General features: G+C 31.9%; 3 protein-coding genes and 1 non-coding gene across 4 annotated transcripts; 1 reads left to right on the top strand and 3 right to left on the bottom strand.

Annotated features, from left to right (window-relative positions):
• The first annotated feature begins 8,909 nt into the window (after positions 1-8,909).
• On the top strand, positions 8,910-9,443 carry LOC101206713 (protein MKS1). The gene has a single exon (XM_004148777.3). The coding sequence runs from the start codon at positions 8,910-8,912 to the stop codon at positions 9,441-9,443; it is 534 nt and encodes a 177-aa protein (XP_004148825.1).
• Positions 9,444-33,691: 24,248 nt separating this feature from the next.
• Positions 33,692-36,154, bottom strand: LOC116404439 (L-type lectin-domain containing receptor kinase S.6-like). Its single transcript, XM_031886825.1, is given in 3 exon segments — positions 33,692-34,303; positions 34,306-35,301; positions 35,304-36,154. Coding segments are annotated over 3 exon segments (2,079 nt in total). The 5' UTR covers positions 36,082-36,154; the 3' UTR covers positions 33,692-33,998.
• Positions 36,155-41,703: 5,549 nt separating this feature from the next.
• On the bottom strand, positions 41,704-44,678 carry LOC101222981 (protein MITOFERRINLIKE 1, chloroplastic). Its single transcript, XM_004148761.3, is given in 4 exon segments — positions 41,704-42,212; positions 43,328-43,490; positions 43,493-44,314; positions 44,317-44,678. Coding segments are annotated over 3 exon segments (1,170 nt in total). The 5' UTR covers positions 44,519-44,678; the 3' UTR covers positions 41,704-42,212; positions 43,328-43,344.
• A 1,119-nt stretch (positions 44,679-45,797) lies between these two features.
• TRNASTOP-UCA lies at positions 45,798-45,869 on the bottom strand. Its single transcript has one exon. It is a non-coding gene; the product is annotated as a tRNA-Sec (tRNA).
• Between the last annotated feature and the right edge of the window lie 13,401 nt (positions 45,870-59,270).

Genomic DNA, 59,270 nt, shown 5'->3' with positions numbered 1-59,270 from the left:
ATAATAATTACTTTTTATTCCAAATAAAAACTTTTCATTTTATTTTGAATATACTACGTAATTACTATTCTTCCTTTACAACTGTTTCTAATCATTTTTAGGCCAAATTACAAAATTTATAGTTTGTGTGAAAAATACTCTTAAACTTTCAAAAGTTTCAAAGATGTCTTTAAAGTTTCAAAATGGGTTTAAAAAATACCCTTATTGTCAGTTTTGGATGAAAACGGTTAACCCTGAAGTATTGAGAAGTTTCATAAATACCCCTAAACTATTGAAAAGTTTCATCAATATCCCTAAACTATTAAAAAGTTTCATAAATACCCCTAAAACTATTGAAAAGTTTCTTAAATACCATTTAGTTTTTTAAAAAAAAGTTAAAAGAGCATCAATCTTCAACAATTATAGCTTTGTTCTAAGTTTTGCAAACATGAACTTAAATAGATCAATTGGCAATGTAAGTACCTGTGGACATGAAATCTCGGGCTCTAATCTACCCACTTCGAGTTGTAAAAAAAAATTACAATTAAATTTAATTTCAAATTTAAATAATTGTCAACATGAGTTTAACTTAACAAACCCCGGTTTCAAATCTCCCACCCCAAAGTTAATTGTTAAAAAAATGACTAGTTATTGTTCTAGCATGTTTTAAGGAGATTTTTTTTTTTATTTTGTGAAATTTTATGTTTTATAACCAACGTTTTTAAATATCAATGTTTTGATGGATAAATTGAAATCTTTAATTTGATTGAAATTGGATTTCAATAAATATTTATGAAATAATTATAAAAATAAATTTAAATTAATAAATAAATATTTTATTACTTTCAAATAAATAAAGATGTATATTATTTATATCAGTGCATTTAGATGTTTCTTTTATGATTCATGAATTTTTCTATGATATAGTGGAAACATCAATTCATCTCTTTTATGAATATCGAGTCCATCAAAATGTGAAAATATCGATAGAAATATCAACATATCAATGTAAATTTGAACTATGGTTCAAACTTATTATTATTATTTTTATTTTGGATGCTAAGAAATTTGGTAAAAAAAAATATTAATTAGAGTATTTTTAATTTTTTTTTTAAGTTTAAGGATATTTATGAAACTCTTCAATAGTCGTGTTTATGAAATAAAACTTTAACGATTTTCATCCAAAACTAACGATAATGATGTTTTTGAGCTATATTTTCGAAAGTTTAAGAATATTTTATTGAACTTTTGAAAATTTAAGGATATTTTTTTACATAAATCACAAAAGTTGATGATCAATATTTATAATTTAGACTAATTTTTAATTAAAAAGAAAAGCATTTTCAATTTTGATTTTATATTCTTAGCTGTTGAGGGGGAAAGGAGGTGGATTCACAAATCACCTTAAATTGAGATGAGTTCATATAGTGAATGTTCAACTATTCAAATTTGTAGCTAAAATCTTTGATTTGATTAGGTAGGTTAATAAGGAAAGAAACTTTCAAACATATATATAGTGTATATATGTAGTATAATATAGCTTGCTAAGTTATTGGCTTTACTATTACGTATCAGTAAATCACATACTATTAGAAAATGAAATTAAGAAAAAACGTTTCAATATACTAATGCATGAAGGTAAGCAGAAAACATCGCATAAATCAGAACAAACATAGTCAATTAAAACTAGAGAAAAATTAATTATAATCTTCCATACACTATTACTATGTAAACAAAAAAAAAAAAAGACTCAATTGTATAAAAGAATATATACCTTCAAAACTTTATATGATCACTTGCACAAGAATTAAGTACCACACTTAACTTAAATTGTTTCTAAATTTGAATGATTTGAAAATCAAAATGATAGATTGCTCCCTTCTATTATTCTATATTAAAAGTTATCATTGATTACATTATTTTTAACACCATTCTTTTTCCTTTTTCCTTTTATAGTACGCTATAATTACAATATAAAAAGAAAGAAAGCATGGAGCCAAATTATGTGGGGGTGTTACACACATATAACCTTTCAAGAAAATAAATGAATTCAGATCATATATATCATCATTAAAAAAAGAAAAAACAGCTTAATTTAGAAAAGAGAAAAAAAAGCAAAAATGGATGAGGAAAATTGTACTTCTTTATAAATCTTGGGCTATCTGTTCATACACACAAGGGTTCGTGAATCATGATCCATACATTATTCCCCTACCGTTCTTTGTTGAATTTGATTTTTAATATTGTTGTTTTTTTAAAAAATATTAATGTTAAAGATATCATCTTTTTTATAAAAAAAATTCTTTTAGAAATGCCTCTGATTTTTAAATAACAAAACATCAAAATAATGGTTTTATTTTATGCCTATATATTTTTCTGTTTGTTTAAAAGATAATTTTTGTAGAGTAATTGTTATGAATAGCATAAAGCTGAAATTATTTAATCAAATGGGCTATGCACGGTGGTGGTGAGAGCTAGGCACGAATGTGGATGAAGGTTTCCGACGGTGGTGGCGAGCACAACGTGAAAGAGATGAGGGTTTCGATGTTAGTGAAGAGTTGAACGTGAAAGAGACGAGAGTTTCAACTTAGTGGTGACGAGTAGACAGTGAAAGAGACGAGGGTGGTGGCAAGGGTTGGGCACGGCAGACACGAGTTGGATAGGACGAATGGTGTAGTGGTGGCTGTGGTAGCTGTTTGGAGAAGAGAGGAAAGAGCAGTGTGAGATTTTGAGAAATGAAGAAGAAAAATCATGAAGAAAATTGATGGTTTTTAGAAATAGTAAAGTAAGAGAGAGATCTTTTAATTTTTTATAAAATTAAAAAAACAATAAATAACTCATAGATAATAAATTAAAGAGTAAAATGGACATTAACGTCGTTTTTGAAAATGCGGATGATTAATATCGGTTTCAAACCGACATCAAACATCTCTCATTAATGTCAATTTAAATCGACAATAATCATCCGTATTTTTAAAGACGACATTAATATCCAATTTTCTTTTTCTTTTTTATCTAACATTAAAGGCCAAAATTCTTCTAGTACTAACGTGTTAGTGCATGTGCACGTAAATTAATAGTATTATATATTCTAATAAAATAATGGATAGACTTCAACTCGATGTCTAAGTATACTATAAGAGTGTGAGATTTAAATTTTGTAAGGTTTTGAGTGAGGTATATTGTTTTAATATTCCTATAGTATCTATTTTCTATAAATGTTATATACAAAAAAAAAAAACTTCTTTTTGATAAATAATTATTTGATGTGGTATATAATACATTAGGATAATTAGAAAATTTATAAGTCACGTCATAAATATAACAATCATACTAAAGTATTTTAGTGTAGATACCATTATTATTTAATTATTAGTGTTAGTAGCAGTGTTGATGCCTTTTATTTTTGACAGGATGTATAACAATGTGTCAATCCCAAGCCCACAAGAAAATTGGCCCATTTATAATAGGAATGAATTTAGGCCATAACTCAAACTAATAGATTTATAGCATACTCAATCATTTTAATATTACTTTTATCATCTTAACCAACACAACCAAAAGAGCCTAAATACAATATTATGAAATATCAGATTTCAGTAGCCTCAACCATACGTTTTTTCATTATTTATTTTAATTATATGATGAAATGAACCGATATATTTACAAAATATTAAAATTTATGTACTACTCATATGTGATACACCAAACTAGATTACTATTTGTGTCTAAATGATAAACATAGATAATTGTCTATCTTAATCTAGCGATGTACCACACATACATGGTGGTAGTAATACTGAAACCCATAGGTAGACGGAGGAGACGGGACACCATAAATTTTGTGGTTAAAAGGATATATTTAAAAGTAATTGCATATTAGTGGGGCACCCCACTCCCCAGGGTTCCAAAAAATGTCAAACTCTGGTCACGCGCAAAGACTCAATCTCTTCTAACTTTGAATTTTCCATACTTCTTTCTCTCTTTTATTCAACACTCTTTGTATTTATTGCTTTCTATTTTTCAACTTGGTTTTATCATGACTATCAACAACTTTCCATTTGACTCTCTACATCTATCATTATTATTATACTCATCATCTTACTTTCATATCTCCCTATCTCTTAATTAATTAATTAACAAACCAACCATGGTCATAATCCATATACAAAAGTAGAACCAAATAACATTTCTTTATAATATATAATATGCGGGTTGGGTATCAATATCCAACCATTTTTTTCAAAATCTTTTATATTTGTTAGATTTGGTTGTAGCCAAATCTAAACGTGTACCAATGTCATCCTATTCCCAAAAGAATAAAGAAGATAGTTAAGATTAGATCTTAATCCTAAAAGGATGAGAAAGACCCTCAACTTCATTCTAATATATTTGTAGATGATCTACTCCCCAAACTACCATTGATTGGGTTTTGTTGATTATTGATGACATGTAAAGATCACATCTTGACATCAAGATAATTAATAATTAATGTTCAATCTAATGTAAGCGTGGTGTGGGGGAAGAAAAGACAGATTTGTGATTATTTATAATGAGCAAACTTATGTTGGTTTGGTTCTAAAAAAATATATATTAAGATGCTAAAATTTGATTACATATCAATAAAAGAAGAAGAAAAAGTTATATATTAGGATGTGCTTTTTTATTTAAGAAAAGATTTCAGGGAGAAAGGGGACCAAAAGAAAAGGCAAAGTCAATGTAAAGCCCACACACACATATATATGCTGACTGCATAAACTTCCATTTTAGATGCCTTTGACATTCAATCCATTTCATTCCACTTTTACTATTCTACTAAAAAAAACTATGATTGGTTGTATTTCTTTTTTTCTTTTATATAAGTTTAACACATGAAAAACATAACGTGTGAAACGTAATATAATTAGATTTGTGTTAATTAAATATGACCATTACTTTATTTATAATTAATTTAAACAATAATAAAAAAAAAAAAAAAGATAATTGGATGTACCCATTTAAGCACTCTTTTGTCTCTTCATCATACAAAAATTAAATTAAAATCATCTTTTCACATATTAAGCTTTAATCTTGTTTTCGATCTATCGAAAGATAGAGAGCATGAAAATAAGTAGATTCTATTTATAAACTTAATCAATGCCCTTAATTTAATTAATTGAATTGATCTCCTTGCACGTCTTGTTTGGTTGGTTGTTTTTCATTTTTTTTCTTTTTTCTCCTTTTTAATATTGGATATAAAAAGGCAAATGTTTGGAAGCTTGCATTTTGTTTTTGTTGGAGAATTTTTACTGTTTTCTTCTTCCATTAACTTTAGAATTTTTAGTATGGAAAAAAAATTGAATTCTTAAAATCAAAATTAACAAAATTATATAAAATATTTATAAAATATAGCAAATTTTTATACTCTATCAGCAATGAAAACGATATTCAATATTATTTTTCGTATTTATAAGTGATATATAGTAAATTCTAAGAAAATTTGTCAAAAATAGTAAATTTGACAATATTTACAAGTTATAACAAGATTTCATATTCTATCGATAACAAATACTTAATGGCTAGTGATATCATTCTATCACTTAATATCATTATTAGAATTAAAAAAAATTGTTATAGCTTATAAATATTTTAATTTATTTTGCTATTTTTAAAAATATCTCAAATTAAAATATTTTTTTAAATATCGTGATTTATTTTATTATTTTTAAAAATGCCTCAAATTAAAATGTTAATAATTATTGGTTAGTCAAGAAATAATAAGGTTACTCGTATAAGTTTAATTTACGTTGGTCAACTATTTATAATTTAATATTTTATAAATTTTTTTAACATTCAAATATTACATAATCAAACAAGTTATCTAACAAGATTAATCAAACCGAACATAAACTAGGTAGGACACACGAGACATGACACGATATAAATGAAAAAGACCCTTTTTCTTTTCATTTTTTAATTTTGTGACATTTTCCAATCTTTAAGCAAATCAGGGAGACGTGTATATTTTTTTTATGATAACAAGAATTAATGATCCTCTTCCAAAAGTTCTATGTAGAAAAAAGATGAAAACACCAAAAATTAAATTGATAAATTCATATACAAATATTTGTTTGAATTTCTTAATGACCTTTTTGTAAACCATGTCAAAAGTGACTAAAATTGAAATTGATTCGAGAAGTAATCGTTTGACAAATTCTAATTGAACTCTCAACAAATCATGTAATAAAATAAATTAGTCAAAATTAATAAAATGGACAAAAATAATGTATGAACCTACTGTTACTTATTTTATATTAAATTCATCCATTTTGACAATTATTAATTAATTTATAACCCTATTTCTTTTTAGTAAATTTACAATTCCATGTGAAACACACACAAACATTTGACTTTTTTTTTTCTTCTTCTTCTTCCATTTCGTTCGAGAAAATTTACAAATTCATCACATTAAGCTTTTTTGTTTTAATTATTGAGAGATTATTTTTCTTCCATTGTTTTAAACTCAAATGCTTTAAATTAAATACCGTTTGTTTTTGTATTTATTTGAAAAGGAATGTTTCCAATTGAGTTTTCAAATTGGCGATTAGTTTTAAGGTCACCGATTCTATTTTCTAACTTTAATTTAATTTAATTACAAGTTAATTACAAGTCTATCTTATGGGAAAATTTATTTGACAGTTTATATATAATTTATTTTTATTACCATAATTATTAATAATTCGCGTCATTGATCTGCTTATATATATTAGACTCAACTTTAACTTTATATAAAGTTGTTTTTGTATTGATAAATTAATAATTAAACAGTTTTTTTCGTTTTTTGAAAAGGTGTAATAATTAACATTATAAATCTAAGAAAATAAAGATTAATTAGAAAAGTCAAAGCCCAATGAGCTACAAAACTGAACACCTTATTCTAATAATTATGATTAAATACAGGTTTAATTATTATTATTCCTTTGCTACAATAGAGTAATAACCACAAACTTCATGCAGTTGTATGACCTACACCCTCTTTAGCAATTCATTCAGGTTTTATTATAAGTTTTCTAATAAATATTAAATTAAATATCTATGACCAAATTTTAATCTTTAGAAATTGTTTAATAGATTAATCAAATTTTAATTCCGTAACCAATATATCCTCAATACAATATATATATATATATATATGTATGTATGTATGTATATTAGACACAAAACTAATTCAATATCTAACTATGAACTTTTAATTTTATTTACACAAATTATATATAAAAAAAAGTTAAAACAAATTAAACTTAAGAGTTTAATAGTTAAACTTGAAAAAGAAATGGAAATTTGAGAAAACCAAATCACTAATTGACCTACATTATCCACTTAAAGATTCAATTGCTTCAACCCTAATACTATTTGGAAAAAAATGCATGAATTCACCATATTTACTTTATTTTACTATTCTCTAATATTTTAAATAATTATCTTAAACAACAAAAGTATCTAAAATATTTTTAGATATAACAAAAATGTCAATGCACAGATAAATAGTAAAAAATTTGTTACATTTTCAAACAAGTTTGCTTATATTTGCTATATTTAAAAACTAACCCTTAACATTTTCTGTGAGTAATTTGCTTCTTTTTTTCTTTCTTTTTTCCTTTTGTAAATCAGGCATACATCAAATCTAAGGAGTTAAGTGTCAATATCAGTAGAGAATATAAATTTTCTTATTTTATAAAAATTAAAAAAATATTATTCCATAGACAATTAATGTTTTCTTTTTTTCTTTTTAAGAAAGTAGAAGAAAAGTCACAAAATCATATAAATTTGTTTGAATCCAATAACATACAAAAACTTATTCTTTCAAATAATAATAATTAATAATAATACAAAACTTCTTAAGTACGTTTAATATAATTGTATAAATATAGCAAGCAACAATAATTAACCTAAACCCCAGAATTAACCGTAATCAATATACTATACTACATACTTTCCCAAAATATAATAAATAAATAAATAAATAATAGCAGCTTGTCACATATTATAAATTATATATTCATATAGCGACTTAATTACATAACATCAAATTTTGTATTTCATCCATATTTATATTTTAGAGCATACTTTGGGTAAAAGATGCTTAAGACACCTAAACTATAGTTCAATTGATAAATTAAATGATTAAGGAAAAAAAAAAAGAACTTATAGGAAATATATTAAAGGGATTAAGAGAATCGGATGACCTGAAGAATATAAAGCATTTAATTTAATGATTTTTTTGGTTTTTTTATTCTCCAACAACTTTTAGAAATACCAGTTTGAAAAGAGAAATTTCATAATACAATTTAAAATAACATATTAGGTTGTTTTTTCTAAAAAAGGGGTGAAAGGATTAGAAATATTGGAATGAATGTATTGCAAAACAAATGAAAAATATTAAATAGTAAAATTTTAGTTTATTTGATTAGATTTGAAAAAACAGGCATTTGATAAAAATGATTGAAGTGGTGTTTTAAAATTAGAACCCAATCAAAGACCGTAAGCATAACGTGAAAGTTTGTAAAAAATGATGGACTTAAAATAAAGAGATGGGATTAATAATATTAGATAAGTAAAAGGTTTGAAAAAACAAAAACCAGGTCAGCATATAGGAAATAATATCCGACGTGGAAAAGACATAATAATGATAAATACGCTACTCCAGACTTGGGTTGGACGCTTTCAACACTGAAACAATACCCTTTCTTTTCCTTTTTTTTCTTTTTTCTTTTTTTTTTTATAAAGACAAGTTCAAACTTTTAAACCACCAAGAAACCCTTCACACAAACACATATGCATATAGATATATTATATACTAAACTTCTCATAATTTTCTCTCTTCATATAACCTTTCAATTCCCATGTCTCTTTTTTCTTTCTTCAACAACTAATAATTAAAGAAAAAAGTTATGCCTGAAAAAAAAGAGCTTCAACTCCAAGGCCCCCGCCCCTCCGCCCTCAAAATCACCAAAGATTCTCACAAGATCAAAAAGCCGCCGCTCCCCCCACCGCAACCACACCGCCCCGTCATCATCTACACAGTCTCCCCCAAGATCATCCACACTGATCCTACCGAGTTCAAGGACTTGGTCCAACGTCTCACCGGCCATCATCAACCCCCCTCCTCCTCATCAAACCATGCCCTTGTTCATGACCACCATCCACCTCCAGATCATATCTCCATCCCCACTACAGATGACCCTATAGATGATCAAGCTGGTGTGGACAGGATTATTGCTCATGGGATATTATCGCCTACCCCGGGGTTGCTACCGCCCATTTCCTCCACTATTTTCAATCCCCCACCACAGGCCCCCGCCGCCGCCGCCGCCGGGGATCTCACCTCTCTTACACAATTTTTTCATGACCTTAGCCCCATAGCTGCCAATCATTTTTCTTCATCTTTAGATTTCTTCCAACAAAACTTCCCTGATTTTCATTAACTCTCTCTCTCTCTCTTAATTTTGTCAACCATTTCATTGTCATTATAATTATTATTTTTTTGGGAGCTGACATTATTATTAGATTATTTTTTTTTTTACCCATATGTTGGATTCTTCAATCTACAACTTGGAATTGGATCCTTATTTATTGCTTCATATGATCTTGATCTCTACCTCCTTGGGTTGGCCTCTGTAAGTCCTTTTTTTTTTTTTTCTCTTCCTCTTTTCCATATTTTGGTGGCTATTTTGAGATGGGGCATTTATACTTTAGAAGCTTCAGTTGTTTTTTTTTTTTTGGTAACCAATTTTTAATTTTGTCACATTATTAATGAAATTTCTCTTAATGAAAATTTTCAAGTTATTCTATATGGACTCTGACAATAATGGCTTGACAATTTGATGTGTTTTGAGAGAGGGAGAGAGAGAGAGACAATATATTTGACTTTTAGTTATTCTCTTTCTGATGATCTATTTACATATTATGTTTGAGACATTATACAACCTATAATATTCAACATTAATATTTGTAATAAAGGGCATTTTTTTAATGAAAAAATTAAACAATTAGGAGAGAGAATTAAAAAGCTAAAGATAAATATTGATCTATATATGAACCAATTGGTTTTTGTTTTTATGAATTATGAGATGAGTTGTAAGAATTATTATTGATGGTTATCTAGTTTTGGCCTTTGGAAAATTAAATTTATTTTATTTGGAAACCATTTCATCCACTTGTAGTTTTTTAAAGGATAAAAAAAATATATACCAACTCTTGTTTATAATCCAAATCTTAAAAAGGGTTCATATTATTTGTATATATTTCACCTTTATGAAACAAAAACTTTTTTTTTTTTTTTGTTTTTTTGCAAATGGCCCATAAAAGTTATGATTTCTTTTTATTTTGTTTATAGATAATCTATGTTTATTAATTATTATATATTATTGTCATTAATTTGGTTTATTTCTCTCTCTATATATAACTCAACTTTAGCTTTATACGTAATAATTAATATCTAAGGTTCAATAATAACTTTTTAAAATAATGATTAAATTTAAGAGTCAATTTAATGGATGTCTTGAATGATCAAACTATTAAGAGCCGTCGTTTTAAAAATCTTAAAAATAATAAATTAGTTGAACCTCCACACATAACATGTGCCAAATTCAACAAAACTACATTGAAATTGAAATGTACTATTTTTTTTTTTTATTATTTTTTATATTAAAAAGATACCTCACTGTAATATACCACATTTTAAAATTTATATAGAACATTTAACAAAATATTTAGGTTAACAATTTTTTTTCTCTTGTTTTTAAATAATTTGTCAATTTTTTTTTTTATTTTTGAAAAAATCATATGTATGACATATTTAATTATCTATTAACATTTTTATAAATCACTATAACTCAATTCATATAGTATTTATACTATTCATCTTATGAATAGAGTTTTAATTCTCTCACGGTTTTAATCTAATGTTTTTCTTTTAAATTATATATTAACATTTTTGCACTAACTTTGCTTTATTATCAATGTGGTTCTTTTTCCTCTTTTAATCAAGAATAATATCTATATATTCTAACCATAACATGAAATGAGTTACATGTCAATATCAAACTCTTTTATAGTCTTGTTATTATTATTATTATTGAAATTTTAATGAAATATCAAGAATTGATTGTTACTCTCTTTTTTTTTTTAGAAAAAATATTGAGATTTTGTTGGAGAATTTGCAAACAAAATTTTAGAACAACTTCTTGATGAAACTATGAATCATCTCACTATCAATAGTAGTAGTACTAAGTCACTTGTACTATCCACATTTTATTAACAACTAATTATGAATTTTACTTTCTCTAACAACCCATGAGAGAAGAGAGTTCAAGTAAAATTAAATGAACCATTTTAAAAATATAAATTTAATAAAGTATGAAAGTAAATTTTTGTTGAACAATAATTGACATAATCTTTATTTTAAAGGTGGAAATGTTTGATTCCTATTTTCACAATTGTTATATTAAAAACCATTTAACTTATTTAGTTGTTATTCTCTCTATTTTATTGTAGTATAACTAATGTTTTGTATGTTTAACATAATTTTTTACCCTCACTAAGTATAAAAAAGAACAATTAAATATAAATTTTAAAAGACAAATTTTTTGATGAATTTTGTAAATCATTAGTATATACCAAACTTTTAATGTATGTGTGATTCAGTTATGTACAAATAGCAAGCAAGATGAAGTGAAAGTGTTTTTTTATTCGCTTGAAGAATATTTGGCAGTAGAACCACCCACATTATCTCTATCAAATTTAAGTAGTTAGTCAATATTGATCTTTTTGATAAATCTACAGCAACTACATTAGCGAACATCAATTCCATACTTAATTTTTTCACCAATTCTTTCCTACTTCATGCATTTGAGAATAGTATATATTCTTTTTCTTTAGTAATTATTATTATTCCTCGTCTATTCCTGGCTACATTCTTTACTACACAACTTTCTCCAATCATATTGGAAAAAAAACCTCAGCAATTAAGTCTTTTTTATATAAATAATAATAATAAAATATCAACTCATCACTCTCTAAAGTACTTGAAAACAAATATAATAGTTTGATTACGATACACCCTTTAATTTTTATAGTTGTATTAACTTTTTATAGGTCTTCATTTAAAAAAAACAAATTATAAACCATAGCTTCTAACTTTCTTATTTTGTAATCTACCTTTTATGTGTATTTCGAAGAATAACGAAGTCAAATTATGAAAAAAAAAAAATTAATTGAACTAAAAATTAGAGAAATTGACTAATTTTTAAAACAAAAAAATGGTTATTGAATAAACAAGGTCTTGTATGGAGATTATTAGCTACAAAAATAGATCTTAATAATTGGGGATGGTATTAAGATGAGTGGTTACATATAATCCCCCTAGCTTAGGTATGTAACCTTAAATTGATTAAAAAAGAAATGAATTCCAAAAATCATTAGTCCTCAAGTAGGATTTTTGTGGAGGTTTTACCAAATGTTATTAAAGGTCCATGTTTTATTGTAGAAGATGGGTGTTCGCACGAGATTTCCGGAGAAATTTAATTCGTGGACTTGAACTTGGGTTGATGTTGTATTTTTGTTGATTTGATGCGATGCGGTTCAATCTCTAGAATTTGATCCTCTGATTCTCTCTCAACTGTATGTCTACGCTTGATTTGGAGGAAGCGGAGCACGTGATGTTCTTGAAGTTTGTTGAACGTCTACGCTTGATTTGGAGAAGCGGAGCACGTGATGTTCTTGAAGTTTGTTGAACGTCTACGCTTGATTTGGAGAAGCGGAGCACGTGATTTTCTTCAAGTTGGTTGAATGCTTACGCTTGATTTGAGGAAGCGGAGCACGTGATGTTCTTGAAGTTGGAGTCTTGGAAGAAAGTTTGTATCTTCAAAACAGCTTCAATCTTCGAGGATGGTCAACTTCAGAAGTTAGGGAGTCTTCTAGCTTTTGGAAGAATTCTCTCTGGATCTTCTAGAGTCAAAATTTTCCAACCGCTACAAATGAGGAGAATTCCTCTATTTATAGAGTTCACTGGTGGGCTTTATGGGTTTGAACTGGTTGGTCCATGGACCAGACCCATGGGCTCAACCATATGGACTTAGGTTATATTTAGTCTTTGGGCTCAATTAAGCTTATTTTTTTGGCTTAATTGAACTTAGTCCAAGTAAATAATATTTAATTGAACTAAAATATTAACTTAATCCAACGATTAATATGAAAACATGTGGCATTCTTAGAATGACCAATTTATTTATTTTAACTCTTTAATTTGGAGCATGTGTCAATTTTAATTAGTCCCAAATTTAATTATTTGTACTTTTCATCATTAACTTAATAAATGATGTGGCAACTTGTGATTGGTCTCAAAATTTCTTATTCAACAAATGCCCCCTTTTCGAGATTTATGCACGTATATGGGTGAATGAATCTCGGAAAAGATAAATTTGAAGTCAAAGTACGAGCCTTTTTTTTTTTACTCAATTCAACATATCAAATTAATCAAACTATGAATTTAGTACGTGAGTTTGATTTAAATTTAAAATAAGGGTTGGAATATGGCCAAACCTTAAAAAAAATTCAAAGTTTTATTTCCCACTTAATTTTATTTGAGGGAAAAAAAAAATTAATATGATGATTTTTTTTTTTAAGTAAAATTTGGAATATAACCAAAATTTTAATTTTGAAATAAGGATAAGGTTTCTACCGTACCTTAATTTATCTTGGGGATGCATAAGAATTTGGAATGACCAATTTTAATTTGAGATAAAAAAAAATCAGATCCTCAATCTTAGGTAAAGTTGGATTTATGGCTACGATTTAAATTCATGATAAAAAGGAGGTCATATATGCAAGTTAATTTAACTTGAATTTTGAAATTGAGAATATTTATATATATATATATATATATTATATATTTTTTAAAAATGTTGAAATTTTTAAATATTTTAAATATCTCAATAAAAGTTAAACTTGAGATTTATCCAAAAAAAAAAATAATAATTTAAAATAAAATAAATAATTGGATTATCTTTTCTTTATATATATATATTTTTAAAAATCATTCCTATTCCTTTTAGGAATTGGATTTGTTTTTTTAAAAAAATAATTAAATATCATTCCTAATCCTTTTAGGAATTGGATTTGTTGGGCTTATAAATAGACTCATACCCTACTCACTTATACCTCATCCAACGCTTATTCCTCATCAAAATTAGCAGAAAGGTATAGAAAACTTTTCTTCTCCCTTTCTCTTTTTTTTTTCTTTTTTTTTGTGTGTGTGTTTTTTTTTTTCTGTTTGTTTTGTTTTTTTTGTTTGTTTGTTTTTTTTTGTGTTGTTTTGTTTTTTTTTTTTTTTTTTGTTTTTTTTTTTGCAGGAATGACTTTGTCGAGCTTCTTCTAGGGACGATCGGGCTTCTGCCGTCAGATCTATCGCCCTAGTAGGAGAGATCGACTCTGTCATCGTCGGGCTTCGATCTTCGTTTGCAGAAATGACTTTGTTGAGCTTCTTCTAGGGACGATCGGGCTTTTGCCGTCAGATCTATCGCCCTAGTGGAGAGATCGACTCTGTCATCGTCGGGCTTCAATCTTCGTTTGCAGAAATGACTTTGTTGAGCTTCTTCTAGGGACGATCGGGCTTTTGCCGTCAGATCTATCGCCCTAGTAGGAGAGATCGACTCTGTCATCGTCGGGCTTCGATCTTCGTTTGCAGAAATGACTTTGTTGAGCTTCTTCTAGGGACGATCGGGCTTTTGCCGTCAGATCTATCGCCCTAGTAGGAGAGATCGACTCTGTCATCGTCGGGCTTCAATCTTCGTTTGCAGAAATGACTTTGTTGAGCTTCTTCTAGGGACGATCGGGCTTTTGCCGTCAGATCTATCGCCCTAGTAGGAGAGATCGACTCTGTCATCGTCGGGCTTCAATCTTCGTTTGCAAAATGACTTTGTTGAGCTTCTTCTAGGGACGATCGGGCTTTTGCCGTCAGATCTATCGCCCTAGTAGGAGAGATCGACTCTGTCATCGTCGGGCTTCAATCTTCGTTTGCAGAAATGACTTTGTTGAGCTTCTTCTAGGGACGATCGGCTTTTGCCGTCAGATCTATCGCCCTAGTAGGAGAGATCGACTCTGTCATCGTCGGGCTTCAATCTTCGTTTGCAGAAATGACTTTGTTGAGCTTCTTCTAGGGACGATCGGGCTTTTGCCGTCAGATCTATCGCCCTAGTAGGAGAGATCGACTCTGTCATCGTCGGGCTTCAATCTTCGTTTGCTTTTTCTTCTTCTTGTTCTTCTTTCTTTTTGTTTTTCTTCTTTTGCTTCTTTCTTTTTTGTTTTTTCTTCTTCTTCTTTCTTTTTGTTTTCTTCTTTTGCTTCTTTCTTTTTTTGTTTTTCTTCTTTCTTCTTCTTGCTTTCTCCTTTTTTTTTCTTTCTTGGTTGTGGTACAAGGGAGAAGATGAAATGAATCATCTAGCTTGCGACACCTTAGAGCTGATGAAAATGAATTCCATCGGCCGGGTTGCGACACCTGTTAGATGATAAAGATGAATACTCTCAGCTACGACATATAGGAGAAGATGAAGATGAATCCTCTCGGCTATGACATATGGGAGGAGATGAAGATGAATTCTCTTCAGTTGCAGCACTTGGAAGAAGATGAAGATGAATCCTCTCGGCTATGACATATGGAAGGAGATGAATCCTCTCGACTATGACATATGGGAGGAGATGAAGATGAATCCTATTCAATTGCAGCACCTGGGAGAAGATGAAGATAAATCCTCTCGGCTATGACATATGGGAGAAGATGAAGATGAATCCTCTCGGCTATGACATATGAGAGAAGATGAATCATTTTCGATTGCAGCACCTGGGAGAAGATGAAGATGAATCTTCTCAGCTATGACATATAAGAGAAGATGAAGATGAATCCTCTTTGATTGTAGCACCTAGAAGAAGATGAAGGTGAATCCTTCCGGCTACGACATATGAAAGAAGATGAAGATGAATCCTCTTTGGTTGCAACTCCTAAAAGAAGATGAAGATGAATCTTCTTTGGTTACGACACCTGAAAGAAGATGAAGGTGAATCTTCTCGGTTACGACTCTTAGGAGAAGATGAAGATGAATCTTCTCAGTTGCAATTCTTAGGAGAAGATGAAGATGAATCCTCTCGGTTGTAGCACCTAGAAGAAGATGAAGGTGAATCCTTCCGGCTACGTCATATGAAAGAAGATGAAGATGAATCCTCTTTGGTTGCAACTCCTAAAAGAAGATGAAGATGAATCTTCTTTGGTTGCGACACCTGAAAGAAGATGAAGGTGAATCTTCTCGGTTGCGACTCTTATGAGAAGATGAAGATGAATCTTCTCAGTTGCAATTCCTAGGAGAAGATGAAGATGAATCCTCTCGGTTGTAGCACCTAGAAGAAGATGAAGGTGAATCCTTCCGGCTACGTCATATGAAAGAAGATGAAGATGAATCCTCTTTGGTTGCAGCACCTGGAAGAAGATAAAGATGAATCTTCTTTGGTTGCGACACCTGAAAGAAGATGAAGGTGAATCTTCTCGGTTGCGACTCTTAGGAGAAGATGACGATGAATCTTCTCAGTTGCAATTCTTAGGAGAAGATGAAGATGAATCCTCTCGGTTGCAACACATAGGAGAAGACAAAGATGAATCCTCTCACTTGCGACACCTTAGAGCAGATGAAGATGAATCATCTTCGGTTGTTACACCTGAGAGAAGATGAAAATGAATCTTCTCGATTGCGACTCCTAGGTAAAGATGAAGATGAATCATCTCGGTTGTAACACATGGAGGAAGACAAAGATGAATCCTCTCACTTGCGACACCTTAGAGCAGATGAAGATGAATCATCTTCGATTGCAACACTTAGAAGAAGATGAAGATGAATCCTCTTCGGTTGCAACACCTAAGAGAAGATGAAGATGAATCTTCTCGGTTGCGATTCCTAGGAGAAGATGAAGATGAATCCTCTCGATTGCAACACATGGGAGAAGAAAAAGATGAATCCTCTCACTTGCCACACTTTAGAGCAAATGAAGATGAATCCTCTTCGGTTGTAGCACTTGGGAGAAGATAAAGATGAATCCTCTTCAGTTGCTACACCTGAGAGAAGATAAAAATGAATCTTCTCGGTTGCGGTTCCTAGGAGAAGATGAAGATGAATCCTCTCGGTTGCAATAAGTTGAAGATGAAGCAGAGGTTAAAGCTTTAGCATTGTATGCATCTTCTTCAAGAGGCAGAAACGATGTTACACTGTCGTTTTCATCTTGGAGAGGCGAAGGCAGAGCTGCCCGATCGTCGTCCTATCGAAGTTGTACCATCATTATCCTCTCAAAGAGTTGGAGCTGCAGCATCGATGAAGCCTTCAAACTTGAATATAAGGAATCATCAATGAAACCTTTATGCTTGAATATGAGGGATCATTAATGACGCCTTTGAGCTTGATTTTGAGATTCTTTTTTTTTTCTTTTTACATGCACTCAACTTGTACATAGTCTTTGCACGGAGTTTGTACATCTTCAATTTATTTCATCTCATTGTTACTAGAGATGAACATCTTGAATTTAGGGATTTGCCCCCAATTTGTTATGATTCCTTAGTAGAAATGAACACCATTTGAAGAAAAGAATTAACTCACAACGTAGTTCAAGGTTTTTTTTTTTTTTTTTTTTATAATGGTGGACTGAACTTAAAGTTTTCTTTAAGTTGCTTACGTACCCTTTATAATGTAGGGATCAAGTCATAACGTAGTTCAACTTTTTTTTTTTTCTGGACTGGGCTTAAGGTTTTCCTTAAGCTGCCTACGTACCCTTTACAATATAGGGATCAAGTCATAACGTAGTTCAACTTTTTTTGCTGGACTGGGCTTAAGGTTTTCCTTAAGCTGCCTACGTACCCTTTATAATATAGGGATCAAGTCATAACGTAGTTCAACTTTTTTTTGCTCGACTGGGCTTCCTTAAGCTGCCTACGTACCCTTTATAATATAGGGATCAAGTCATAACGTAGTTCAACTTTTTTTTTTTTTTTTTTTTTTTTGCTGGACTGGGCTTAAGGTTTTCCTTAAGCTGCCTACTTACCCTTTATAATATAGGGATCAAGTCATAACGTAGTTCAACTTTTTTTTTTTGCTGGACTGGGCTTAAGGTTTTCCTTAAGCTGCCTACATACCCTTTATAATATAGGGATCAAGTCATAACGTAGTTCAACTTTTTTTTTTTTTTTTTTTTTTAACAAAATTAAGCATAAAATTTTTTAAGAAATTTACCATTGATTGGGCCAATTCGTAGTCCGTCTTGATCAACGATCTTGTATGCGCCATTTGTATAAACTTCTTTAACAATGTAGGGTCCATCCCATTTAGGTGTGAACTTATTTCTTGTATGCCTTGTTGTGATGATCGGTCTCCTTACGGCAAGTACTAGATCACCGACTTGAAAGGAGCGAGGTTTAACGTGTTTATCAAAAGCTTTGGACATTCTCGCTTGATAACATTCCAATGCTTGCTGAGCCTCTAATCGCTTTTCGTCAAGTGCTTCTAATTCTTGAAGACGTAACTTCACATTATCTTCGGTAGTCAATCCCTCTTGTACTGTCATTCTTAGTGACGGAATTTCCCTTTCGAGAGGAAGGATAGCCTCCACACCGTAAACAAGCGAATATGGTGTAACCCCTGTAGGGGTGCGATGAGTCGTCCGATAAGCCCATAATGCCTCGCCGATCTTTTCTTGCCAATCCCTCTTTGACTTGGAGACAATTTTCTTTAAAAGATTACACAATGTTTTGTTGAATGCTTCTGCTAGTCCATTCACAGCTGCGTTGTACATGGATGACTTATATTGCTTGAATTTGAATTTTTCACATAACTTGTCCACCATACTATTGGAGAATTGCTTTCCATTATCCGTCACGATTCGATGTGGAATACCGTATCGATAGATGATGTGTGTTCGAATAAAGTCTGCCACGTTCTCCTTCTTGGCTTCTCTCAATGAAATGGCCTCAGCCCACCTTGAAAAATAGTCTGTTGCTGCTAGGATATAAGAATGTCCTGCTGATGATTTTGGTGTAATGGGGCCAACCAGATCGAGTCCCCAAGCCTCAAAAGGCCAAGAAGCCACAGTTGGATGAAGAGGTTCTGGAGGTTGGTGTATGAAGTTTGCATGGTATTGACAAGGCTCACACTTCTTCACATAGTCTATTGAATCTTGGATCATCTTAGGCCAGTAGTAGCCCATTCTTCTTAGCTGGAATTGAAGCTTTGGTCCCGATTGATGTGCTCCACAAACACCTGCATGTACTTCCTTTAGAGCTTTTACCGAATCTTCCTTTCCGAGACATCGAAGGAAGAGCCCTTCAAGAGAACGGCGATATAAAGTTCCCTTGTAATAAATGAAGTGTGCTGCCCTTCTTCGTATCTCAATTTTATGACGAGAATCCTTTGGAAGCTTTCCATGTTCAAGATACTCTATGATGGGTTGACGCCAATCTTCTTCATCAATCAAATAGGATGTTGCCATGTTCACTTCCTGACATTCAGGCCTAACTGGGGTATAATCCATCGTTGACAAAGTGGTATGTTCAGAGTTACATCATCTGGCATGGTCAAGGCCGTGGCTAAATTTGCCAATGCATCCGCTCTCTTATTTTCTACTCTAGGGACATGTTCTAACATCACATTATCAAACTTTTCCATCAATTGTCGAGCATAAGCAAAATATGGCTTCAAGTCTTCATGTTTCACGTCATATTGAAGCGAGAGTTGATTGATTATCAATTTTGAATCACCATAGACCTCTATGAATGACACTCCGATTTCTAATGCTATTTGAAGGCCAATTATCAAAGCCTGATATTCAGCCACATTGTTTGAACACAATTCGGAAAGTGCAAAGCTATAAGGCAACATATGCTTCTCAGGAGAAATGAGGACAATGCCTGCCCCCGCACCACTTCTTCGAGCTGCACCATCGAAGTACATAGTCCAAGGTTCCATAACTTCTGTGAAGAAAACCTCATCGTCTGGTAGGTCATCACATAACTTCCAATCCGAAGGAATTGGGTGGTCTGCTAAAAAGTCTGCTAGCGCTTGTCCTTTTATCGCCTTTTGGGGAATATAGACAATGTCATATTGTTGGAGTAGAACCGCCCATTTGGCTAAGCGTCCAGCGATGATTGGCCTGGATAGAACATACTTTATAGGGTCTGCTTTTGCCACTAGATGAACCGTGAAGGCCTGCATATAATGCCTCAACTTATCAATGGCAAAGAAAAGTGCAAGACACATCTTTTCGATAGGAGAATAGTTAACTTCAGCCCCAATTAATGTTCTGCTTAGATAGTAGAGAGAACGCTCCTTTCCCTTTACCTCTTCTTGTGCCAGTAATGCTCCTAAGGACCTTTCTTGTGCAGCAATGTACAATATTAGTGGTTTGTCAGGTACTGGAGCTCCCAGCACTGGGGGAGTAAGCAAGTATTTCTTTATGCTATCAAAAGCGTTCTGACAAGCTTCATCCCACACAAAATTTTCTCCTTTTCTCATCAACTTTTGAAAAGGTTGACACCGACCGGCCAAGTTAGAGATGAACCTTCGGATGTAAGCCAATCGTCCTTGGAGACTTCTTAGGTCATGCAAACTTTTAGGTCTTGACATCTTCTGAATGGCATCAATCTTGGACTGGTCTATTTCGATCCCTCGATGCCTTACAATGAAGCCAAGAAATTTTCCTGAAGTTACACCAAACGCACACTTGAGAGGGTTCATCCTTAGCTGATATTTTCGCAAGCGATCAAACACGACTTTTAGATCCTTCAAATGGTCTTGTCGTCTCTTTGTTTTGACTACAAGATCATCAACATAACATTCAACATACCTGTGCAACATATCATCAAACACTTTCTGCATGGCACGTTGATAAGTAGCGCCGGCATTTTTCAATCCAAAGGGCATCACCTTGTAACAGTATATTCCCTTTGGAGTTCTGAAAGCTGTCATTTCTTCATCTGAGAGGGCCATCCGTATTTGATTATATCCAGACGACCCATCCATAAACGACAACGCCTCGTGTCCAGTAGTTGCATCAACCATGATTTCGGTGATGGGCAAGGGAAAATCATCTTTAGGGCATGCATTATTCAGATCGCGAAAGTCTACACAAACGCGAAGTTGTCCATTTTTTTTCTAACAGGGACAATGTTTGCTATCCACGTTGGATATTTGACCTCGCGAATGAATCCTGCTTCGATCAACTTGTTGACTTCCACCTCGATTTGAGGGATAAGCTCCGGTCGAAAACGTCGTTGTGCTTGTTTAATCGGTCGATATCCGGGTTTAATTGCAAGATGATGGACTGCTACTTTTGGGTCAAGTCCTGGCATCTCCTTGTACGACCACGCAAAGATGTCCCTGTATTCGGTGAGCAAACTCATATATTTATCCACCTCTTCGTTAGAGAGGGACGCACTAATGAAAGTCGGACGTGGTTCCTCTATTGTACCAAGGTTCACCTCTTTTAGCTCGTCTACAGTAGATTGACCACCATCCTCTAAACTTTGTGGGGCATTTTCTGCGTCTTCTTCATGAGTTCCAGTCTCTGATTCCTCAATAATGGTGATGTGATGACATGAAGTTTCACTTCCCCTTGTTCCGACCCTTCTTTTTCAGGATTCGTTAGTATAACATCATGTCTTTTTACCTTTAACGAACCTTGACTTGTATTGAGAGTAACAAAAGTTTTTCTTTTCATGCGAGAAGGAACGTTGCTATGAATTTCTCCATTTTCCTTTGTCTCGCAAGGAAACTTCTTACTACGATAATTATCGACATCTGTATGCTTAATTCGACGCCAAACTTTCACACGAGACATTGGTTCCTTCTTCTTTGTATCTATGTTGGAATCAATGTTGTCGTGTGATCCTTTATCCCCGAGATGATTAAAAATCGGAGCACGGGGTGCTTGTACATTTTTCTTTTTAGACACACCTAGCCTTTCAAAGGCTGATGGTCTTGTAGTTGTCAAGGCATGGCATGTGCTTTCTTCCTTTATGGGAGTCGTAGTTAGCCTTCGAAAGACCGAATGTCTCTCAAGGTTTGGTACTGACTGGAGCCTTTCTCTTTCTGCCTCTGTCATGCTTAGCCTTTCAAATACTACGGGACGTGCAACAGATGGTCTAATTCGATCAAATACTGAGATTCTCTGATTATCACCTTCTTTTACGTCAGTATTGTCATCCTCCTCTATAGTTATATGATTGATGTCAACCACTTTTTCCTTCCCCTTTTTAGTTATACGGATCGGTTCTGGCGACTTGTATCCGAGTCCTTTTCTCGACACGGGTATAGAATGTCCTTCCCGTAGAAGCTTCTTTTGAGTTGAGGAGAGCTCAGGTCGGTCATGAATTTCCAAGCTTTTAAACTCGGTGTGAGCTGTGAAGTCATAACCTGCTTTCGCCATCAATTTGTAAGCCTTGGGGTCGAATCCGTCTTTCGTTCGCCTTTGGGGCAAGTTTGCTTCCACCAGATCTACCTTTACCTCTGCTTCGCTATCTTAGTTAGTGGTGTAGTGAAGCTTTCTTTTATGATTTCGATGTCCCAACTTTCAAACCTTTTGGAGACTCCATGAATGGTGATTCGCCTTTCTTGCGCCTTGACAGAGGGACATAACGCAAAACTGGTGTGTTTGCAGCATTTTCATCCTTCAAGATCATACCCTTTGTGCTGCGAGTGTATGCTTCACCCTTTCCAGAGTTAAAGGTTCTCGCACTTTCATGTGGTTCTGTGGTTGCGAGTGATTTCATTGTGAATTATCTTCTCCTTTTGTAAGAGGGGTTTCTGCAGGCAAAACTTCTAAAATATTATTATTCTTTGAATAAAACTTTGCATCTGCGAAGTGAGACTCAGCTTCTGAGAATGGATTAGAGTCGGCTTCAACCTTCTTTACACCGTCCTGATAAAATTTGAAGCACTGATGCAGTGTTGAAGTTACTACTCCGTTTCCATGAATCCAAGGACGCCCTAGTAACAACTTGTAAGTAGTCCTTGAGTCTATGACATGAAACAATGCACTGGCCTTTAGGTCGCCAATTATGAGTTCTAACCGTATCATGCCTATTGCTCTTTGGCTACCTTGGTTAAAACCTTGAATTACTAGCTTGCTATTTGAGAGCTCGTCCATCAAGATGCCTAATTGCCACATAGTCGACTTTGGCATTATGTTGACAGCTGAGCCATTATCAATGAGGATTCGATCGACTCTCTGTTCTCGAACGTATCCAGAAACATACAAAGGTCTATTATGAAGTTTAGATCCCAACAACAAATCCTCATCTGAGAAGTCTATAGACATACAATAAGAACCACTCTCATATGTCATAGTCGGAGTACTCGAACTTGATGCTCTTGAATTTAGCAATGCATCAATAAGGATGGTTTTGGTCTCTTGAGGAAGTGATAATAGATCCTCTACATTAAACCTTGAAAGGTCTTTTGATACTCCCTCTCCTTCTAGTGATCTTGGAGGGATTATTTCTTCCTCCGTTGTGTTGATAGCATGACACGCAACGACTTCTGGGTCTTCATCCTGATGATCACAAAGGAAGCTTTTTGGAAGGAAGTCTGCCAAGGTCACTAAGCGTTGAGGTCGAGAGAAATTCATGTCTTCATTATGTACGAGCTTAAGCTTATGAGTCTTCTTCTTTTTCTTATTCTTTTGAGTCTTATTTCCTCTTCTATAGTTTTGGTAAGAGCGAGACTCTCTTTGGGTCGGGATCGACTGTCTTTTCTTTCGGTGGGTCACCACTATCCACCCTTCATCGTCTTCTTCAATTGGTCTTTTCTCTCCTTGAGGATCCTCGTATGAGATTTCCTGAAAGAATTGGACAACTATAGGCTCAAAGGTCCCGAACTGGACCAAGCTTTTCCTTTGCTCAAAAATCAATCTCGACGAAGAAGCCTCAGACATTATCGTCACTTCAGCGTGGTTTGTTTGAGCTACTTCCTCCAAATCTAGCTCAATCCTTTTCTCACGAGCCAACCTTAGAATTAGCTCCTTCAGCACGAAGCATTTCTCTACTGGATGACTGATGACCCGATGATACTTGCAGTAATTGGGATCATCTACCTTTCCTGCTTGCTCAGGTCGTTTACATTCTGGCAGCTGGATCAGCTGCTTCTCTAGTAGTTGCTCTAGCATGTCAGCGATATCTGAATCAGGAAATGGGTAAACTTTTTCCTGCCTTTCTTTTAAAGTCAGACGTCGCCTTTCGCTTCCATCATCCTTCTTTTCAACCCTCGCTTCCTTTCCTTTGGAGAATTTCAGCGGGGTTGTGTTTACGACCATAGATTCTTTCGCGTGCTTTTCACTATCTTTTCAGCACCTTTCATCTCTTTCTTATCTTTCTTTACTTCAGGAACAAGAAAATCTTTAGTTCCTCTACTGGCGATGCTCAACTCCATATCATGAGCTCGAGTTGCCAGTTCTTCAAATGTGCGGGGCTTTATTCCCTGCAAAATGTAGAGGAGTCCCCAGTGCATGCCTTGGGTGCACATTTCTACAGCCGACAGTTCGGTGAGCCGATCTTTACAGTCAAGACTTAGAGCTCTCCATCTATTGATGTAGTCGATGACTGGTTCTCCCTTTCTTTGTTTCGTATTTGTAAGCTCCATCATGCTTACAGTACGCCTGGTGCTGTAGAAGCGATTGAGAAACTCCTTTTCTAGTTGTTCCCAACTCTCAATGCTTTCTGGCTCCAGATCAGTATACCATTCAAAAGCATTTCCTTTCAAGCTTCGAACAAATTGTCTGACTAGTTGATCTCCTCTTGATCCTGCATTCTCACATGTTTCGACGAAGTGAGCAACGTGCTGTTTTGGATTGCCCTTTCCGTCAAACTGCTGGAATTTTGGAGGCTGATATCCAAGCGGCATTCTCAAGTTGTCGATTCTTTTGGTGTATGGTTTAGAGTACATGAAAGAAGTCTGAGATGGGCCTCCATATTGTGCTCTGATGGAGCTTGTGATCATATCTTGTAATTGTTGAACCGAGAGAGAAGCCACAGAAGTTGATTGTTGTTGTGGCTGATTTTCTTGTACCACGTTCTTCCCTTTGTCATCAACTTTAACGACAGGAGTTTGACTCGATTCAGCAGTTTCACGAGTCTGCATCTGCTCCTTTAAAGCTGCAATTTCGTGGTCTCGTTCATCAACAACCTTCATCAGGAGATTAATTTTTCTCTCCATCTCCGCCATGGCAGTCTCGACTGCTACATCAGCCATCATGACGGACATCACATCTGGGTGTGCTTCTTTCAGTGACCTGCTAGAGGCAGAATCATAATCATTATATAGAGGATTTTCCTTGATGACAATTCCAGCTTTAGGAGATTCCATCAATTGCTTCAGGATGCTCTGCGCGATGGCGGAACCTTGGTCTTGCCCTTGGATGATCCCCTTGGAACGACTACGGGTGATAGGTCCCGTGTAGGTGTCGCTTGCAGCTGAAGATTTGGATGCAGCTTTCTTTGATGCCATTGATTTGCTTGTAGATCTAGATGATGAGAGAGAGATGAGAGGTAGAGATGGTCCCACTGGGCGTGCCAATTTGTTCGCACGAGATTTCCGGAGAAATTTAATTCGTGGACTTGAACTTGGGTTGATGTTGTATTTTTGTTGATTTGATGCGATGCGGTTCAATCTCTAGAATTTGATCCTCTGATTCTCTCTCAACTGTATGTCTACGCTTGATTTGGAGGAAGCGGAGCACGTGATGTTCTTGAAGTTTGTTGAACGTCTACGCTTGATTTGGAGAAGCGGAGCACGTGATGTTCTTGAAGTTTGTTGAACGTCTACGCTTGATTTGGAGAAGCGGAGCACGTGATGTTCTTCAAGTTGGTTGAATGCTTACGCTTGATTTGAGGAAGCGGAGCACGTGATGTTCTTGAAGTTGGAGTCTTGGAAGAAAGTTTGTATCTTCAAAACAGCTTCAATCTTCGAGGTGGTCAACTTCAGAAGTTAGGGAGTCTTCTAGCTTTTGGAAGAATTCTCTCTGGATCTTCTAGAGTCAAAATTTTCCAACCTACAAATGAGGAGAATTCCTCTATTTATAGAGTTCATGTGGGGCTTTATGGGTTTGAACCTGGTTGGTCCATGGACCAGACCCATGGGCTCAACCATATGGACTTAGGTTATATTTAGTCTTTGGGCTCAATTAAGCTTATTTTTTGGCTTAATTGAACTTAGTCCAAGTAAATAATATTTAATTGAACTAAAATGATTAACTTAATCCAACGATTAATATGAAAACATGTGGCATTCTTAGAATGACCAATTTATTTATTTTAACTCTTTAATTTGGAGCATGTGTCAATTTTAATTAGTCCCCAAATTTAATTATTTGTACTTTTCATCATTAACTTAATAAATGATGTGGCAACTTGTGATTGGTCTCAAAATTTCTTATTCAACATGGGTTTCTTAACTTTATTTATGAAAATGATGTTGAAGATAATTTGAACTTGAAAATTATAAATTACAGCCATAAGACCATATATATTCCACATTTTTAATATTTTTTATTATGATGGAAGAAGTCTTAAAAATGTTAGTAATACAATGAATGTACTAGAATAGAGTATAGTAATTCAACTTTTTGGTATATGGCTTCAAGTGGGAGTAGTTAATGTCTTCAAAGAATGGTTAAAAAAACCCCAACAATAATACTTCTTCTTTTTAACCTTTTCCTCAACATTTATTTAAACATCCATACCAGATCAGCATGACACAGTAGCTAATGTAATCATATATATATGTGTGTGTGTGTATGTATAGAGAAAGAGGGAAAGTTAAGTTTATAATGATAGTATTAAATTTAAGAAATTATTCTTCATCCTTGAAAATATTTATTAAATATAATAAACCTGAGATTCTATTAAACAAAATCAAAAAATTTAAACAAATATTCATTTTCACGTAAACATCATTTTAAAAATAAATTAGTAATTATTGAAGTATATTCACCACCTTGTCCAACCATTATTTATGTTATTTCAAAATTACTTTAAATTTTAAGAAAAGTATTTTAATTATTTTTTAACATGTGAGGTGAGTATGATGTGTAAAAATCGGTGCACTTGGGGATGTGCCTTAGTCTAAATTTTTATCATTTTTCTACTAGATAACCTATTATAAAAATCATTTTAAATCACACGGATTGATCCCAACAATTCAATTTAATGAGTAATAAATTTCAAAATAGGTTTAAATATTTAAAGTTTAAAAAAAAGTAAAGAATTATCCTAAACTTTGTTTCAATTTAGTTTTCGTATTGGTTGATTTTTCACATCTTTAATATTAACTCATGTTAATTAATATTTAAAAATAATTGAACAATTAAAAAATAGGAGAAAATCAAATTAAAAATAAAAACAGAGTAACAGAAATGGGATCTAAAATGTAGGAACCAACAAATAATAATTAGGAAGAATATAAATAATTGGTTTGAGTTGAAATTAAAGTTAGAGAAAGAAATAATTAATAATGAGTTATCCTGGGAGGGAAGGAAGAAAACAAGTACTTCAAATCTCTAAGGATTCCAAACTATCAAGAAGCCGCCACTGGCACCCGTCATAAGATACAAGTACGAGATGGACCCGAAGATTAATGTAAAAACTTCCGTAGACTTCACCTACATCGTCCAACTCCTCACTGGCGACCCCAATCATCCCCCACCTATATACCCTGTAATTGTCAGTCACAACGCCGCCTTCACCTCTCACCCCCTCCCAATGATTTTACTCGCCCCGGCATTACCCTTATACTCTCTTCTTAATCCTCCGTCGCTCCCCCCACCATCCGCTCCCAACTTCAAAGTTCCGCCGTCGCCATTTCGTACGCTGAATACGGAAATTCCGCCGCGTTTCAAACAGTACTCCCCAGTTTTACGCCACCCAATCATTTTCCTCCCAACAATTAATTCCATTTTTCTCTTCTTTGACTATGTTCTTTTGTTATTAATTTCACCATTTCCATATAATAGATAAACCAAGAAAAAATAATTATCTATATCCATATGCTTTTGAAAGTTATATCTATTAAAATCATAACTTTTTTTTTTTTTTTTTTTTTAAGTTTTGTTTGAGAAAGTAATGATAATAGAAATATATTAGGTAATTAAATTTAGATCTCAATTTTAAGCGCTGTATTTTAGGAGAATATACAACAAATATCAATAAAATCTGTAGTAAATCTCATAATAAATCTAAACCAATTGGACTTCAACGACTCTTCCTAAATCTCACACTTAGTGGCCTAAACGGGTAAAGACACCTTGCAATGAAGAACTTGGAGGAGATGAAGCCCGTCTCTTCTTCTTGGTTGCAGGTATCTCCTTTCTTTTCTCTCCCTTTCTTTTAATTCCTGCACACGCCTTCCTTTCTCTCTTTGCTATCTGCAAACCCTAAAGTTTCTTTATGGTTTTTAATTCTCTCTCCTTTCTTTTAATTCCTGCACACCTTTCTTTCTCTCTTTCTTACCTGCAAACCCTAAATTTTATTCACCCTGGTTTGATTTTAATTGAGTAGATCACACAAGTAATGGTTGGAGACGAAGGAGAAAAAGAAAAGACTACAAGATTAAAGAGTGCCTACCGAAGGATCACTTTCCTTGATGTTTAAGGATGAGTACAATATTTTTTTTTTTGCATATTTTTACTTGTTTCTTTTTTTTTTTTTTTTATCACTATAAAAAGTGTTATTATAATCAGGAGTGAAAAATAGTGACATAGAAGAGATGTGGGAGTTAGAGATAGTGAAAAGAGGAAGTGACATGTGAGAAATAAAGGAACTTGCAAAGATGTGGGAGTAAGGAACAGTGACATATGAGAAATAAAGGAATCTACATGCTCATATTTATGCAATGTGTAGTTGGTAAGACATCCTTAACTATGAAGGGTGTGTTTGGAGTGGGATTTAAGGGATTAGGAAAGGTTTAAGTCAAGGATTTGCAAAATGGGAATTAAAGTTAAATAATCTTACAAATTTCCCTACTTCATCTTCTCATAACCTTACAAATTTTTCCTTACTTCATTTTCTCAAATCCTACAAATTTCTCTACTCCATCTTCTCAAACCCTACAAATTTTCCACTTTCATTCTTTACCATCAATACTACACTTTCATCTTATCATAATACTACACACATAACTCTTTCCAAACCATTATAATAACACTACAATCAATAACTCTTCCCCAAATGCATATCATAATACTACAACAATAATATCTTTCCTCCAAACATATTTATCATAACATACTATCATAATCCGTCCCCCAAACACATACTATAATAACACTACCAACCTCAAACACATATAACTCTTGTCATAATCCTTTTTTCGGTAACTCTTTTCTTCCCAAATGCATTCAGTATTCATGGAATTTTCCTCCCTCCCCCAAATATATTCGAAGTATTTGTGGAATCAAATACATTAGTGTCTTGGTATGATCACACCAACATGAGTTACATATCATTAGCTACTTGGTGTATAAATAATGAAGAATCTTAGGAGTCATTTGTTTCACATTTGTGTATCGGTTTGTTTGAAGTAGCAAGATCCCCTGACATCCAAACATTCATGAACATCTCCTAGTGATGGCATCCAATGAGTTTTGGATACCTAAACAAAGGGCATCCATGAGAGTTTTATACCCTCCAGCAACATGGTTTTCCAAATTCCCAACATCCACAATTTACATTTTTGTTCTTTTTGTTATATACATTTAAAATGGAGGTATATGTTTGTTATAGGGCAATTATTATTACTTTTAACATGATATTTACATTTAAATTTAAATTAATATTTTTTTATAAAAAATTTAAATTATAATATATTATTTTGTTGAGAAAAATGAACCATTCTGAAACAATTTACAAAATATAGCTATATACCCGGTGGCCCCAAGTTGTAGTTTAGGTCAACCAGCAAGTAAAATGACCCAATCTTCTAAAATCCCAAAAAAGATTGAATCTTCTAAGATTTGGGAAGGAGGGGATTTTTTTATAAATTAAATTCTAACCCTTATAAAGTTTTGTATAATAATAATTCGAATAAATAAATAAAATAAAAAGAAATTTGCACAACAAAATTCATATAAAGTTATTTAAATTCTTTTTGTGTGTTGACAAAAGTACGAAGACAGATGCATCTAAGTGTTGTTCATACATGTCTAAGTTTTCGTTACTTATGTTATTTCATCATTTTTTTTAATTTTGATAATGTAAAGAGAGAGAATCAAATCTCTAATTTTATATCAATTGAATTATGTTCATTTTAACATGTTCATTTTAACTTCTTTATTTAAACTTTTTTATTTAAGTTATTCTAACGAAAATTTGAACCTACAACCTTTATTATCATAACCACGATAAGAACCAAAACATGTACAGTAAAAAAGCTATTAATTTAGTTTCTAAATTTTAAATATTAAATTCTATTTCATTCATATACAAGTTTTTATTAAAAGGGACAAAAACTCCCATTCTGATCTTGTTTCAAATTTGAAATTTGAACCTCACACAAGGATAGTTGGCTTCAGAAGGGAATTAAATTAACTATAATGAAATAGTTAACTGAGTTAATTTAATTAACTTGAATTCTACATCATAATTGTTTATACTAATAATTTGAAAGTTAATTAACTTAATGACCAATAGCCAATATAAGCATAGTTTAATGATCATAAAATTTGACATGTGTATTTTTTTTTGTCCAAATTTAAATATTCAAATTTTAATACTCAAATAAATTAAAAGATAATTGACAAAGAATATGGATAAATACATATCCAACAACAAACTATTAAACACAAAACTTACAAGTAAAAATATTATTACTTTTATAAAAATACCAAATAAAATCTACTTAGAAAATTGCATTTTTTTTTATCGATTTTTTTTTATATAAATATAGATGCCGATAATAATTAAGTTGTTCACCATGAAAATTAAACTTAGGTGAAATAAAAGTATGAAAATGAAGAAAATAATAATAATATTATTTAGAAAATGTTGAAGGTAAAGGAATGCACAAGTGATGGTATTACAATTATATTATAAAGAATGAGAAAGTTGGAAATTGGAAGAAATTAGACAGATAAGGATGTTGAATTCACCAAAGTCCAGAAAGCGAAAATTGAAGACGCCGCCACAGCCGCCGAGGGCCACCAGAGCCAAGACGATTGAAGTGGAAGAACCCGATGGTTTCGGATATATGGTCGAACAACTCCTCTTCGGCAGCGGATCATCGGGTGGATCCATCACGGACCACCCTTCGTCTTCCTCCAATACCCCGCGGGATGAATATGTGCCTATGGGGATACTCTCACCAACCCCCATTTCTCTCCGCCTGTTTCTCCAAACGATTTCACATCGACGCCGCTGGCACCCTCGACGTCAGAAGGAGAATTGAGTATTCACGATTACGGCGGCTGGGAAGAGGCGGCAACGGGAATGGTAGCTTACCCTTTTCTTGAATCCTCTTTTATTGATCCCAATAACAATAATAATGGAGGATTATCAAGTTCAAATTCAAGTTCAAGTTCAAACTCGAATTTAGAACCATTCGTATATCCTGAATCAATGTTGTATCCTCTTCCTCCCATTTTCAAGACTCCTCTACCCCCTCTTTACTATAGACCCAAATTTTGTAAACCCTAACTAATTCCATCTTTTCTTCAATTACTACTAATTAATTTTCTCTTAATTACTCAATAATTCTTGCACATTCTGTACCAATTCAAACATTCTTGGACTTGGTGTATATATCCAAAAATTGCTCTCATAATAATACCACCATATTAAACCAACTCTCTTATGATCAATTCTCTCTAATTCTATACATTTTCTTGCTTATTAACCCATATTATTTATATGAAACTTAGCTCACGGATTTGACACAATTACTATTTCTTACTAATAATTGGTCATTTGATTAAAATTGTTGATTACCTTTTCCTTTAATTGGTTTGCTATTTGATCTTTTAGTACTAATGGATCTTTTTAAATGCCGCTAAGATAAAAATTTGGCAGATTTTAAATAAAAATAAATAGTTCTTCATGTCTTTATTTTATTAATTAGATGATGTGTTTTTAATTGATTAAAGACGTGCAAAAGATTTATGGGGTAAATATAATGTGTGTAATTATATTATTGTTTATGTAAGTAAAGTAAACACGATTAATATAACAGTTGTCAATAATATTCAAGTGATTTCAAGTAAATAATATAAAAAAGAATCTCATTGTCATTGTCATTTTTTTTTTATTATTGATTTATAATTTGATGCTTATATTTATTTTCGGGGCTTCGATAAGGAGAAAATAATAATTTCTTGAAAAGATAAATTCTTTTAAAAGAAAGAAAAAAAAAACAATTTGTAAAATGAGTGCCAAGCAAAGAGCTAGCAATTAAAAACACAAAGTCAAAAGAGCAGCATTATCTTTTGGCATAAACTATGATTTGTTTTCAAAATTAGTCTTTGATTAATAGTAATAACATTTTAATTTATCCACAAGTGTGAGTATATTATATATATATATAAATTAACAACTGCATTATTAGAAATTTAATTTGATTTTTCTTTGGTTATTTAAGATGAATGAATTACTTCCTAGTTACCAACTAAGTATATATGAGGAAAAAACGACATTATTAAATTGAAAAGAAGTTACATGTTAATTTATTTATGACCCGTCTTTGATGCTTACTTTATTTTAAATTAAATTTATAAATATTTTTTTTATTAAAAAATTTACAAATATGACAATTAAATTTAAAATATTATCATATATAGGAACATTCTACGAAAATTACAAACATAACTAATATAATATCCATATTACAAATTTACGATTACCCTTTATTTTATTTTTTTTTTTTTACCATTGTTTTAAAAAACAAGCTAAATTTTGTTAACAAGAAAAAAACAGTTTTAGAAAATTTGTTTTTGATTTTGAAATTTGGCTATAATAAATAAGATACAAAGAATTGAATGAAAATAGGGAACTTTGATTAATTTTAAAAAGTGAAAATCGAAATGATCCCCGAATAAGGTTTAAAATGATAAATTTTCACAAAATAACTTAATTGTATTTAAAAAGGTAAATTTAAATATTAGATAAATTGAAAATAAGAAAAGTGGTTCAAAATCATTTGGAGGTAAGAAGAGAAAGTTGGAAGAAAGCTTTGGTTGTTTCTAGAAAATGAGAAAAGGGGGTTTTAGGTGAAAAGGTAAAAAGAAAAGAGAGACATAGTATTTCCACAATAATTAGAATATTGAATTAAAATTTAGAATATGATGCAAAGTCTATAAAGTTACGCATAATGATGGAATTAGATTTTGGTCCCTCCCTCTTTCTTTCTTTCTTTCTTTCTTTCTTTTTGTATGCTTTAAAGTGAGAGTGGGAGTGGGGGAGTTGTTCAATATTTTCAAAACATAGAAAAAGGGTGAAAGAAAAAAGATGAATCACTCCAAATTGCACCATTGCTTGACTTTTGAAGACTAAAAAATTTTTGCATAACTAAGTCATGGAGACGCAGTCATGACGCCTACATATCTTACCCTTAATTATTTATACCTTTCTTTCTTTTTCTTTCATTTCTAAAGTAAAAGCAAAGAGACAGAAGAGAGAAAAGAAAGAGAAGGGAGTTTGACTACTTCTAATGGTTGTGATATTGTTTTCTTTCTAATATTTCATGAATAAATTCAGTTCTAAATTTGGTGCCTACAACAAATCTAACATCATATTCATCTCTGAAACCATATTCATCTCTGAAACCATATTCATCTCTGAAACCATATCATTCTAATAACAAACAAATTCCTATTTTTATTATTATTAAACATTGACCACACAAACCTAAACCTCGTAACTGCAGCTTCTTCATTTCCAACATTTGAACTCAGTCATTGCAATCTCCCCGACGTCGGAGCAGCTAACCAAACTCACTTTTGGGAGTCATCCACGCCGGTTCCTCGAAAGCGATATAATCCGAACAAGGATTCTCTAAGTCTTCAAAATCATCAGATAAAATAGGCCTAATACCCACCATTGGTTTTCTTAATGGCAGTACCGGAAGTGGTGCTTCCCCTCTCAGAATTCTTACTGCTTCTTTCACAGTTGGCCTCTTCTCATTATTTGGATGTACACAAAAAAGTCCCACCATTAACATTCTCTCCATTTCTACCACATCGTAATTTCCCATCAGCCTTGGATCAGCTGCTTCTATCAGGCTCCTCACTCCCATAGAACCCAAATCCAATCCACAAGCACCATCCCGCCTTCATCTACGGGCCTCTTACCCGATGCAACTTCCAGGATCACCACACCAAAGCTGTAAACATCGGTTTTCACGGTGGGAACGCCGTAGTAAAGGTATTCGGGTGCCAGATACCCCATTGTTCCAGCTGGAATGGTTGCTATTCTTGTCAACGAACTGTGTTCGTACACTTCTGCTAAACCGAAATCACCGAGTTTCGCGTTCAAGTCTGCATCAAGCAGAATGTTGCAAGTTTTGACATCTCTGTGTATAATTTGTCTCTCACATTCTTCATGAAGATATGTCAATGCAGAAGCAACTCCAAGAACTATGGAAACCCTTTTCTTCCATGGAATTACAAATTGTGAATTGGGAGACGTCTCGTGAAGAAGTTTGGCAAGGCTTCCATTGGCTAAGTACTCATAAACAAGCACTAATTCATTTGCTTCACAACACCATCCATGAAGCTGAACTAAATTCTTGTGTCGTAAACATCCCACCATCGTTGCAAACTCCGTTGCGAAAGGATTGGGTAGACGGTTATTCGCCATACCTTGCTCGAAACGTTTAACAGCCACTTCTACACCTGAAGGAAGAGAACCTTTGTAAACAGTAGCAGAACCACCTTCCCCAACAACTCTGTTTTGATTAAACCCCATTGTAGCTAACTTTATTTCGCCAAGAGACAATCTTGTAGGAATTCTATTCATCTTAACAAGACAAGTTCTATCAATCTCTCCTCTACACACTCTACTTCTCAACTTCTTTATCAAAGTATAACTAACAAAACCAAGTATTAAAGCACCAGAACAAGCAAATGCAGCCAAACCTCCAAATACAAGACTCATTTCGCCACTCTTCTTCCTCCGTTCACTAGCATCAACAAAACGACTGTTATCAGAATTCAAATCCTCCGACGAACACATAAAACAACCAGCTCCTTCATTAATGGTATCAACAGGACTCAAAGAAGGAAGCAACCGAAAGTTCGGAACTGCCAACGATCAACAATGAAAAGAGCAGAGCCCTGCCCATTGGAAGCAGAGAATCCCACATACATAAACTCCTTAAATTGCTTAGAAAGATCCATCGGTGCAGCTAAAAGAGGATTCACAGGTCTCGTTTGCGAATAACCAACCCAAACCCGAATCGTTTTGGAGTCATCTCGATACTCAATCCAAGCAGTAATCTTTCTGCCATTTTTGAGAACAATGCCATGAGATCGAAAATCCACAGAGGTCAAAGAGGTGGGCGAATTGACATTGAGACCGAGATGGTTGTCATTAATGTCGCCAAGATTAGAGTCGAAGTTGGTATCGAATTCGACAGCGATGAAGGAGAAAGGGGAGCTATGAGAGGGGTTGGGAAGGGGTATATGGCTGTTGGAGAGGGTAAAAGATTCGGGATCGGAGGCAATGAGGAAGGCGAAACCATCGGGGAAAGAACAGAGAGGGGTGGGGAGGATGGAGAGGGAGAAACGAGAGGAGAAAGAAGCAGAAGAATTGGTGGAGGAATCAAGAAAGCGAACGGGATTGACGTAGACGGCAGAGCCGAAGCCGGAGGCAGAGGAAGAGGAGTTTGGAGAAAGGGAAAGGCAGTCGCGTTCTTGAGTGAGAAAAATGGCGTTGTTTCTGAGATGGGCATCACCGGAGAGGGTGATGTTCTGATTAAGGAGAAAAGAAAGGGAAAGAAAGGGGAAATGGGAGAGAAACAAGAAGAAGATCAAGATGATGATCGGAAGAGATAAGTTCATTGACATTGTAAAATAGGAAGAACAGGAATTGGGTTTTGGAATGCGAAGTTGTTACGCAGTGGTTTGTGACGGAAACAAAGAACTGTTTAAATAATACAACAAATGTCCGCCGTCCGCCGTCCGCCGCCACCGCCACTAAGAGCGGGAAATTCATCACTTCATGTTTCATAGTATAGAAGAAGGGGAGATTTTTTGTTGGGGTCACTCAAATTCACAATCCCATTATTTGTTTCTTTTATTTTCTTTCTTTCAACTATATTATTTATTTGATTACAACACTTAAATTTCTCTAATAACTAAAATTTTATAAAACGTATCTATTATAAAATTCACAATAATAAGTAAGAATTAAAATATTTATTATATTTTAATAATATTATAAATACTCGTTTAGTTTAATCAACCCAATTTTTTTAAAATATAACCAGAACTCAACTCAATTCCAAGAAAACATAAAAAAAATTCAACTCAACCTAACCCAAAATAGAAAAAGAAAATTTCATGCAGTTCCATTCTTCACCCATTTGGGATTGACTCGTGATCTGATCAAGATGAAATTTTGACACTATGTTCTTGGCACGAGGGTCTTCATTCTAAACTATGGAGATTTCGTTTGGAGCTATCTATATTCAGGTAGACAGTTAGCTACCACATATTATGAGATCTTTCTATTTTTTTTCATTGTTATTGTCGTTTGTTGTCAGGATTACTATTCTCGAGATATTTGCTTCTAGTTGTACCCATTAAAGATTATACTGTAGATTTTGACTTTGCTCCGTGGTTTTTTACTCATCACATTGAGAGAGTTTTTCCACGTGAAATTCATTATGTCAATATTTTAATTATTTTTGTTATTATTGTTGACGAGTATGCTAACATATTCACACAAGAGTGGGATAATTGATCCAAGTTAAAGGTGTTTATCCCAACAAAGTGGTATCAGAGCCAAGTTAATTAATTGTGATTTAATTGAAATTGCCTGGTGTTGAATATGGATACTAGTTCAGATAAGATGGTTAGTCTTAATGAGTCAAATTATCAAGTATGAAAAAGAAAAATGGGAGATATATTGTATGTAAAAGATCACTTGCACCTTCGGCCAGTTTTTTCTGATAAGAAGCCTAACGAAAAAACTGATATAGAAAGTGAATTATATTATAAGAAAGTGTTGGGTTTACGAGGTTATGGGTAGAAGATAATTTTCTAAACCATATTTGTGAAGAAACTCATGCACGAACTATGTGGAATAAGATTGAATCTCTATGTGCCCTTAAAACTTGTAATAATAAAATGTTTCTGATTAAACAGGTGATGAAGTTCAAGTATCAAGATGGAGCGCCTATGTTTTATCACTTGAATACATTCCAAGATATTTTGAATAAGTTATCTAGGATGAATGTCAAGTTTAAGGATGAGATATATGGGTTATGGTTCTTGGTACATTGTCAGACTCGTGAAAAATATTTAGAACTTCCTTATCGAACTTAGCTCCAAATGGTGTACTAAGTATGGACTTAGTATAAAGTAGCGTGTTGAAAGAGAAGATGAGAAGAAAGTCTCAGAAAATTCTTCACAGCCAGATGTTCTAGTTACTAAAAAGAGAGAGAGGAGTAAAAGTAAAGGTTCGAGAGGTAATAACAAAAGCAAATGCAGGAGTGATCAGTTTGCAAATCTTGAGTGTCACTATTGCCATGAAAAAGGGCATATAAAGAAGTATTATGGAAAATGAAAAGAGACAGTAAAAATCATAAGGGCAAGAAAAACAAGAATGACAATGACGTTGGTGCATACACAATCATTGTAGCCACTTAAGATGTTTTCATCTTGTCTGATGGTGATGTTGTAAATCTTACCACATAATAGAACAGTTGAGTGATTGGTAATGGTATTTTAGTTTATGCTACTTCTAATAGGGAATTTTTTGCATCCTATACTCTTGGTGGTTTTGGCAATGTTAGGATGGACAATGATGGATCAGCAAATGCAGTTGTATCGGAGATGTATACTTAAAGAACAGAAATGGTTATAGGCTGGTTTTGAAAAATCTGAAATATATTTATGATATTCGTATGAACTTGATTTCTACAAGTAAGTTTGATGACGAAGGTTTCTGCAATACCTTCAATAATGGCATATGGAAGCTTACTAAAGGTTCTACCGTAGCAAATGGACATAAATTTTTTTCAATATACTACATGGATGCTAAAATCATGGATTCTAATATAAATAAAGTAAATGATGAAGTGAATGTTGAACTATGGAATAAGAGACTTAGTCATATGAGTGAGAAGGGTTTAAAGATTTTAACCAAGAAATATCATCTTCCTGATTTAAAGAGTGCTCGTACCTCTAAAACGATGTCCTCATTGTTTGGCAGGAAAGCAAACAAGGGTTACCTTTAAATCATCTTATCATTCAAGAAAGCGAAATGTACTAGAGTTGGTACATTCTGATGTGTGTGGTCCCATGAAAACAAAGTCACTTGGGGGTGCATCATATTTTGTGATATATATTGATGATTATTCAAGAAAAATATGGGTTTACGTCTTGAAGATTAAAGATCAAGTGTTGCAAGCATTTAAACAATTTCATGTTTTTTTATAGAGAAATTGGTGAAAAGATTAAGTGCATTAGAATTGATAATGGAGGTGAGTATTGTGAACCTTTTGATGAATATGGCAGAAATCATGACATTCAACATCAAAAGACACCTCCTAAAATCCTACAATTAAATGGGATAGCCGAAAGATTGAACAGAACATTGGTTGAGAAAGTGAGATGCTTATTATATGAGTCACGGTTGCCACAATCATTTTGGGGGAAGCATTAAATATAGTTGTACATGTTTTGAATCTCACGCCATGTGTTTCATTAAGATCAAAAGTTCCAAACAGAATATGGTCAGATAAGGATATATCTTACAATCATCTACATGTCTTTTGGCTGTAAAGCTTTTGTTCATATACCTAAAGATGAGAGATCAAAGCTTGATGCAAAACTAAATCATGTATGTTTCCTCAACTATGGCCAAGATGAGTTTGCTTATAGATTATATGATCCAATTAAGAAAAAACTCATAAGAAGTCAAGATGTTGTATTTGTTGAAGACTAAACAATAGTAGACGTGGAGAAAAAGAAAATAATTATTTCATCAATTTAGGTTGGGTAGTCATGGTTGTTCCGGTTGTCGGGTTATTTGAACATCCCTAAGTAGAACTACGATGTGAGGAAAAGAAATGAATTATTACATCAATTTTGTCGCACATTAAATCCAAAGTTTGTGATTCCATCAAGAGTAACCGTTGTAAATGATTGTTTTCAAATGTATATGAGGAACAAAAAAAAAAGTTAAAAAGTACATTAACTCGAAGTGACTAAAAAGTTTGTTTAACAACTGATACATGAACTTCTTTGCATAATATTAATTATATGGTTATAACAACTCATTTCATTGTTGATGATTAGAACTTGCACAAAAGAATTTTGTACTTTTGTCAAATAATTAATCATAAAGGAGAAACAATAGGTAGAGTCATTGAAAAGTGCTTAGAAAGCTGATACATTGACATGCTATTTACTCTAACAGTTGATAATGCGAGTTCAAATGATGTAGTCATTTCATATTTGGTTAAAAAGTTTAGAGGCATAAATGGATTGGTGTTGGATGGTGAATTTATTCAAGATAGATGTTATGCTCATATCCTTAGTTTAATTGTTACTGATGCTTTAAAATATTTGCATGTCTATATCATTCGAATTAGAAATGATTGATGCAAGTGAATATGTTAGGTCATCTCCTGCAAGATTGCAAATATTTAAAGATTTTGCTAAAGAAGATAAGATGTCAACAAAAAATTGTCTTTCTAAATGGATGTTCCAACACGATGAAATTCAACTTTTACTATGTTGGATGGAGCAATTAAGTGTCAAAAAAACATTTGAAAGATTAGAGGAACATGACCTTAGTTATTTACTAAAGGATGATATTCCTACTGCTGAAGATTGGAATAATGCAAAAGTGTTTGTAATTAAAGTTTTCTATATCTATGTTTGTGACTTCAAACATATTTCATCACGAACTTTGTTAGATCCAAAAAATAATTCTTGAATACTCATTGTACGATAATGCATTATTGAGTCAAATGACATTAAGCATGCAGACAAAGTTCAACAAGTATTGGGGTATAACTACGAGTGAGAAAACCAATTTATTATTATATGTTTATGTAGTTTTTTACCTTAATTAGTACACAATGATTTATGTGAACTATTGTTTTAATGAATTTTTGGAGAAAGATTGTACAAAAAGAAATGGACGAATAAGGTTGAAGAAGTATTTTATCAATTGTGTGATGATTATTATAAGAGAATGTCAATGTCAAAAGAAAAATATTCACAAACACAATCATCTAAATCTTTCAGCTGATTTGGCTTTCAAAGTCAAAGTCAACTATCTTATATCTCATATAGTGAATCTTATAAGGAACGTGTAACTATTCATGATAGATTTAAACAAAGCAATAAACCCGATCTAGATGATGCTAAAACAGAGGTAGCTTGTTATCTAGAGACTTGTATAAAAGATGAATACTTAGATTTGCTATATCAACCGTATCATCTAAATCAGTCTTTAGCACCGAAGAACTGGTGTTAGATTCTTTTTGAAGTCCATTAACTCCCCAAACTGTAGAGGCACTCATTTATGCTTAGAATTGGATTCAATCTAAACTTTTGGATGACATGACTGAAGAAACTGATGGAGCTAAAGAAATTTTGCGATACAACTTTTACTAGGAACGATCAAACATTTACTTTCATGTCAGATCCCACTCATAGAAGAAATGATCGAGCACATTCACTCTGCTTTCCCGTCAACAATCAAACTTCAATTAGAAACAATCGAACATTTACTTTTCCATCATATCACACTTCTAGTAGAAACAATTAGACACTTTCCTTCTACTCGCCGCGTCAACGATCCAACTTCTACTAGGAAAGATCGAACATTTACTTTGTCATCAGATCCCACTTTTAGTAGGAACATTAGGTACATTCGCTATGCTTTACCGTCAACAATCCAACTTCTACTAAGAACAAGCGACCATTTACTTCCGTCGTCAGATCCCACTTCTAGTAGGAACGATCGTTGCTAACTCTTCAAATGCGTGGAGCTTTATTTCCTGCACAATGTAAAAAAGTCCCTAGTACATGCTTTGGGTGCACATTTCTACGGTCGACGGTTCAGTGAGTCGTCTTTGCAATCAATGCTTAGAGCTTTCAATCGATTGATGTAGTCAATGACTGGCTCTTCTTTTCGTTTTTTTATGTTCGTAAGCTCCACCGTAGTAGCAATAGCAAGACACATCAAAACGAGCTCCATTAAATATTAAAGTATAATACTCCTAAGATACATACATGTCCATACATTACATTCTCATCACAAATATATAACATATAAAATGTATTTTTAAAAAAATATTTCAAGAGAAAAAGAGTGAAGAATTTGCATATTACATATTATGCATGAAAGATATGAGGGGCTCTCAAGATTCACCTAAAGAATCTTTCTATATTCTAATCTATTAAATTAAAGTAATTCGGTCACTGTCAAATACAACAAAAGAAAAGAAAAGAAAAAACCCATGTTTTTCCTCATTTATTTATTTATCATGATAATATAAAAAGAGGGTAAAGGCTTACTGCAAGACACAATCACAATCTGAGATCTGATCAGACTTTTTTTTTTTCAAGGGTCAAACCATAGCTAGCAACATTCATTCAACTTGGACCTTCATGAGAGAAGGATATACTATATTATTCAACATCAATCGCATTCTGCTGTGAAACAGACTGTTCTCTGTATCAACTCAACTTCCTAGTAAATGAATACACAAAACTATTTATTATCTGCCAAGATTCAAACTTGAAACTCTCGACCAACAATTATGTAAGTAAAATTAAGCCGACAATGAAAAGAAAAATTATTTCAACATACACATGGGAGAGAAAAGTTGTTGCCGTACGTAGTAAACCTCTTAAAACTGCCTATCGCCTACCTCACTAGCTGCCTTTGAGAAGTCCATTTCAGGTCTTTCTTAGCAGTCTCTACTATCCTGAAGGGCTTTAAATGTTCATTCCTGCAGTTGTAAGAATGTACATGATCACATTTCAATAGTGAATTGGTTTGTTCTTATATTGATAGAAAAGCAGAAAGCTAGGTGTTGTGCAGTAGAACAGAAACATGGAGTTCAAAATGTTGATGACCAAGTAACATTACTACAATCCAGGGGTTTTCTTGGCTGGGAACAAAATGATCGTCAATCCTAAAATGCTATCTTCTAGTATAGCTCTATTTCTACTGCAGCAAAGTTTTGGCTTTAATGGTTTACACTGAGCACTGTTTTCACTTATTGACTTGGAAAGTAAAGTAACGCAATTTGTTATGGCGGTATCCAAAATAGCATACATTCACAATTTATACTCTTCCAGAAATCCAGGCTATCGGAGAATGAGACAGTCAAATGAAGATAATAACACCTTCCACTAAGATTCATACTTCCAACATGAAAGATGGACAATCCATAAAATGCTCTACCCCACGACTTTCACAAAAGATTTCAAACAGAGTTCACTTCTCTTCCCCTAACATAACTAAAAGATACTTCAACTTGGAGTGTACTATTGACTTCACAGAGCTCATGGATTTCTAATTAATGTATCAATGGAAAAAGGCCATTCTAACAAAAAGATATCAAGAAAAGATTATGGCATGAAATCATATCGAGAAATCATCAGATACATACATATCGCCTATTGAAAGGTAGCTCACAAGGAACAGTTCCTCTGGAGCCTATTCAGAACCTATTCAGAGCCTTAGCAACATATCTCAAAGTACAAAAACTGGTTTTAGTTTAAGAAACAGCAACCACATTTGTTTTATGTTGGATATTACAGAGTGGGGGAGCATCAGTTCCAGCTGGAGGTTTCCAAGATGGATCAGGATCTTCACCCTGTTGAATTTAATGGGATTGAATTAAAGACCTAGAAGACCTCCATTTAAGATCAAGAAATGGAGGATCGGATCATCCTTTCTACAACCGTTCCAAGTGCTTAGGGAGAAGATAAAAAAGAGAAGCTTGATTGATTATTATCAGGTTAAGCAATCTTCAGTTCCTCTATCCTAAATGAAAACATTACAAACTGCACATAATCAATAAACACTCCAAAAGGGTAAAGACATTTTTGTGGTCACCTGAGATACAATGCGAATCAAGTTGAAGCAGAAGCCAATTCTGAAGCCTCCTTCTGTCTAAGATAATGATCCAAAATAGCAAGTTTCGCAGTCTCAAAAGCGAAGTAGCCGATTGCAGCAAAGCAAGCACTGTGAAGAACTCTAGGACCCATCCCACGGTTAATCCAATCCACCCCTCTTCCTGCAATATTTGCTTAATTGTAGCCGACACCCCACTGTACATTACAGCTGAAACTTTGTTTGCAGCCTCCCCATGAACCTGAGTCATCAACCTTGTCTTCACAACATCAAGAGGTGTTGTAAGAGTAGCCGATATAGCACCTGCCAATGCTCCACAACAAACACTCTGAATTGGTTCAAGTTTGTCACTGTTCGTCTTGCTTAAAACAGCAGCTTTCAAATACTCAAACGAAGAGTAACTCAAAACCCCAGCAGGTAAGTTCCTAAGCAATGTAGCAAAGTAACCAGCATAAAGACCCATTATACCATCTTTCTCTAAAATCTGAAGCAAAACTTCCCAAGATCTCCCTTTAGCCCCAACTTGCATTCTCTGAGTAATTAATTCCTTCGGCACCATTACAGCTGAGGAGATGATATTTCCCATAGCCCCAGCAGTTGGAGGAATAAGCAGAGAAGGATAATCAAATTTCGACAAAATCGACTTACCAAACTCACAAGTCCCAAAATAAACGGCGGAAGAAGCCGCCGAACCGACGATTACTGCCGAAATGCCGCTGTAAAAGCCGAGAATCCCTCTGGATTGAAAGGTCTTGACGACAGCGTCGAACGTGTTCTTGTAAATCTCTGAAGCCCCTTTTGTCTGTAGCCTGGTTTTAATGGTGTCAAGTGGAAGAAGACACACGTAAGTAAAGGCGCCGGCCATGGCACCACCAGCGGCGCCGACGACTGCCCGTTCGAGGACGGACAAATTCTTCATAAGGGATTGGATTTTTGGGTTGCTTTTAGAGACGGGTTTGACCCAATTGGGGGATTTGGGGTGAAAACTTGCTCCTCTGTGGATAAGGATAATGAAGAAAACGGAAGAGGGAAGTGATTCCGATCTTTGGAGGGTTTATTTCCGGCGAAAAATGAATCAAAGTTGGAGAATAGAGTGGGGAATTCGAAGAGAGAAGGATAACAAACGGCATCCGGTGAGGGAAGGCCGAGAGCGGCGGAGAGCCTGGTTTCCATCACTCAGATTATGACTGAGCTCTCGCCGGGAAATGGAGGGTAATCGGAAAATGGAGATGGGTGAGTTATATAAAGTATAGATTAGTTAATTTAACTTTGTTGAAGGAGAGTCTCTAAGCTTGCCGCCGTGGCCGCTGGACAACCTCGCGACACATTGACCTTCTGGATCATGCGTTCATTATATTATAACAAAAATTAACCATTTGCAATTATTAAAGTAATTAAACCAGGAATCATCTACTTTCCCCGTTTCTTGGGCTGGGCTGATGCATATGGGCCCAAAATATGAACAGTCCAATTCTATTATATTGGGCCATAACATCTCTCTTTAACCACTTCGTTACTCAAAATTGGGCTGATTGAGTTTTCACAATTTTCTCTTTAAAGAAAAAAAAATTGATTTATGCCATCCTACTTTGAAATCTATTGTACTAATTTTGATCTTAAACTTTATAAACTTATCAACTTACACCCTCCTTCAAATTAATTGTTAAATTAATAAATTGTATACTATTATAATTGATTTATAACGATTTTTTTTAATGAAATCTGAACTAAGAATCCAAATTAACCAAACAAAAAGTGGTGGATAGAATAGCACAAAATGGAAAAAGTTATGAAATTGTAGAAATGAATTGATATAATAACGAGCTTAGAGTTTTTATTGAAACAACTCCAGCATTTTTTTTGTATATATTCCATTTAATAATGAACCTTTTAATTCACTATTAGGTAAAGGTGGGTAGGTTTGTTAGGAAAAACATATGAATGCAAGGTCACAAACTACACCTACAAAATGCTATTATTGATAATTAATGCAAGTTACAAATATGAAACTAAAAATATATATACAACACCAATAGATATAAGTTTAAATCTCTTATCTCTCTTGATCTCTTTTATCAATATAAAGTAAAAAATAAATAAATAAAAGCCAACTAGATTTTACAGTAGTATCATAATCAGTGGTTTCAAAATAAACACATTTAAGCACCAAACTTTATTATTAGCAAAGAGATGATTCTTTGTTGGATTTTTCCTCCAAAACAAAAGATTAAAAAAAAAAAAAAAAAAAGTAGGCATGTTATATATTAAATGAAAAGTTGGCAAATGATGTAACTAAAATTTGGTGCCTTATTTTAACAATGTCCAACTCCAAGATATTTAATTACTTTTATTAATGAATTGGGCAATTGGGCCTCTTTTTCTTGGTAACACAAACAAGGAATATATATTGATTTAGTTATTTCAGGTTCAAATTAATGAAAAAAATGGGTATTGAACCCGACGTGAATCGAACACGCAACCTTCTGATCTGAAGTCAGACGCGCTACCATTGCGGCACGGATCCACTTTTGTTTACTTCAATGCTTATAAATAAAATACTCTTTCTCTTCTCATTTTACAATTGATTTAGGTTGACACCACATATATTGATCAATTTGAGATCATTTTTAAAAATTTATTGTTAAAGACATGTATTCAAAATACTAATTTTTTTTATTATTATTTAGAATTCATCCTTTTCAAATTTATATTTCTACCTCATTAACCAAACAGACCCTTAACACAAACTCTTACTCTATTTTTATATATATAGATTAAAATTAATTAGATATTTAATTATAAATTCAATTAAGCATTACCCATTAAATCAGGCTCATAAAATATAATAAACAATAGTTAAATATATACAATTGATATATGAGAACTATATTTGGATTCACAAACGAATAAAAGAAAAACAAAAGAAATGATGTTAAAACATGTGTGAAATTGAATTTGACATTTGGAATTAATCATGGCTATATGGTCGTTGAGATAGCTTTAGAAAAAGGTTGGCCTTTTTTGCCATAATTATATGGCTATAACAAATTGGTATATTATTAGCAATGATTACAAAAATGTGCATTGACCCTAAAATGACTATAAAACTTTAGTCCCTCCCCCTCCTAAAGTATAATGTGACACTCTAAAAAGAGAGATCACAATAGGTCAAGGCATCATAGACATGCATGATGTACACACGATTTAATTTGCTCAAAAATATTACCCTTGTAAAAGATTATCCAAATAAATCATACTAAAAACCACTGTATATATATATTATTGGAGCAGTTGCAATTATACCTAAAATTTGTACCCTTGCTAATATAAGACTTTGAAATTTACAACAATTATAAAAATTGGACCTTTAAATGATAAAAATTAAACTTCAAATAAGATTTTATCATTCGAGCATTTAAATTTTAAAATTTGTATAAGTTTAAAAATTAAATTAAATTTATTAAAGAAAGTTTTAGGAAACTCTAATTTAGATAGGCGGGTACCAAAAAATAGGATTGAAGGACGAAATGGGGTCCTTTCTTTTCCTTATATGAAAGTATGCAAAAAGCTCATAAAGTAGTAAAATGGGTGAGGTTGTTGTGATAATTCCATAGTCCAAAATCAAACATGTTGAGACTATAAAAGAGAAAAAGGTGGTGTGTTAATTTTCAAAGAAATTGTTAATATGTGTGTGAAATTTGTTTTTATTTGTGATCATTTCTTTGATATGTATGGGGCCTCTCCATATTTGTTTCTTTAAGAGATAGGAACTGAAAAGCAAAAGTAAAAGGTAAGGGAAAAAAAAGTAAAAGATATAAAAGGGTTTTTTTAATGTCCAAGATTTTGTCTCACTTCCCATTTCCCAAAAAGTTTGTTTCTTATGGAATATTTGGGGGAAAACTGTCTTTGGGTTCTTCACCCATTATTATTGTACCAATTATACCAAACCAATATATCAGATTTTTAAGATGTGGAAGAAACTATTTCATACTTTTTTTTCTGCTCTAACTTTAAAAGTTTTTAAGATGGCAATAGTCACCCACTTAATAACTAATTTAAGCGATTTAATTATTTATTTAAAAATTAATTTTCTACGAGTTTTCTTGACATTCAAATGGTGTAGGATCAAGAAAGTTGTTTCTTAAGGTACACATAATTAATCTGATCCAGATACTTACATATATCATAAATATATTTTATTATCAGTTTAAAAGAGATAAACTTAACTTGAAATGAAAGAATTTATAAATTAGATACATGTTATTATAATATGCATCTATGATAAGAAGTAGCCTAGATGTCAAAACATACGGTTGGAGTAAAAGAAAATCAAGGTTTTAAAAATTTAGACACCAAACTACAAATTTGATGAAAAGAAAATCAAGGTTTTAAAAATTTAGACACCAAACTACAAATTTGATGAAGTAGAATGAGTTATGTGTCTACGCCCAATGACATATGAGCATATGGAAAGACAAAGATTTATGAAAAACCAAATATTGAGTCCAAATTAAACTTAAAATTATTGGCCATCTTGGATATAAAAATTTGATTCAATTACACTTGTATCATGCACATCAACTTTTACTTAACTTTTTATTTCTTCTTCAGAAATTAAAGTACCTATACTGTCTTAACAATCATAAATTGAAAGGTATATGATAGAGAGAAAATATGAATAAAAGAAATAGGATTGAGGAAATAATAAGGTTGAGGCCAAAAATAGCACTCTAACCTAAAATATGCGTTTATGATATAGAGTTAGTTCTATGTCAAAACTCAAATTTAAATGTTTGGCCGAGACCGAGATCGAGACCGACCCCAAGCAAAGTAGCTAATGAACCTAGGGGAGATGCTCTGTCAATGTTGATCCTAGTCAAAAAAAAACTTAACATGTTCCCTCGACCGATAGGCTAAATAATTATTCTAAAGTGACTACTAATAAAACTGCTTAGGTCAATTGCCTCTATTAAATAGATTAATATACATTTATATGGGGCAACTTAAATTACATTATACTCTAAAACTCTCTAACTTCTATGCTTGTTTAGTCTCTAACTTAAGCATTGGACAAGCACACTACACCGACGTGCAAATTTTCATTTTTGTAGGTCGTGTTCTTCTCTCCTTCAAACAAATTTATGTTTCTATCAAGTCGTATTCGATTGTAAATTTTCATCAATTTAATCATCAATGTCCCATTTGATTTCATAGCAATTTTGGCTACTTTGATTACAATTTGGTTCTTCGTTTTTTAAGATAAAGTCTCTATTTTCTCTAAACTTTTTACAATAATTTTCATCTTTCTTGCATAAAATACTTGAATTTGTAGTCAAATTATTTAAGAACAAATAGTTTTAAAAATTTTCAAAATTTATGTTAATTTTTTAAAATAATGGCAAAAACTAATAAGTAGATAACAAAAGAAAAAAAAGATATAGAAGATGAGATTTGGGTTAAAACTTATATTGATCATGAACTTTGTATCTTGTTCTATTTTGGCCCCTAAACTATTTAAATATATGTTTTAGTTCCTAAAGTTTTAAAGATATATGTTTTAGTCCCTAAGCTTCTAAAAAGAGCATATTTCTTTAATGGTGACTGACTTCTATATTTGGATTAAGAGGATTTCAAATAAGATAACCACTTTTTAGGAAAGTAAGGTTTTAATTTTTAATTAAATGTTCTATGGTAAATTAATGTTTTAAAGAAAAACTCAAAAAGTCAATGTCTTCTAAATTTTAATAATCACAATTTTGGCACATAGTCATTCTTATCCACTTCTCAACTCATACGTTTAATGTAATTCATCCACACATAAATTTTTTAGTTCCTCAAATCTGGGATATTTTGTGATTGATTGAGGTACTTTTTTTCTTTTCCTAATTCCAATTATTTATTCTTTCTTTTGGTTCTATGTTTCGTCGTGGAAATATTTGTTTACAATTTCGTAGAGTGTAATTTAAACAAGTGTTTGTACTTATTTTATTTTACATTGTCGTGGATGTTAAACAATATGTCAGTTATATTTTAAACACCAAAATTATCTCTCGTGAACTTGCTTCAAGATTATTTAAACTTGAAAAATAAATAAATGGTGGTGAGTTGGTAGAGATTTCATAGATTTAAGCTTTGGAGAGAGAGAAAAAACCAAGTTAGTTTTTAATTTGGGTTTATTTAATTCAAATGTGTTAATTATATTTTCTACGTTGGCGAAAAAGTTTTATAGAATAAAGTAGGAAGATTTCTTGGTTATGTTTCAATTTAATTAACATGATGAATGTAGAGCCCAATCATCTAAATATGGAAAGTCACGTCGTCATTCTGCTAAATAGTTAACAAAATTTTAATAGCGGGGACTAAAGTATATTGTTTTTTTCAAAAGTTCAAGGTTCAAAACATACCCTATTAAAAATTCAGGACCAAAAATAAGATTTTATTCTTAAATTTATTATAAATATTATTAACATCGATGCCTCATTGGTGCTTGATAGTATCCATTGTTGTGTGTTATTATGCTTAGTGTTCATTGTTATGTGTCGTTGTGCTTAATGTCATTTGCCATGTGTCACTTCCCTGCACATCAACTTTTTATCATGTGTTTTGAAGATTTGTACAGTGGAATTTCGTGGTTTTGTAAGAAAATTAGATCGATAAAATTATCAAATGATTTTGGAGGATGTGGTTTTTGTTAGAGTTGTAAAGATTTCTTGTTTTTCTTAAATTTTCATTTATTACTTTAATTTTTCAATATCTGTGTTTTTTTCTTGTGCCTCATTTTTATACCAAAAGTTGCATTGGTATGGTTTTCTTTCCCCAAATTTGTAAAACATGTTATTGATTTTTTTTTTTCAAAATGTAGTTTAGCTTTTTAAAATATTAATGGAAAATGAACAGCAATATTACATAAAGGTTTTAGTAGTGTTTATAAAGGTTGGAGTACTGAAAGTGAGATGGAAGTGTGCTACTGACAAAGTGCAATTATTTATTGAATGAGTAAACAAAAATTGAACCCCAACAACTTGATGCCCATTCAAATTCGTATAATAAATCATCTACTTTCTAATATGTCTTGTGAATTTATATCATTTCCAAACTATAAGTTAAAATTAAATTGGTAGTTACATTTGAATGCTAGCTGGGACACATTTTCATTAAATTGTTATGTATTTCTCATGTGCAGGAAAAAGCATACTTCTAATATAATATAATGAATAATATATATTTTGTTGATGTGGCAGAATGTAGTCAATAAAATTCAATTTGCCTTTCCCACGTGTCATAACACTAATGAGTTTGCATTTTTGGAAGAGACTTGCATGTTAGACTATTAGAATAACACATTAGTGTGGACATCTACTTATTACATACAACCATGCTTAAGTTAATTTTCAACACATGAATCAAAGCAGACTTTTATATATGTAAGCTAGGAGATAAATTAATATGACATAAGAGTTATCACGTTTTTGTATATAAATGCTAAATGCCTGGGGCTTCCTCAATCTCTGCAATAAAACTCTAGAAGGTTGAATTAGGCTTTTCATAAGGGGAAACATGGATATGTTGTTGATCTTAGCCTCAACCTCCAAGGTTAAGACGAGCCTTTTCGAAAAATTAGCCTACTTAGTTAAATTGGTTGGTCGAGACACGCCTTTTAGGCCAATGACAACCGGAACAACTCCAAAAGACCTCATACTCACTTTTCAGTTGTGCTTCTTCTGAACCTGTATCATCTCTTGTTTGTTTGAGACGAACTAAATTTTTTGACTTTATCCTCAAACTTTCACTTCTACTATTTTCTTCATCGATTCAAGATTCCTTAACGTACATATATTATTTTTTAAGTTAAAAGTTGAAATTTTCATATTCCATGTGTTAATTAAATATAAAAATCCGTGAGATCTATATGGCACATTCTTTTAAAATTTAAAGATCAAATAATAGAAACATGAATTGTAAAGATAAACTAGTTCTTGCGATTTAACCGTGATTTAAATATAGTGTTTATTGTGGATAATTATCGAGGACAATTTTTTAAATGACAAAAGTGTTGAAAATATTTAAGTTCACTCAACATATGATTGTTCCAAATTAAACTTAAGTATATATAGTTCCTATAATTAAGAGTATAAGTAGTAATTTTGATTTCTTTTAAGCCTTAATTAACCATATTTCTTTCCTAAGAATCCCTCTCATTTCATATGTATTAGGTCCACTAATACTCCTCTCAAACTTAGAGAGGTGTTGATAGCACAAACAATATGATATCTTAGCTTAATTCGAGTTTGTTTTTAGGTTTTATGGGTTTGTTTCTTGATTTTATTAGTTTGGAGCTTATGAGAGGTAGAGTGCGGCATTAGTGACGACAGGGAGCCAAAGCAGAGTTCAAATTATCAACAAGTAAAGAAGTTGTGAAAATGACCAAACCTGCTGCCGAGGACATAGCTCAATGACGTTTTTTTGGAATGTGTTGAGCGCCACTGCACTGTCTTCTAGCGTCGTGGTACTATGAGGGCGAATCTGCGTAGATGCATATTGTTGGCTTCGTAGCACCACCCCGACACTACGACATGACGCTCCACTTGAAGGCATCAGCGATGCGACACTGTACCCTAGCTGCATGCATCGCGGTGCCAAAATTTTTTTTAAAAAAAATATTTAGCACCCGCTTAGGGTTTATTCATTCTGATACCAACCCATTTCTACTCTTTCTGCTGTCTCTATTTTCTTCTGCTCTTTGAGTTATGAATGCATCAAAACTATTCATCATTTGTAATGAAAATTATTATGGGCTAAGGAGATAATTCTAGCTTAGGCGTAGAATGATTTTTTCCCAAAATTTGTAGATTTAGATTTTGATTGTTTTATTTATAAATAATTTCACAAATTGTCTTTAGATTCCTTTTACTGTCTTCAATGTAAGGAATGTTTAACAAACTCATTAGAGATTTTATAATAGGGTAACTAAGAAATCAAATTCGACTTATAATTGTAATTTGATCTAAGAGTTACAGAAGGTAATCAACTTAGAATTTCGATTTATTGTCTATGATGAAAAATATTGTTTTATCAACTAAAAGAATCGTGTTAAATGTATTTACTCAAAATCGTTATTTTAAAATAGTTAGGACTCATCTAATTAAATGGATCAATTTGATAATTTTTAGGTACAATATATGAATTTAATTTGAGGAATATGTGATCAAATTACAAATTGAAGAATAACTTGAAACTCGTAGGCTAAATATAGCTTAGTGATTTGAATTCAATTTCTTTATATTTTTATGCAATTATTTTTCTTGCTACTACTCATTCAAAACCGCCCATCCTAATGCTACCACTACTACACCTTTTGGTAGAAATAAAATTTATATGATGGAGAGTTTAGCGAAAAAATTGCTTCGATCAAACGTCAAGTAAAAGTGTTCTAAATAAATTCTATTTTAGTGATCAAATTTAAGTAGTGACTCCATTACTTTTTATATAGTAAAGATCCTTCAAAAAAATTATATATTTTTTCTTACTCTTTTGAGAATTTGTAAAGGTCTAAAACAAAGGGCAGGTGTTGATAGATTGTTGAAAAATAGTTTTTCTAACGAGTTAATAAGCATATCTCGATGGTTATTACAAATTGTTCGTGAACGAAATATTTGATTAATATCTATAACTACGACTTTATATTAAGTTGTTTGTATGTATATATGTTTATTTAACATAAACATGAACAGTACAAATAAACAGTTTTGTTTAAAGTGATAACTTAAAATGTGAATGAATAAAAGATAATAAGAAATAAATTTTTTTTAAAAATACATTGTATGTGAATAGTTGTATTGTTCATGTGAATTATATCATTAAAATTGGATGCACTATGTGGAACATATCACATGCAAGCGTGAGTTTACAAGAACTGTACTCAGAGAGAACCATTTAATTCTTCGGTGTAACTCTCACGTGACAATCACTTCTAAGTCATGAAATACTATAACTTACGCATGCATTCAATTAATTATAATCTTTACCCTAAATTTTAAATAAAATATACAACCCTAATTAATTACAACCCTCAAACTTTCTACCCAAAAGTTTGACCTCTAATTTGAGTGAGGTTAAAATTAGAATCTCAAACTTATAATAGTAATATAAATTAAACTTCTTAAGTTATAAAAATTAGTTATACTTTCTACAATTAAAAATTTGATGATTAAATTGCAACTATCACTCTAACTTTTTGTAATTATTTTAGATAACAAAACTACTTAAAATATTTACAAATATTAGTAAATTTCAACATCTATCTAGAATAGGAATTAATAGATATTTATTAGTGTCTATGAATAATAGAATAATAGTAGTGTATATTCTATCTATATAAAAGACATTGACATATTACCATATTTGTAAAATATATTTGTTTGTTTTGTTATATTTGAGAACAATCATATTTTTTTATAATTAAAAAAAAAAGAGAGATTTTAAATTAAGGAAGAAAATAGGAAAAGATGAAGAAAAGGAGAAGGGAAGGGAAAGCAAAGTTGGAATAAAGTAGAATGAAAAAGATATAAAAAAGAGTGGACAAAAGGGAACAAGCAGGTGTTTTTAGGGCTCCATAAATGCAACCCCATATTCTTTGTTTTCTTTTTAATTCATCTTTTCCCTTTTCTTTAGGGAATGAATTGAATTTGTAGTTTAAAATTTTAACTTACCAAATCTTATTATTTGTTAAAGCTGTTCTCAAAATAAATTTGTTTTCCATTATTATTATTTTTGTAATCATATTTGAAAAACCACCCAATTCTCTAAACTAATATGAAGACCAACTAGTAAATATGAAAGGCATGACGTTGACTTAAAGCTAAAAGGTCACGAGTCTTGTGAGATTAATCGAAATATATACATAAACTGGTTCAATTATTCACGAGTGATAGATATAAAAAGACTAATCACAGGTAATAGAATTAAGGTTTGAATAGAGGAGATGAATTAGTGTTGAAGATGTGGATGATTTAAGCATTGGTTGAGGTGGAGAAAAAGAAGAAAAGGAGTAGCGTTAGGGTTAGGGGTGGAGTAGTGTGCGTGGTTGAGTCAAATCAAGAGGATGAGATGGGGATATATGGGACATTTATTAAGGGTCCCTCTCTTCTTTGAAATTTGGCTTCTTCTAACCAAAGCTAGCCTTTGGAACCTCCTCTCCTTTTTCTTCTTTTTTCTTTCTTTTCTTCTCTCATTCTCTTTTCTTATCGTTTTATGTTTTGTTTCTGCCATTCTCTCGACATTCTTACTCTTCTTGGTCGGCTCTTTTCACTTACTCTCTCTCACATTTTCCTTTTTTTCTTAAAATCCAAATCTCTAAATTATTCCTACTCTCACTTTTTTTTTTTTTAACCACATTTTCAAATATCATTTTGATATTTCTGATTTCATATTTTAGTTGCCGTTACTGTATACTCTGCTCAACTTTTGTTCATATATTATATTTTCTACATGTCTATTTTAGTCTCTATCCTTTATTTTAATGGGTTTGTTTTATTATTATTTGGTTGTTTATTTATTTATACATATATAACCATAGTAGTTATTAAAAATGGTTTTGATTTTAAAAATACTCATAAAAATTAGAAAAATGATAAGGTAGTGTTTAAAAATGAATTTGATTTTCAAACAAGTTGCAAATGATTAGAGGGATATTATTGTTAATTATTGGTAGGAAGAAGTAAATGAAATTATGATGCTAAATTGGTAATGTAGATGGAAAGGACATTAGATTGTGGGTTGATCCAATATTATTATTGTAGGGTAAAAATCCATCAATCAAATCAATCTTGTTTAGATTTCATTCCATTTTCATAATTCTACTGACTTTCCATCAATTTTGTTAGATACTTTTCAAAAATATTTAGAAAATATTTATAACCTTATAATATTAAATATTATCTTTATTATTATTTGACACGTCGTTAAATAACTTATTAGTTTATTAGATACATCTCATATCATTCTTAATAGTTGTTTAATTAGTAACGAGTAGCTAGGTTTAATTTTTAACCCTCTCAATAAATGTGTGAAAAATTGTAAAGAAAAATAACAAAGTTTTTTACAACGATTATTTTCTTTAAAACTTTATCAAATAATTTAAACTAAAATAAAATAGTTGAAATTGAAATCATATGAAAAAAACTAAACAAACTATATATTATTAAATTAATTTGAACATGTCTAAGAACTTATCAAAAATTCATCCACCACCAACTAGGAATCGGTCATTAATTATTCAAATTCGGCACACAAGTTCAAAATTTTCTCAATCACTTGTTCATGTCCAACAAATCACACATAACAAACATTGTCAAAAACATCAAACTTAATCTCATTGCTCATAAGCTTTCAAATTTGCATCTTGTATCTCACGCAATTCCAAACAAAACCATCAAACAACACAATGCATAACACTATCAATTAACATTTCATCAAAAAGTAAAATTCTAATGGTATTGATATGATCTCTATCCTATTAGTAGAAAATTCAATTTTCCACTATATCACTATTGTATGATGAATTTACCAAAATTAAAATAATGATATGAATTTAGAATGGAAATGGATGAGAAAAAATTGGATTTTTTCTACCTAATTAAAATTAGAATGTGATCTTCCTTAAAAACTCCTCGGTTTGTTCACATTTCTATAACTCCATAGATATTCTCAACAAACCCTTTATTTATTTATTTATTTCTCATTACATTTCACATTTATTTTATATACTCTACATTATTATTTACATCATGTACATTTCAACCACAATATACAATTAAACCAATTGCATAATTTCATCGTTTATATGTATATTATATATTTATTTAACTATTAAAGTTATAAGTTATTAATCTAATATAAAATAGTTTATGGATATTGGGATTAGAATCTCTAACTTTGATAAAATTATTAAAATTAAAAGAAAAAAAATAAAAAAAGAAAGCGTTTTTCCATGTAAATATATAGCTTGTTGGTTCTTTTAATAAGGAATTGTCGTTATTACTTATAAAACAAGTTTAAATGATGCCCACTAATCACGTGCTATTATTTGGATTTCTTCTCCTTACCATTTTAATTCATCTTTTTCTATTTCCGAACACTACAATTTGGGTTACTGCGTACTCTTCAATTTCCAAACTTCTCACACTATCATCTATCATATATTTTGATTTATAGGAGATTGATTCATTTATTCTTTTGAATTTATTTGAAGGTCTCCAAGTTGAATAATACACATCCAGTGATATGTGTTCTCTTATATTTTGAAAGTTTCATGTAGGTAGTTTAATTTGTAGTTTTTCTTTGAAAATAATTCTAATTTTTAAGTTTTATGAGAAGAAATGTTTATAGAAAAAAGCGGAAGAATAATGAACGGTAAAAATACAATATCAAATTATGAAATACTTGAGTTCAACCAAAGAGGCACACAAATAAATCAAAAAAATACACTTAGGTTCTAAGCTTAGGTATGTGTGTTTAAGAGAAACTTAATAAAAAAATAGAAAAGCACTACTACCTACACTAAGTACAAATTTTTTATGACTCGAAAGAAACTCAATAGTTAAGCTCGTAAGCGAGAAAAACATGATGAAATGACATGTTTTTGAAACTTCTAGAGCATTGCTCGACCATTAACATTCCAAATTTTTGGTTTGAAGTTATATATATATATGTGTGTGTGACATGATATCAAGGTCCTATGCTCGACATGAGTTCAATAATGCACATAAGATAGAGTGTGTGTGTGTTTTATATACTTTGTTGACTTGTGATTGTTAAACAAATGATACTATATATATATCCTTACTAAGGTTGTCACTCATGTATATTTCAAAATATGAATTTTATAATATATGTTAAAGTCCAAAAAAAGAAATTATTTTAGAAAAATAAATAATAATAATAAAAATAGAAAAAAAGTGTGTGAGAAAACCAGGAACGTGATCCAATAGGAATTGGACAAAGAATTGGATGCCCCTTTGCTTTTACAATTATTATTTCTCAGAATTTCATCAATTTGGATAAACCCCATGCATTTTCTCATCATTTCATTCTATTTAAATCCCTTCATATCTATTTTCCATATTCTTATTCATATTCATATACAACTCCTTTTTCTTTTCTTTTATTCCATAAATCAAAATATCTATATTCTCATTTCTAAACAAAAAAATATCTCAATAATCTCCTTTTACTACTCCTTCCAACTTTTAAATTTTATAATGTAGATTAAATAAACAACATTTTTTAATATTTTTAAAACAACTTAGAGGGCAAGTACACAGAAATAACTTAGGAAAATAATGAATTAGGATTGTTTATTTATTTATTTTACATTTAAAGTGATGTGCAGTGAGCACCACAATAGATAAAGAAAGATGTTATTTTCTCTTCATTAATGTGATTTGAAGACCTTCTTTTTTGGACCTCCTACTTTAATTTGGGGAGTTAGCGGTTTACTTTTCTTCCCATCAAATGTCCACATCACTCATATATATATTATTATAGGAGGCCGCAAATATATACAACAGTTAGAAAAATAATTCACAGTTAATTATCGTTCAGTTAATTTTACTTTATTGAATATGTATGAATATTTTTCATGATATTTAATGCATTCTTATTACTATTTAGTATGCATTCTTATTACTATTTAGTATTTAGGAGTGTCTTTCAATTAAAAAACAGTAGTGATAATTTATTAATGGATTGTAGGGAAGATATATATACTAATTTTATTATATGTTTTTTCTAATGGAAAAGGGGAGGGAGAGGGGGAGGGACTTGGTTTTGTAGAATCGTGATGGCGCAAGGGAAATATGATCATTTTGCTTGTAGAGTCGTGGGTCATAGTTGATAGGTTAAAGGTTTTGTTACATTTCAGAGTTTGGATTCAGTTGTTTTAGAGTCTGATATAGTCTGACAAAAAATGTAGATATTAAAGAACTGATAGGTCAATTTGATTGTTGCGAGATTCTTTAGATTAGAGGAAATTTCTTAAATTAAATATGCACGGACAATTTAATAATTTATACAAATTAATCATTCACAACTATGTCACACACTAGTTGCTTGAATGCTTAATATGTTTCTCAAATATGGTAGAATATATTTTTCCATTTAAATTCATCAACTTGGTGAAGCAAATTATAGCTTATGAATAAAACTAAATTTACCTTTTCCACTAGTTTCTGGTTTAAGTTTTGTTGTCTCTTTCAAAATATATTTGTAACACATCAAACTAATAAATTATTAGTGGGTATATTAATCCAAATTAGCACATATTTATTTTCATATTATAATCTAGTGCTATAAAATTATTAGATTGCTTTTTAGACAAACAAAGCAGAAAGAAATTAATTTTTAAAAAAATTGTGAGCAGCAAGAAAAGAATAATAATTGAAATTAGATTAACTTAATATTATTTATTTATTTTGATAGTCACCTTTCATAAGAAATGTAAAAATATACTTGAAAATAAGAATGTATTGAAATTCAAGAGATAAGACCAAAGAATGATATTTAGTAGAATGTATCAAGTTCTTGTCAATTTCACTGAAAAAATAGTTTTCCCTCCTAATATTATACATTCAAATGATGATTACAATGCTTCATTTTTCTTACTAAAAAAAAAAAAAAAAATCCAATACAAAGAATTTGAAAATCAATAGATCCAACATAAATCCACAATATAAATAAATTTTAAGTCTTTTTTTATTATTAATTTTCTAAAAGGTTTGATATATATATATAATACTTAAAAATCAATTTAGATGCACCTTGATTTTTCTAATTTAAAGAAAACAAACTTTATTAGACTTGTATTCTTAAATATGTTAAGACATCTATGGATGCTTGTTTAAAATCAGCTATATCAAATAATGCTTTA

The sequence above is a fragment of the Cucumis sativus genome, chromosome 6 (assembly GCF_000004075.3).
Source record: "Cucumis sativus cultivar 9930 chromosome 6, Cucumber_9930_V3, whole genome shotgun sequence".
Taxonomy (NCBI): Eukaryota; Viridiplantae; Streptophyta; class Magnoliopsida; order Cucurbitales; family Cucurbitaceae; genus Cucumis; species Cucumis sativus.
This window is presented reverse-complemented; position numbering and strand designations above follow the sequence as displayed.

What these genes read in the sequence shown, in the direction of transcription:
- LOC101206713 (XM_004148777.3), top strand. Translation starts at nt 8,910, where the DNA reads ATGCCTGAAAAAAAAGAGCTTCAACTCCAAGGCCCCCGCCCCTCCGCC.